A 72,089-nucleotide genomic window follows, 5' to 3' on the forward strand; every position below is an offset into this window, starting at 1 on the left:
CTATTTGTTTATTATATGCATGGCTATGGGTTTGTAGTTTTAATAAATAGTGTTTTTTGTGAGATCTTGAATCTTTTAAATATTGAATATTTTTACACACATTAGAGTTTATTTTCCAACATTTTCTTTATTATGTTAATACAAAACCGGTTATTTTTAGAACAATTAATCCGAATTTTAGAACTCATTTAACAAATTAATAAACTGTGAGTAAGATGATTAATTGAATAATTGATTCATTTTATGACTTTTTTAAAATGATCAATCTTAATTTTTAGTCTTCATATTTTAACTAATTGAATTGCAGTACGAGTTTGATATTTAGATATTAATTCTTTTACTTCTAATTGCTTTTCTTTTAAGTGTTTTGTAAAAGTGTTGAAGTCTTGCCAAAATTTTTTAAGTAAATTATTATTATAATTGTTATCGAAATTACAATATATTTGAATTTTATTACTCATATTTGTTGTTTAAAATTTTGAAGTTCATCTATAAAATCAGATTTAATGGGACTAGGTAAACTAGTTTCACTATTTATTTCATTTTGATAAAGTGGTTTAGCAATAGAATTAGTATAATCAACAACCTTTAGTTTTAAAGATCTTGATTTTAAAAATAAAGGTTTTGATGTGCCAACTTCTAGAACCAAAGAAAATCATGATGATAAAAAATTTATTGAAGAAAAATTTATATCAACCGATCCATCATTATGTTCAATAATATTATAAACTTGTTTTAAAGAATCTAAAGCCTTTGGTTCAATAATGTTTTGTAAATTTTAATTACATGATTGAGTAATTTCATACCATTTAAGTCTTTTAGATATATGAACCTGTTAGTATTTGCTTCAAAAATAATTGTTTCATTTCTTGGGCTTGATAGATGGCTTCTTGGTTCTAACGTGGTTGTCATGGTTGTATAGCAAACACGATAGATTATTGCTAAAGGCTTGGTATTATCTTTAAATTCTAAATTTTTTTTTCTACTGTGAAAACTAAGGTATCTAATATATTTTTATTGAATAATCCTACAAAAAAATTGGATAACAGTTAAAATTAATTGGTCTATTAGCAATATTTGTTTCTGTCACAGCTAAAATAGAATTTTGAAAATCTTTATGCCTATTATCTCTTAAAATTAGGAGAATAGGAGCATCAATACCAATTCTAAACAAAGGTTTAATAGCAATTTGTATTAAACCGAATATGCAGAAATTTATATTTTTGTCTATGTTTTAAAATAGATTTAAGTGATAATAGATTTAGATTCGGTTGGTTTTGACCAATAGACATAGTTTGTTCGGTCATTTTGATTGAGTAACTTTGAAAATAATCGAAGGTTCCTATTTTATATATTGTATTTATATTTTGTTTTTGGTATTGTCCAATCATTTAAACTTTGTTCTATGCCATTAATAGTTTCTTCGATAGAATTTATTTGATTTTTATCATAGTCTGGTTCTTCATTAATACTTTTACCAGGAATGTATCTTTTAGATAATTTGCGTGAAAGCCTACTCATATTTGAGTTATTTTGTTTTAAAATTTTATAAGCAAGCTTACTTGTTTTAATAATGATGAATAGAGGGAAGTCGTCTCGGCGATGATTGTGGTCCAATATCGCGACTTATTTCATTATTTGTGCGTTTTACACTAATCCAACCAATCATTAGTCTTGACTCTGAATCATAATTATTAAAACTCATAATTTTCTTCGAGAACTGTAAACCAAAATTAATCAAATTTGAAATAATACAATCACACATAACCACCCAAAAAATCTTTATTGGCTCTGATACCATATATGGGAAAAGTGAATATACTCTCAAAACATCCACTTTACATTGAACTCTAAAGAATTTAATGGATTTCCACATCATCATCATTATACTTTTAAACATAGTTATAAATTTAAAACTAAAAGATATAATAGTTAAAAAATACATTAATTAAAAATTATAAAACGTAAAACATTTAATAACTAAAAATATATTACTTCAAAAACATTAAAGCTAAAACACACGAAACCTAAATAATATAATATCCAAAAATATGGTTAATTTTATTCGTGGTTTAGTTAAAAAAAATAAAATCAAATATAAAATAATATAAAAGTATGATTATATATATATATATATATATATATATATATATATATATATATATATATATATATATATAAATTTAATTGAAAAAGAAAAAGATTAATTCCATTAAACCACCCAATGATTATACAACTCTTCCATTCAACCCTCTTATATTTCATCACCTACACTCCATTCAACCTCTATTCAATTATAATCATCCTCGATTCAACTCCTATTAAACCCCGATTATGGATGCCCTTAAGGGTATATAAGTTTACATACCTCATATATAAATCTATGTAGTATTTGTTATACATGGGTTTGAATTTCTTAGAAAAAAAAAACAGTTTCATATTCAGTAATAACTCCAATTCAATTGATGAGTATTGTTGAATAATAACTCCAAATCAATCGAGACTATTATGCATTCTTTTCTACCAAACTGAAGCAACTGATAACTCTAATTCAATCTATTGAACCACTGATTGATTCCTTTAATCTTGATTTTCCACTGATTAATACTCAACTAGACGATGGTGATAAAACCTCTTCCCCAATAAACATATGTGAATAGGAATCATGGTATCGATACTATCCACCTGTTGTTGTTGCTTGTTTCTGTTGCTAGCCTATTTGATTGTGTATGTTGCTCATGTATGGTAGTTTACTCATTTAAATAAGCTAGTAGTGGAAGAAGATAAGGTATGAACATAAGGTGCTCAATGAAATGCCCGACAGAAACTCAACATCAAGGAATCTTGGTGATGAACAAATTGTGTCGTGTGTAGATTTTTCAGTTGACCAAGTTTGACTATAGGCTTGCTAGTGATTTTAGGTACCTAAATTTTCAGTTTTGTATTCCCATCCTTGGGTGGTTTACTATTTGGATATGGAATTGGTGCAACCTCTGGTGCTACGCTCTCTTTACATGTATGTATCTGATCATCTATATACAACTTTAACAACAAAATTCATTAGAATACTTCACATATTAATTATTTCCAAATCGCCATAATTAAATTGGATACTTTTCTTAATTGTTCTATAGTCAGATGAGCTTAGTGGCACAACATGGTTCAGTCTATCTGCTGTTCAACTCAAGTCTCTGGGTCCCTATATGGAGCTCTTTTTGGTTCTATCCTCGTCTACCCAATTGCATATTTCCTCGGTACTTGTCTTATCTACTAATAAACTATCACCCTAACAATTTAACATCAATATTAGTCCCATGTTAATGAATTGATTATGAAACATTACCTATTGATTTTTAAAGGTAGGAAGCGTGAACTTCTATTAGCATATCTACTATATTTGATTGGTGGTTCAATCACAACCTACGCTCCAAGTCTTGGTGTTCTTTTACTAGGTCGAGTTCTCTATTGCTTAGGCATCGTTTAGTAAGCAGTAAGCTTCCTTTAATCCAAATCATCCTTAAAAAAAACATTTCCTCAACCACTTTATATTTTAGAGACTTGACCATGGATCTGGATTGTATGTGGTCTAGTGAGCCCAAAGAACCGAACTTTATTGAGCTAGAGGCAAAACTTTTGTGCATGTAACCCTTGTTGGAGATTGTATTGGCATTATGAGCTTAATATGCCATGCATGGATGTAAAGCTTGCAGCTTTACGTGACATTCGAGCCTTAGGGAGCCAGATCTAGAGTTTGGGGTCATGGATCTGCCTTAAAACATTGGAATGAACACATGGATTGAATGGACTCGTCGAGTCAACGAGCTGACTCGATGAGTCGGCTAGGGTTTTCCCCGACGAGTCTAGTCATGGGTAACTCGATGAGTTGATGAGACAACTCGACGAGTTAAGTTGGGTTTTTGCGATCTTTCTGAAGGAACAATGGGGAATCGGCGAGTCAGGTCAACATGGATTGTTGACTCGAGTGTTGACTTATGTTGACTTTAGGGTTTGGTCAAGGTAGGGATTATGGGGACCATGGAGAGGTAAATGGTCTTTTACCCATTCCAAGAGTTTGAGAGAGAGAATAACTTAGTTTATTTAGAGTCATGTTTTAAATATTAATTATAGATAATTATCTTATGTGTTAGGTGGAGGCTAGCTTGAGATTCGTGTACGACATTATTTACTTTCTTGCTTACGAGGTCAGTCTTCTCACTATACTTACCTAGAGTGGTAATCTGTGTTTGTGAACGGAGGGTCTTATGTGCTTATATTGAGTATTGTGATATCATGTATTATGTCTTTGTGATTTTTGTTGTGCATTGTATTGAGCTTACCGAGTTAGGATCGAAGGATCCACCCGAGCTGTGGGACCGGAGGGTCCCATGGAGACACATTGACTGGAGGGTCTTATTCAAGCATAGCCATGAGAGGCTAATGAGATATGTGTGGTATTTTGGGGAACTCATTAAACTTTGTGCTTACCATGTTATTTTTTATGTGTTTCAGGTACCTATTAAGATCACGGGAGGGCACCGGCTTGATTGTACACTTACGAGTTGGAGATATGTTTTGGAGGATCCTGCATTGTGTTTAAACAATTTATGAATATGTGTTTTGTGATAAGTTATTATTTTTGGGGATTTTTGGAATTGAACTAACGAGATTAATGTGATTTTAAATGAAAATTTTGTTTGAAAATTTATAGTGTTACAAGTTGGTATCAGAGCCTTGGTTTGAGCGATTCAAATATATCTATGGTTGTGTCTGGACTCAAAATAAGGATTTGAGAAAAAATTTCAAATAAATAAATTTTTCTGAAAATGAGAAAGAGTTTCAAGAGAAAAGCGAGTTGGAGTAGTGTGTACGATCAGCCAGAGCCCAAATGGTGATTTCCCAAAATACCCTTACTTAATTGTGTTATGAGATGTATGTATGATGTTAGAGATGCATGCTAGAGAATAGGCTAGGTATTTCATGTTAGGGCTAGAGTTGTCTGATTTGTGATGCCTTAGCCTAGGAGTTGTTGCTATTTTTTATTTGCTTTGAGTATATGCTTAGTAGAAGTATCTAACAGGAATCACCAAGGAAGAGTTCTGAGTGGAGGGACAATCTAGGAGAGATACCTAGATGAGCATATGAGGGGTCGGCTGAGAGAATAATAATTTATTTGTGAGAGATAGAGTACTTGTGAACTAAGTTCCTAGGAGGAGGACTTGGGGTGACTACAGGTTGGTGTGGAAGGTAGTATTGGGCACGTACTACTGAAAGCATCGGATCTGTATGCAACCCAAGTAAGAATCCTTAGGATACTAAGGAACAAGTAGGGATGGGTGATAGAGTGTGAGTATGCTCGAACGAGTCTCTGATGATTTTTGTGTTGTGTTTCAGATACATCATGGTAAGTACACACCACAACCCTGGGAGTAGTGGGCCTAGTGATGATGAGATTCGCAGGATGATTCATGAGGAAGTGGCCGCAGCCATTCGAGAGGCGATACCTGAGATGTTTGGGTCTATTAAGACCATACTGATTGAGACATTTGATGAGTGATATATTGTTGTTACTGAGGTGGATGTTGTTGCAGCCACCGTAGCTGTTGCCGCTGCAAGGCCACATGGATGAGACATGTTGTTGTTTCGGGAGTTCAGCAACACGAAGCCACCAGAGTTTGATGGTACATAGGATCCGATTGCTGCTATGAGATGGGTCTCTAATATCAAGGGGTGCTTTTATATATGTTCATGCCCTGATCATTTGAGAGTTTGGTTTGCGATGAACCAGCTTCGCGTGGGGGCGAAGGACTGGTGGAAGTTTGTGACTACCAGTTTTACTCCTGCAGACCATGATGTAGTGACGTGGGAGAGGTTCACTCAGTTGTTCCGAGATGAGTATGTTCCCCCGGTGGAAAGGAAAAGTTTGGCACATGAGTTTCTATCTTTCAAACAGAAGATAGAGTCGATGACTGAGATTACTAGGATGTTTTATGAGAGGGCGTTATTCTGCCCTAAGCACGTGTCCATCGAGCAGGCATGTGTGAGCCGATATCTGAGCATACTGAGGAGGGATATACGAGAGTTCGTGTTGAACTCATCATATCGGACATTGGTTGAGCTTCAGACCAATGCCAGGCGGAGGGAGATTGAGCTAGAGTTACATACTAAGGAGGATGATGAGTCATGGGGTAGGGATCGGAGACTAGTGCAGTCGCAGCCGATGACAAAGCGGGCTAATTCCGCTTATATGACAGCTGGGGGCCAGAGGGTCCGCACTTGTGGCAAGTGCGGCAAGAGTCACGAGGGATCCTGTCGGGCAGGGATTTGCTACAAATGTGGCAAAGAGGGGCACATGACAAAGGATTGCCCTAAGGGGTTTGCAGTTTGCTTTCACTGCAACCAGACTGGTCATCGGAAGTCCAAGTACCCTCAGCTCATTCAGGGATCAACACAGGGTCCTGCACCTACTACTTTGCATGATACTGAGAGGTGACCAACGAATGTCGAGACACCCAGGGTTCATGGGAGATCCTTTCAGCTGATAGTGGAGGAAGTCCATGCAGAACCCGGCGTCGTGGCCGGTACGTATTTCTTTATTTATATTATTTTGAGAGATGATGTGCTTATATTGTGTTGTGTATATGTACTTTTCTTGTGAGTTTTGTACCTGCTTTGGTGTTATTTGACTTAGGTGTGAGTCGATCCTTCGTATCTTTAGCTTTTAGTCGTCACATCAGTATCAAATAAGAGGCGTTGAGTCAACCTGTGAGGGTTTCTATAGCCGACGAGCATGCGGTTTTTACTACTGATGTAATCTGAGGATGTGTACTATATATTTTTGGTGTTGAGTTCCCGATAGATCTGGTACCGATCGTGATGGGTGATGTCTGTGTCATAGTGAGCATGGGTTGGTTAAGTCAGTTTGGAGCTATGACAGACTGTGAGCGTCAGTTAGTGAGTATACGAGACCCTACTGGGGGAGTGCTTATGGTGTATGGCAAGGGTACCACATCTGGATCAGCTTTCTGCTCTGCTGCCAGAGCGAGACAGAGTCTACAGTAGGGTTGTATGGGATTTTTGGCGTACGTGATGGATACGCGGGTTGCTACAAAGAGGTCGAGTTCTATAGTCGAGGTTCTGATAGTGTGCGAGTTTCCAGATGTTTTTCCCGAGGAGTTGTCGGGTGTGTCTCCTGAGAGGCGGGTGGATATCCAGATTAATTTAGTTCCGGGAGTAGCGCCTATTGCCAACACACCTTATCGCCTTGTGCCACCAGAGATGCAAGAGTTATCCTCACAGCTTTAGGAGTTGCTAAGGAAGGGTTTTATCAGACTGAGTAGCTCACCGTGGGGAGCACCGATCATTTTTGTCAAGAGCTAGGATGGTTCACAACGGATGTGTATTGATTACCAGGATTTGAAGAAGCTGGTGGTCAAGAATCGTTATCCACTACCGAGGATCAACAATTTGTTTGATCAGTTGCATGGGGCATCGTGGTTTTCCAAGATTGATTTGAGATCTGGATATCATCATATGAGAGTCTGCGAGGAGGATATCCAAAAGATAGCTTTTAGGACTCATTATGGGCACTACGAGTTTGTGGTGATGCCTTTCGGACTCACCAATGCACCGGCAACATTCATGGACCTCATGAACCGGGTGTGAAGGCCTATGTTGGATCGATCGGTGATCGTGTTCATCGATGATATTCTGGTGTATTCGAGATCCAGAGAGCAGCATGAGGAGCATCTTAGAGATATTCTTGGAGTATTGAGGACGGAGAGACTTTAAGCCAAATTCTCCAAGTGTGATTTTTGGTTACAAGAGGTCCAGTTCCTGGGACACCTCGCTAATCAGAATGGGATATTGGTCGACCCGGCCAAAATTGAGGCGGCTATGAGATGGGAGGTGTCGAGATCCCCGACCAAGATCAGGAGTTTTCTAGGTTGGAAGGCGCGTATTAGAGGTTTATCAGAGATTTCTCGAAGATTGTCGTTCCTCTCACCAGGTTGACCCGGAAAGGTGTTACTTTTGCTTGGGGGCCCGAGCAGCAGGCCTCATTTGAGACCATTCACCAGAGATTATGCAAAGCCCCAGTGTTATCCCTTACTGAGTGAGTGGAGGACTTTGTAGTTTATTGTGGTTCTTCTATATCCGGGATGGGTGCAGTGTTGATGTAGAGGGGGTACGTGATAACATATGCATCGAGATAGCTGAAGCCTCATGAGACGAGGTATCCCACCAACAATTTGGATCTGGGGGAGGTGGTGTTCACCCTTAAGATCTGGCATCCCTATTTGTATGGGGTCCGGTGTACCATATATACGTACCAAAAGAGCCTGAAGTACCTCATGGATCAGCCCAACCTGAATATGAGACAGAGGAGGTGGTTGGACGTAGTGAAAGACTATCATCCGGACAAGGCTAATGTGGTAGTTGACACCCTGAGTCGTAGAGCAACGAGTTCACTGATACGAGACTTGTATATGAGGATGAAAGTGATGACTCCAGTCTTAGATACCATTCGAGAGGCCCAGGTGGAGGCCGTGAGACCGGAGCACCGCAAGAGGGAGTGAGTGATTGGGCAAGTTTCCGAGTTTAAGATGGATAGTTGTGGGCTTATGACTTTCCGAGGGTCGACGAAGAGTGCTCACATCCTCGCCGTCAGTGAGAGCTCTTCTGTAGAGAAACTGGTCAAGATTTCTGTGAGAGGGGTGGTAGCACAACATGGAGTGCCGACCTCGATAGTGTCAAATCGGGATGTGCGCTTTACTTATAGGTTCTGGAAGAAGTTTCATGAGGAGTTAGGTATCCTGTTGCATTTCAATACCGCATACCACCCATAGGCAGACGGGCAGAGTGAGCAGATGATTCAGATGCTTGAGGACATGCTACGTGCATGTGTTACGGATTTCGGAGGTGTTGGATTAGGTGTCTAAGCTCATAACTATTATTGGTATGTATTCGACCCGATAGTAGAATGGTCCATTTGGGTTGCATATCATCAGGACAATTTGTTAGGATGGACTTTTGAGAGAAGTTTAATAATGGTTTATAAATATATTATAAGTTATAATATATTAATATGAAATCATATGTTTTAATTAGTATTGATCAAGAATTAATTTGGAATTAATTTAGTGGTCAAAAGAGACTAATTAAATCTATGGGGACTAATTATGGTAATTAGTTATATTTATATGTGTTGGGCTTATGATCCATGTTGGACCAAGTTTATGTATGGATACATGAAGAGTTGGACCACATGGACCATGGATTATAACACCCATGGGTATGGATTTGGGTTATACCCATGACTCTTGGAATCCAACATATAAATGTGCTACTTCATGACTAAAACGTGTACACTTCTTTTCTTAGTGAAATATGGAGGTTTTTGGTGCATGAAATTCTCTCTCAAGTTCTACCTTTGTCGATGATGTGTTGTGACTTCATTTGAGGCTTCCACACTATTGAGGCTAAGCTCTTTAAGGCCAAATACACCAAGACTTCAAGCTCCATCAAAAGGTATGTCATGCTAACTAATATATTATGTTTTTTTATGTTAAATGCATGCTAGTTGTAAGATTAATACCTTGGAAACCATTTGCATGTATAATTAGTGAAAACATAGATCCACGGTATTTAGGGTTGTATGTGCACCATAGGATGTTGTATTATACCAAAACCCAACAGTGGTATCAGAGCCATGGGTTGTTTTCAATTATACTTGATGCAAGTTGCTGGAAAAAACGGAAAAAAAAATCGAATTTTTGTTGTTTGGACAGCAGACTCGACGAGTTCAGTGATGGACTCGACGAGTCCATGAACAAATTCATCCAACTCGTCAAGTTGGTTCATGCACTTAACGAGTTGGACCCCCTGACAGCATATCTTCGAGTTTTTTTTTTTTTTTTTTTGCCTGTTTTGGATTAGAATCGTTACCACAAAGTGTTTTTGTTCATAAATTTTGTTTTTTGATACTATGATAATATAATATCAAAGTTTCAAGTTTTACACATGTTTATATGATGCTTCAAAAATGTTGACTATGAATGCTCATGTTTATGAGTTTGTTTAGATTATTAGAAAAAAAATTATGAGATAGTTGTTTTCAATCCAAATTAATCTAGAAGTTGGTAATAATATGTATTTTTGTAACTTGTCCTCAAGTTACTTGAAAAGTCACATTTATGAATTTTATAACTCATAAAATTTCCATAAGTTATGAAAAAATGAAGAGTCGTATTTTTTAAATGATTTTAAAGTCTTCCATAACTTGTCTACAAGTTATGGAACTTGAAGAGTTTTTTCCATTAAACCACTTTAAAACTCATAAGTTGTGGAAACCATAAGTTTTTGAATTGTTCAAAACTTGTCCTCAAGTTTTGAAATTTGTAAAGTCACCCCCCCCCCCCCCCCCCATATACACTTTAATCCAAACCCTAGAATTTTAAAAGTTAAAGTTCAAATTTTATGGACTTCATTAAATTAATTAAAGTGTTTAATTAAAAGAGTTAATAATTCCATAAAGACATGGTTTAACTTTAATTAAATTAAGAGTATAGTTTAATTAATAAATTAAACCACCAAGTATTTTAAATGTTTAAAATACACCCTTATACTATTATAATATGAAAAGTTAATGATTATATATACATATAAGAGTAAAGTCAGTCTTACCACTAGTAGGCATCATTCACGAAGCCGGTCTATAAGAGGGTATAAGGTTGTTGCCTATAAAATGGCAGTTTAATGAGTGTGCACTCTCACCCACCGCTTCCTTGACTGGTGGAGGGTCGTTAGCCGAACGGTTAGGACAAGGACTATAATTCTCCCTTCATTAAAAGTATTAATGATAAATACTAAGGAACCAAACCTTTTATAAATACCTAATCTTAGTTACTTAGGAAAATGTGAATTTGGTGCTGACCCATGAAATTCACACTTTGTACCTTACCAAGTCATTGGTGGAGCTTGTGCGGGTAACCGGCATACTAACTTGGACTAGTAAGGATAACAAAGGGTGACTTAATGTTTATCATAGATCGGTGGAGCGTGTGTGGGTTACCGGCACATCGATTAGGTGATAATATTAGGGGTAGCAAGTGAATTTGCATGGTTATTCACACCTTGTTTTGTGATCCTCGGCATCCCAGTCACAAAACTTGAGAGGGCACAATCGAGATTGAAATATGCCGTTGAAAAGTTCAATGAATCTCAAAAGATCTAGGAGTTTCAAATCTAATTAAAACCTAATACATTATTTCGTTTTTCATGGTGGAAATTGGTGAATCGTCATTCGCCTACCTTCACATATCGTATAGCTTGGATTACGACATCCCTCTTCCAAGTTATAAAATACTATGTTGGGTCCTAGACTTAATATTTCATATTAGGTGTTATATTAAGGACTTAAAAATCAACCAACTTGAATATCTCTCATTGTAGATGTCTAGTTCAGACATCTATGATCTTCCCAAATCTCTTGGAATTTAACTTCCTCCACCCCTCCAATTATTCTTCTTAACCCACAAGTTCAAAGTCACTCAAACCCTATTGGCAAGCAAGGTCAATTTGTGACCACATCTTGGAGATGAAGTCACATATTGAAAATCCGGGAGAGTTGGGTGTCAAAGTCTTGAGAAAGTTGGATGTTCAATCACTTTCTAAGTCACACAGTGAGTTCTTTTGGGACTACTATGTGGCAGACCATGACTTAACCCTTAATGATCTTACCTATTTGCTTGATGCTGCTGAATCAGAAATGATTTGAGGACTAGTAAAGCAAATTTGATTAGAAGATCAACTTCCCAGACCTTCTATTGCCAAAGGATGGGGCATTGGTTGCGAAGCTGCCTAATTTACCTGAACAATCATAAGGTTGGTAAAATCAAAGAGTTTGACTCTACTTCGGGTAAACTGCACTATCTAACTCTATTAAGTTCCTATTTGAGATTCTTATACATGATGTGACCAGATCACATTTTGATGTTTTGTAGAATCGAAGAGAGGACGCTTAAAGTAAGTATATGTTGATTCTGATCGAGAAGATGGATTTCGATCGCATGGTTCAGTGATCAGAATTGTGAGTTGTTGCTTAAGAGTTATGATATATTTCTTAGGAATAGAAAACAACAAATTTTTCATATGCATTTGCATTGTAAGGATAAGTTTTTCCGCAAGTTTTAAATTAAAATTTAAGGTTTTATTTTATTTATTTTAAATATCCTTACAGTGGCATTTGTGAAAAATGGTTGTTTATATGATTCCATTGATAGCAATATTGGAAGATGGATTTGATTCTTTCTGTTGTGGTAGTGTCATAATTTACCAAATAAGGAAAGATTCTCATCACCCAAGTTTCAATTGGACCGAAACTTCGAATCATACAAGTTGTATGATGAATGAGAATTTTCATCTTCGGAAAAATGAAGTCAAGTGAAATGACTAAGGTATTGAGTACACATTCGTGTGCACTGGTCAAGTCCACCACAAAGATCGATAAGACTATTCATCATGATTTACTAAAGTTTAGTAAATATGGTTATACTTACAAGTTTAAGTATAATTCTGAAACATTAGAAAATATTCGATGTATGGCAGAACGAATGAGAAGAATCAAATTAGGCAGAAAGATAAAAGTTTCTCAAATCTGAAAAGATGCGAGAGTACTTTAGTATCATCTTTTTTGATTATCTTAATGATTAAGATACCATATCACAATTAATCCTCTAAAGACATCTTAGTGCATTGTTATGGCTGAGAAGAGGAGACATGAATTGTTGGAATGGTTAAATCAAGAATATGAGTCATACTTCGTTCCAAAAACAAAGTCTTAGAGTCATACTCCAAGATTGTAACTTGAGTGACACATCTTAACAAAGGTTTATTAACACTAGTCAAATGTAAGAGTAAAATGTTTTCTACTCTTGTACATTTGAAATTGGTAAGTTGTGATGTATTGGATAAAACAGAGATCAACTTAGGCCAATTGCGTGAAGTGTTAGTCTTGATAAGAATCTGCACTTTCCATTTAATATTTGTTTTGTCAAGCAATGGTTCTTGACAAGAGAGTCTTATATGTCTAGAGGACATTGGGAGTCTTAAAGGTCTTGAAAGTTTCAAGAACTAATCAAGGATAAAACCTATAGTTCTTCACTAGCAGACGACTTGAGGTTTATAACCTATCGTCTTGACATTTCTGTGCCCATTCCAGTTAAAGTTGGCTTTGCAGAGGAGTTCTGGAAGTTCTCAATTGATTTCATAACTACGTGGAAGCAATGGCAGGCCCTTGGGCTGCCAGGAGGCAAGAAGTTAAGACTGCACAAGTTCAATCCATATGAATTTGGAAGTGTCACTAACCTTGTCTTGTGATTATGGTTTTGACAAAATTCATATGGATAGGAATTCATACACCATAAAATCTAAGTGTCATATGGTTTCCTACGATTCATGAAAATCATGGTGAGGAAACGCTTTCACTGAGTAGATTTTTAGCAGGTAGCAATTGTGACATTTGCATTCTCAAAGTCATTAGCGGAGCGTGTGTGGGTAACCGGCACACTAACATAGACTTGTGAGAAATGGAAAGGTCTAAACAATTGAGACTATGATTACGACATCCCTTTTCATAGTTCTAAAATTGCTTAGATACACATGTGAGCTATCTAAGGAAAGGTGTATGATTGTGATAAAGTTTTATCAAAGCATCTAGTATCATAAATCTGAACTTTGGTAAGAGAGTCAATAAAGTATTGATTTCTAGAAGTCCAGCTGTTTTCTAAGTACATCTCAAAGCTACAGGGAGCATAAGTCTTATGATAATAATTATCATGTTAGTGGGAGCATGATTATCATGTTAAGTGTTAATTATAGAAAATAAAAGTTTCAATTCGTGAAGTTGCAGGGATTGAAAAGTTGTTTTGCTATAATTAAGGGAGAGAAAATTATACTTCATTTCAAATCATCTTAGATAGTGAGATTTTAATCATGTTTAGTCAAGTGTATATATATATATATATATATATATATATATATATATATATATATATATATATATATATATGAATTTTATGTTGGAATGGTTCGAACTAAGGAAATTCTATATATATATATATATATATATATATATATATATATATATATATATATATATATATATATATATATATATATTGCATCTTCAAAATTTGATTATGATTACGGCATCCCTCTCATAGTCAAATTTTGAAAACATGGCAAATAAAAAAAAAAATATTGTAGCAAAATATTGGTCTAGCATCATGTCTTTATGTGAGACATCAAGAATCGTGTCCCATATTCTTCGGATATAGGATCGATTACATGTGCTGTAATATTCATCATTTCTAAATTTTCCAAATGCTCAAGGCATTAAGAGGGGAAAAGTCTAGAATTGGATATGATTAAAATGATTAAACAATTGCCGAGGACAATCTAAGGTCTACCAAAGATTGGTTGCTCATGGACAATTGGAAGTATAAGTGTTAATTTTTGAAGGACCATATTGACATATTCTGAAAATAGGTAACTCTTGTTCAGAAGTGATAGTCAAAATGGGAATTTGGAAAGGTTTCCATAGGTGGAAGTTATTCTTTCAAATCTATGTAAGATTAGAAAGCTTAATGCAAGAAGGATTTCCAAAGTAATGTACTTTGAATTTGAGACTTCATTTCCATGGAATTGATCTCCCGTTGGAATACTCTGTAATATCTGTTGACAAGTCTTTGTGACTTTGTGCATAGTCATTACGAGAGGATCAATGCATATAAGTTTACAATCTAACAGATTTCGTTAAAGATAAAGATTTGGGATTGTGAAATGAGCATTATTGGAATCATGTTCAATTGATCTATTTCACAATGTAAAGATCATAGATAAACATAGTGTGTATACTTGGTGTATGGCATGACTAGTGTTTAGAAAACATAGTTTACATGCTTGGAGCATGGGACAACTATTGTTTTAATTCAAGTATAAAGTTGATTATTTGAAACATTATACAATGAATAATGAGTAATCAATATGGTGTTTAAATAAAAGGTGTTTTATTTACTCTCAAAGGTGCTTGGGACCATAGATGATTAGTATTATTCTTGTGTTTCTTTTTGCATATTTTGAGTTCCAGAATAACTAGGTTATTCTTTCCGAATGACTAAGTTATTCAAACCATCCACGGTCGATAATACATCAGAAGTAGGTATTAAGGCAAGACTGTCATAAATCGAGTTTGTAGATGTCCAAGGTAGTGGACATAGTAAGAGTTACTACAACATTCATGAGTACTCTTGGAATATGGATTCGAGTATTGGATTTAACCCATGCTCATTTGAATCACTTCATGGATTTTATCACGAGTGATCATGAGACGATAATATCTTATATTCTTCAAACCTAGAGATATGACTTGTTGCCTATGAGTTGGTTATACATTGATTGCACGTAAACGCATTTGGTAACTCGATGTTATAAAACGTGCCTTTATGTATGATTCAACAAGTAGTACAACAAGCATATGAGTCAAATTTTATCCATTCATTTTACCTTCGGGATAAAGGCGATATCTGTGGGCCCCTCGATGATTTGGTGATGACAAACGTAAGTGCTCGGCCGGGCCAGGACTGATTTGATTTGTTCAATTAGTCAGTCGTCATAAATCGGAAATCGGGAAACAACAAATGGACAGAGAGAATGGTTATAATCCATGTCTCAGTCCTTATGATATCTAGAATGGAGGAATATATGTTCCCTTATCTAATGGACATGTCATTGATTTGTTCAGAGTTCGACAATAGCTTTTAAGAGCTACGATTTCTAGTCGGGATCTTGGAGTCATACTTGAATAATAGTTTTAGACTTATCCAAGTGGGAGACTGTTGGATTAGGTGTCTAAGCCCATAACTATTATTGGTATGTATTCGACCCGAAAGTAGAATGGTCCATTTGGGTTGCATATCATCAGGACACTTTGTTAGGATGGACTTTTGAGAGAAGGTTAATTATGGTTTATTAATATATTATAAGTTATAATATATTAATATGAAATCATATGTTTTAATTAGTGTTGATCAAAAATTAATTTGGAGTTAATTTAGTGGTCAAAATAGACTAATTAAATCTATGGGGACTAATTATGGTAATTAGTTATATTTATATGTGTTGGGCTTATGATCCATGTTGGACCAAGTTTATGTATGGATACATGAAGAGTTGGGCCACATGGACCATGGATTATAACACCCATGGGTATGGATTTGGGTTATACCCATGACTCTTGGAATCCAACATATAAATGTACTACTTCATGACCAAAATGTGTACACTTCTTTTCTTAGTGAAATATGGAGGTTTTTGGTGCATGGAATTCTCTCTCAAGTCCTACCTTTGCCCATGATGTGTTGTGACTTCATTTTAGGCTTCCACACTATTGGGGCTAAGCTCTTTAAGGCTAAATACACCAAGACTTCAAGCTCCATCAAAAGGTATGTCATGCTAACTAATATATTATGTTTTTTATGTTAAATGCATGCTAGTTGTCAGATTAATACCTTGGAAACCATTTGCATGTATAACTAGTGAAAACATAGATGCAAGGTATTTAGGGTTGTATGTGCACCATAGGATGTTGTATTATACCAAAACCCAATTGTAGGAAGTTGGGACTCCTATTTGCCCTTGGCTGATTTTTCTTACAATTGATGGGTTTTGAGCATTCTAACACTTCCTAAGTGTACATGCAACCCTAATAACCTTGGATCTATGTTTTTCTAATTATCATGCAAAGTTGAATTCCAAGGTTATATTCCTATCTAGCATACATGGGGAACAATTTTAACTTAAAGTATAGATAGAATAACTTTCCTTGAAACCTTGTGAGCCTAGCACCCCAAGTGTGATGCCTCAAATGCTTCACACAACACCAAATGCTCTTGGAAGAACTTATGAGAGAACACACACTTCTCAAAAATCGGCCAAGCCCTCTTGTTTCTTAGTGTAACCAATTTTAGGTGGAGAACATGTTTCTTATATAGTGTTGACACATCTAGGATTAAACCCTAATGTGTCATGACTCTTCATTTCCATGACCCATGGGTTTGTAAATCCCATGGAGCATCCATGGAGCATCCTATGGGTGGAACCCAACTTGATAATCCATGGAGCCTCTTAGCCCACTATACAAGATATGGATGATTTACATAATCAACCCATATATTTAATTAGTTATCTTTTGATCACATAATTAATTCTAAATTAATTCTTGATCAAACTAATCAAATAATATTATTAATATATTAGAACTTATAATATATTAATAATCTCCAAGTGTTATTTCTCTCATTTAGTCTATCCAATTGCACGGTGCCATGCAACCCAAATGGACCATGCCGGGTCGGGTCAAGTACATACCAGAAATAGTTATGGACTTAGACACCTTATCTAACAGTCTCCCACTTGGATAAGTCTAATAACTATTACTGCAAGTATGACTTCAGGAATGGATCGGCAATCGTAGCTCTTTACAAGGTTTCTCGGAACTGAGAAGATGATGGTACGCCATTTAAGATAAGTGATCATATAATCCTCTGTTCTAGATATCAGTCGGACAAATACATGGAACAATGTCTTACTTATTGTCCAACAGTTTGTTTCCCGATTTCCGATTTGTTTGACAAAGAACTTCATTGAACACATCAATTTAGTTCTGACCGGGCCCGGTACATAGGTCAAAACAAAATCATCGAGGGGCCCAGATATCAGCTTCTAATCCAAGAAGGAACAGATAAACTTCGACTCATATGTTTGTTCTACCACTCATTGAATTATACACAAGAGCGCGATTTATAACATCGAGTTACCAATGCGTTTTTCGTACAATCAATGCATAACCAACTTGTAAGTAACAAATCATATCTCTAGGTTTGAAGACTTATACGATATTACCGTCTCACGATCAATCGAGATAGAATTCCATGAAGTGATTGCAGTGAGCGTGGGTTGAGTCCAATGCTCAGAACTTTTGAGCACTCATGATTGTTGTAGCCTTGTCCAAGACCTCTACAACCAAACATGACAGTCTTGATTCATATCTACTTCCGACATATGACCGACTGTGGAGGTTTGAATAATATGTTATACCAAACAAAAATTATTCTGGAAGTCAAAACATGCAAAAGAAATATAGTAAATGATCGACAAGAGATAGCAACACTTTACTCATAAATAAAACACTTTTATTCATCATCAGATGTCAATTACACTTTACAAATTTCGAGGTTATCTAACTACTAAATCTAATATCATCCTTCAGCCCTATGCTCCGAGCATGCTGGAGATGCTTAACCCGAGTCAGTCCCTTCGTGAGGGGATCTGCCGGATTCTCATCTGATGATACCCTCTTTGCCACGAGGAGTCCTTCTTCGATCCGATGTCTGATGAAATGGTATTTTCTGTCGATGTGTCTGGATCTCCCGTGATCCCTTGGTTCCTTGGCTAAGGCAACAACACTTTCACTATCACAGAAAATTTCCATTGGCTCTTTAATAGCTGGTACAACTCCAAGGTCTCCAATGAAGTTCCTCAGCCATAACGCCTCCTTTGCCGCCTCGCTAGCTGCAATATACTCTGATTCACAAGTAGAATCTGCCACTGTCTCTTGCTTGGAACTCTTCCAAGAAATTGCTCCTCCATTTAGGGTAAACATCCAGCCCGACTGAGAGCGGAAATTATCCCTATCAGTCTGGAAGCTAGCATCACTATACCCTACAACTCTCAAGTCATCACTCCCACCGAGGGTAAGGACCCAGTCCTTATTCCTTCGTAGATACTTGAGAATATTCTTTACCGCAATCCAGTGTGCCTTGCCAGGGTTCCCCTGAAACCTGCTAACCATGCTCAGGGCAAAAGCTACATCAGGTCGAGTACACGTCATAGCATACATGATCGATCCTACAGCCGAAGCATAAGGTACTCGACTCATTTGTGCTATCTCAGCCTCAGTGCTAGGGCTTTGTGTCTTACTCAGTTTGGCGTTACTCTGGATGGGCAACTCTCCTTTCTTGGAGTCTTGCATTCTGAATCTCTTCAGCACCTTATCCAAGTAGGTACTTTGACTAAGTCCAATTAGTCTTTTACTCCGATCTCTCAAGATCCTTATCCCCAAAATATAGGCAGCTTCACCAAGGTCCTTCATAGCGAAACACTTTCCAAGCCAGGACTTTACTTCCTGCAGGGTTGGAATGTCGTTTCCTATGAGTAGTATGTCATCCACATACAATACCAAAAAGCTAACCACTAGCCTTGACATACACACAAGATTCATCTTCACTCCTAGAAAAGCCAAATTCCTTGACCTTTTCATCAAAGCAAAGATTCCATCTGCGAGGTGCTTGCTTTAATCCATAAATGGATTTCTCAAGCTTACACACTCTATTAGGGTACTCGTTACTGACAAAACCCTCTGGCTGACTCATGTAAACATCTTCAGCCAACTTTCCATTAAGGAAAGCGGTTTTGACATCCATTTGCCAAATTTCATAGTCATGAAATGCAGCTATGGCTAACAGAACCTGAATAGACTTAATCTTGGCTACCGGAGAAAAGGTCTCATCATAATCCACTCCAGGAATCTGAGAGAAGCCCTTTGCAACCAGTCTAGCCTTATAAGTGTGTACTTTACCATCCATGTCGGTCTTCTTCTTGAAGACCCATTTGCACCCTACAGTCTTTCGACCTGGTACATTCTCAACCAAGTTCCAAACTTGATTGTCATACATGGATTGTATCTCGCTATCCATAGCCTCTTTCCATTTAGCAGACTCGGGGCCTGCCATGGCTTCCTCGTAGTTGTTAGGGTCGTCTTGACTTACTAGTGTCCCATCACTAATAAGTGTCTCACCTTCTGCAGTAATATGGAATCCATAGTAATGCTCAGGTGCACTCCTAACTCGCGTGGAACGCCTCAGAGGTACAGATTCGTCAATTGGCTCAACAGGAGTTTCCTCCTCAAGTTGAGGGCTAGAGTTTGAAGTTCCATCACCACTTGACTCTTGAATTTCTTCAAGATCAATTTGCCTCCCACTGTCTCCTTGGCTTATAAACTCTCTTTCTCGAAAGACTCCTCTTCTTGCTACAAAGACCACATTGTCACTAGGTCTGTAGAAGAGGTAACCAAAGGATTGCTGTGGGTAGCCGATGAAAATACACCTCTCGCTTCGAGGTTCGAGCTTATCATGAGTCTCACGTCTCACAAAAGCCTCGCAACCCCAAATCTTGATGTGGTCTAGTTTAGGTACTTTACCAGTCCACATCTCGTGAGGAGTTTTGGCAACTTTCTTTGTAGGGACTAGATTAAGGATATGGGAGGCAGTCTCTAAGGCATACCCCCAGAATGAGATTGGTAGCGAAGCTCGACTCATCATGGAACGAACCATGTCCAACAAGGTTCGATTACGCCTCTCAGCCACACCATTCAACTGCGGTGTCCTGGGAGGTGTCAATTGTGAGACAATCCCACATTCCCTTAGATAGTCGAGGAACTCTGAACTAAGATACTCACCACCCCGATCGGATCGAAGCATCTTAATGTTCCTGCCCAATTGATTCTCGACTTCCTGTTTAAATTCCTTAAACTTCTCGAAGTCTCTGACTTATGCTTGATTAACTAGACATATCCATATCTACTGTAATCATCAGTAAAAGTCAAATAATAACGATTAGCATCCCTTGTGGCATGTTTGAATGGTCCACACACATCCGTGTGTATCAGGTCCAACAAACCTTCACCCCTTTCACACGAGCCTGTGAAGGGTGACTTTGTCATTTTTCCAAGTAAGCATGATTCGCAACTATCATTTGACTTTAGGTCAAACGACTCCAAGACTCCATCCTTTTGGAGTTGGCCTATGCGTTTCTTGCTTATATGTCCAAGACGACAATGCCATAATGATGCTTTATCCAAGTTATTATTATTAGTAGAATCAATACACAAAACATCATTTCCTAAGTTATCTAACACAGATACAGCTTCATACACACCATCACAAGGTAATGCTTTAAAATAAAGAACATTATTAAAGAAAGCATCAATAGAACCAACTTCATTATTAAACGAAAAGGTAAACCCTTGTTTGTACAAAGCATGAAAGGAAATAATATTTCTTGCCATTCCTGGAGAGTAACAACACTTATTCAAATCTAACCTAAACCCACTACTTAGCGATAAAGTATAAACTCCAATCTTGGTGACAGGTGAAGCTTTCCTGTTCCCCATGATCAAGTTTATTCTTCCTTGCTTCACATCCTCACTTCTTCTTAGTCCCTGCAAGTCACAACAAATATGAATACCACAACCGGTATCAAGGACCCAAGATTTCGAATGGGGTGAGTTATTAGAAATGATAGTGTAAATACCTGCATGGTTGGGTTTGACTTTCCCATCCTTCACATCCTGCTGGTACTTTGGGCAGTTCCGCTTCTAATGAGCTTTTTCATGGCAATAGAAGCATTCAGCCTCTTTTGGGTCAGAAGAAGGAGTAATGAAACCTTTCTTGGTTCCACTTGAAGAAGAGCCATCAAGGGTCCGAGCCTTGGTACCCTTCGAAGATCTCTTTCTCTTCCTCCCTCGACTTTTCCCGATTGCCAAAACCGGAGTTGAGTTTGGAGTAGGAGTGATAGCAACCGACTTCCCCTTAAGACCTGTTTCTGCAGTCTTGACAAGTCCCTGAAGTTTGCTGAGAGTGACCTCTTCCTTATTCATGTGATATGTCATGCGGAATTGATCATAGCACGATGGTAGGGAGCGCAAAATTATATCTATTGCTAGCTCCTCAGGGAGGTTCACATTAAGTTTCAGCAATCGATCCACATACCTTTGCATTTTCTACATGTGGCTCGTGACGGAATCCCCGTCCTTCATCATGGTTGTTATCATGGAGTAGATGATTTCGTACCTCTCTTGTCGTGCACTTTGATGGTATCTTTCCATCAAATCTTGGTGCATTTCATAAGGGTAGAAATCCTCATAGGACTTTTGGAGTTCTGCTGTCATTGTGGCCATCATGATGCATGCTACTTTCGTAGCATCCCTTTCATGTGCCTGAAAGTCAGCGATCTCCTGAGGAGTTGCAGTGGTCTCATCAATCTCCTTAAGCTCCTTGTCAAGGACATATTCTTTGTCCTCGTAGCGGGTAATCATCCTGATGTTTCTGATCCATTCATTGAAGTTGGATCCATCAAAGGTGACTTTCCCACACAAACTCATAAGAGTAAAGGAGCCATTAGGATTCGAGCCAGAAGCATTATTTGAAGACATCTGAAAGAGGAGAACAAGTTTAGTATAGATTTAAGAGAGTCCTTAATAAAACACCCAAATGTAATATTAAGGCTAGGATCCAATCACAATATAATATAATTTAGAAGAGGTATGCCGTAATCTAAGCTATACCATATTTGAAAGGTAGGTGAATGACGATTCACCAATTTCCACCACGAAAACCGAAATATTAGATATTAGGTTTTATTGGTTTTTAGAAATTCCTAGATTCTTTGAGATTCAATGAACTTTTCAAAGGCATGTTTCAATCTCGAGAGTGCCCTCCAAGTTTTGTGACTGGGATACCGAGGATCACAAAACGAGGTGTGAAGTAACCATGCAAATCACTTGGTACCCTTAAAGTTTATCACTCAATCGATGTGCCGGTAAACCACACACGCTCCACCGATACTATAATAAACTTTAAGTCACCCTTTACCTACCTTGTTAAGTCCAATTTAGTGTGCCGGTTAACCACACACGCTCCACCAATGACTTAGACAAAGTGTAAAGTGTAATTTCATGGATTAGCACCTTATTCACATTTTCCTAAAGTAACTAAGATTGGGAATTTAATAAAACATTTAGTTACTTTATAATATTCATCATACTTTGAATGAGAGTTTATAAGTCCTTGTCTTACCCGTTCGGCTAACGACCCTCCACCAGTCAAGCAAGCGGTGGGTGAGAGTAGACACCCATTAAGTCACCATTTTATAGGCAACAACCTTATACCCACCTTATAGACCGGCTTCGTGAATGAGGCGTACTAGCGGTAAGACGACTTTATTCTTATACATATATATATATATATATATATATAATTATTAAATCATCATAATATAAGTATAAGGGTTGAATTTTAACTTTTAAAATTCTAGGGGTTGGAACTTAAAGTTTTAACTTAACTTTTCTTGTTCCAAAACTTGAGGGCAAGTTTTGTAACTTTCAAAACTTTTCATTTCTTGTAACTTATGAGTTTAATAGAGTAATAAAATGAAGACTCTTCATTTTTCTAACTCTTGTGTTTGTTTTAATGGTTTTAATTCAAGTGTGACTCTTGGTTTTCCATAACTTGAGGACAAGTTATGGACTCCATTAAAACACATTATGATCAAGAATTAATCTACCACATAGGTTACAAATAATTCCTATGATCATCTAAAACATCATAAGAACAAGAACATGAATATGAACACAATCAAAAATTACATTTAAAACTTTGTAATTTTGATAACTAGTTGTTGTGAATGAATTAGAAAGAACATTACACCATCAAAACAAGTTTTCAAGTACCAAAACAGTTTAGGGTAATGTTTCTAGTCCATTTCCAGCAACTAAAATCGAAATTCTGCAATCAGTCGATCCTACTCGCCGAGTGCATGAATTTACTCGCCGAGTTGGTTGAAGATACACGTGAACTCGCCGAGTCCCCCCTATAGACTCGACGAGTCCACTCGTAGACAACAAGATTGTCGACTTTTTTCAACTTTTAAGCACAAATAAAGAGCAAACAAGCCTAGGCTCTGATACCACTGATGGGTTTTGAGCATTCTAACACTTCCTAAGTGTACATGCAACCCTAATAACCTTGGATCTATGTTTGTCTAATTATCATGCAAAGTTGAATTCCAAGGTTATATTCCTATCTAGCATACATGGGGAACAATTTTAACTTAAAGTATAGATAGAATAACTTACCTTGTTGTTGTTTGTGTTCCTTGAAACCTTGTGAGCCTAGCACCCCAAGTGTGATGCCTCAAATGCTTCACACAACACCAAATGCTCTTGGAAGAACTTATGAGAGAACACACACTTCTCAAAAATCGGCCAAGCCCTCTTGTTTCTTAGTGTAACCAATTTTAGGTGGAGAACATGTTTCTTATATAGTGTTGACACATCTAGGATTAAACCCTAATGTGTCATGACTCTTCATTTCCATGACCCATGGGTTTGTAACTCCCATGGAGCATCCATGGAGCATCCTATGGGTGGAACCCAACTTGATAATCCATGGAGCCTCTTAGCCCATTATACAAGATATGGATGATTTACATAATCAACCCATATATTTAATTAGTTATCTTTTGATCACATAATTAATTCTAAATTAATTCTTGATCAAACTAATCAAATAATATTATTAATATATTAGAACTTATAATATATTAATAATCTCTAAGTGTTATTTCTCTCATTTAGTCTATCCAATTGCACGGTGCCATGCAACCCAAATGGACCATGCCGGGTCGGGTCAAGTACATACCAGAAATAGTTATGGACTTAGACACCTTATCCAACAACAACAACCAGCACCATTCCAGTATTGGTATGCCTCTTTTTGAGCTCTTGATTTGGAGGAGGTGTCAGACTCCCATCTGTTGGGGTGAGGTAGGGCAATGAGTGATGGGTGGCAATGAGATAGTACTAAATACAACTAAGCAGATTCAGTAGGCCATACAGAGGTTACTGTCAGTCCACAGTCGCCAGAAGAGTTACACAGACCGGCGACAATCCGAGCTAGAGTTCCAGGTTGGAAATTTTGTCCTCCTGAAGGCATCCCCATGGAAAAGGGTGATCCAATTCAAGAAATAGGGCAAGTTGTGGCCCCGATACATTGTTCCTTTTAGAATGATCGCTAGAGTGGGTAAGGTAGCTTATCGGTAGGAGCTACCTGTATAGTTGAGTCAGATTAATAACATATTCCACATGTCTAATTTGAGGAAGTGTATAGCCGACCAAACGGCGGTGGTACCATTAGAGGTCATCCAGGTGGATGCGAGACTAAATTATATTGAGAGGCCGATAGCGATCTTGGATCGGAAAGTGAAGGTTCTGAGGAATAAAGATGTGCCCCTGGTCCATGTGCAGTGGTAACATCAGAAGGGATCTGAGTGGACTTGGGAGTCGGAGTCCGAGATGCGATAGCAACATCCATAGTTATTTTTGGAGCATGACTTCGAGGGAGAAGTTTGATTCTAGTGGGGGAGAATTGTAACATCCCGACTCCCAGGTATAATATTTACATATTTATTTTCGAGTTAACTGAGTGACTCGACGAGTGGGTGCCCTAACTCTTCGAGTAGAGACGAATTGACCATGTGGGTTTTATAACCAACTCGACGAGTCAGAGAGACCAACTCGGCGAGTTGGCGCTATGTGTGGAAACCCAAATCTTTGGGGTTTGAGTCCTATTTAAAGGGCCTTAAGCCCTCATTTCCGCATCACTAGCCACCTAAAACCCCCTATGTGAAACCCTAATCGACCATATTGAACTAAGAGAGAAAGAGGGCTAAGACTTGCTTGTTTTGTGATAATTTGGAAGAGAAGAAGAGAGCTTCAAGCTTGGATAAAGAGGAGGCCTTTGGATCTAGAGGTTTTACAGGAGTTTGCTTCAGTTGGAGGTAAAAAGATGCTAACTTGATCATTTCCTTATGAGATTTTGGGCTAAGGAGTTTTTAAGGTTTTTCTTCCATCCATTTTGGTGGTATTGAGTCACTTGAGCATGGATCTGGAATGTAAGTGGTCTAGTGAGCCCAAAGACTCAAACTTTATTGAGCTAAAGGCAAAACTTTTTTGCATGTAACCCTTATCGGAGCTTGTATTGACATTATGAGCTTAATATGCCATGCATGGACATAAAGCTCGCAGCTTTATGTGACATTCGAGCCTTAGGGAGCCAGATCTAGAGTTCGGGGTCATGGATCCGCCTTAAAACATCGGAATGAGCACATGAACTGAATGTACTCGTCGAGTCAACAAGCTGACTCGACGAGTCGGCTAGGGTTTTCCCCGACGAGTCTGGACATGGATAACTCGGCGAGTTGATGAGACAACTCGACGAGTTAAGTTGGGTTTTCACAATCTTTCTAAAGGAACAATGGGGACTTGGCGAGTAACATAGATGCACTCGGTGATTTGGGTCAACATGGACTGTTGACTCGAGTGTTGACTTATGTTGACTTTAGTATTTCGTCAAGACAGGGATTATGGGGACCATGGAGGGCTAAAATGTTCTTTTACCCATTCCAAGAGTTTGAGAGAGAGAATAGCTTAATTTATTAGATTTGTGATTTAAATGTTAATTAGAGATAATTATCTTATGTGTTAGGCGGAGGCTAGTTCGAGATTCGTTTACTAGATTATATACTTGCTTGCTTACGAGTTGAGTCTTCTCACTATACTTACCTAGAGTGGTAATCTGTGTGTGTGACCGGAGGGTCTTATGTCCTTATATTAAGTATTGTGATATCCCGCATTATGTCTTTGTGATTTGTGATGTGTATTATATTGAGCTTTCCAAGTTAGGACAGGAGGGTCCACCCGAGTTATGGGACTGGAGGGTCCCACTGAGACACATTAACTGGAGGGTCTTATTCGAGCATAGCCATGAGAGGCTAATGCGATATGTGCGGTATTTTGGGGAACTCACTAAGCTTTGTGCTTATGTGTTATGTGTTTCAGGTACCTCTCAAGATCACGGGAGGGCAACGACCTAATTGTACACACATAAGTTGGAGATATGTTTTGGAGGATCGTGGATTGTGTTTAAACAATTTATAAATATGTGTTTCGTGATAACTTGTTATTTTTGGGGATTTTTGGAATTAAACTAACGACATTAATTTGATTTTAAATGAAATTTTTGTTTGAAATTTTACGATGATACAAAACATGTTAAGACCTTAAAACCCCCTTATTCCCCTTCTAAGTTCCAACTCCAATCAGAATTTAACCGGAGTTCAAACTATCTGAATCAGTTCAGCTTGATGCTTCCACAAGTGCTTCCACTTTAGAAACAGAAAATGGTCTCAAAGTTCAATGAAACTATTGAAAGTGCCAACTTAGTTTATGAACATGTTGACAAGAACATTGTCTCTGTAATTAGACTATCTGGAGACCTGATAATTTAATCACACAAAGTCAGAAACAAAATCGTTAACTATTAGTTTTAAAAATTGTGTGTGTGAGTGACTTCATACCAACCTGATATCAGCAAATCCAACAATCAAATGTCATAAATCAACAAAACTAGGTTTCTATTTCTCACATTAACCCATTTAACATATATTTGAAATCAAAACACAATAAGCTTTCTTGAGAAATCCGATTATCTTACTCTACACAATTATACATCAAACAATGAAAATAGAGTAATTACATTTACGTTGTAGATGAGATGGTAAGAGAGTGGGGTTGGGGTTAGGGAATTTTGAAGAAGGGAAAATAAGCAAATTGATTCACATCAAAAATGAAAGAAAATGTCAAAATATATGAGATGGCGTTTTGTCGAACACCTGGTGGGTTTCTTTTAATACATTTGCAAATAAGTAAGACATTTCATGTGCTATCCGAAAGCAACCTGATATCAACAAACCTTCTGAATACTACGAAAATCGAAGGATCTTGAACAATCATGATTTTTTCCCTAAAATAATGTGACTTTTTTTTGGAGATTACTACATACTAGAAAAACCGAACTAGGTTTTACTTAGAAACCTCATTTTTCACTTATCTTCTGATTCCAAATCGTGACCAATAAGGGGTAAGATTGATTGCGTAGAACACTATGAGCCATAAGTCAATGGCTTTTATCGAATGTCATCGAATCAGAGCACCTCGATATGTTTGAACTCATTTTTCTTTCTTCAGTACGTCAATAATGGAACTAGTTTGTTCAAAGAAGCTGAAAAGCATGGGAAGGAATCGTTTAATAAAAAAAATAAGGAAACAATTAAGAAAGAAATAAAATGTTTTAGAAAACTAGGTAGTTTTAAGGATTAGTGTACACAAGCTTATATACCTTAAGGGTATATTCATTTGTTTTCAATTTACTTCTAAATCATAGGTATACTCACCACACACTCATTTTTTTCTCTTTCCAATTCAGTATTACTTTATAGTTTTCACTCTCATCTAACTTAGGAAATTGTCACCCCATACTTTCTTTTGAATCTATATATATATATATATATATATATATATATATATATATATATATATATATATATATATATATACACACACATACATACACACACACACACACATATATATATATATATCAGTGTTGCAGAAATCGGCAATGGCGGCCGATTAATCAGCGATTAATCGATTAGCGGCCTTAAACCAATTACGAGTAGGGTACTTGGCAGATATTAGTTAAAATCGATCAAAGTCGGCCTTGGCGGTCTTTGGTGGCCCTTGGTGGTCATATGCGGATTTTTTTTTAAAATTCAAAAAATTTTAATTTTCAAATATTACACCAAAATTTTAAATTTTCAAAATTTTAAACTTTTAAATTTTAAAATATTAAACTAAAATTTTAAATTTTCAAATACTTAGTTTTTCAGGGAATATGATTTTTTTTAAATAATTTTATTACTAATTAAGAGTCTCTGATTAATCTCCGATTAATCTCCGCCTAGTCCGATCAATCGCATATGGTCGATCGACCGCCGAGAAATTTTTACAACCTTGATATATATATATATATATATATATATATATATATATATATATATATATATATATATATATATATATATATATATATATATATATATATATATATATATAATAACATCTCAGTGTGACATGTACCACAATATTATCCATTTTTGGATCTCGACACAAAAACTTTTAACAGATCACCCCTCATAAAATTGTTCTTGCACGAGCATGCTTAAATTTAGAGTTCTTATTGAACCTACTACCCCCGTGAATTTAAAACCACACTCTAAAGTCGTAAGGGTAGTAAATCTCATAAGAACTTTACAGTTAAACATGTTCATGCGAGAGCAATTCTTGCCTATTCGAGGATGGGTGACCCCTGAAAACTTTCGAGATGAGAGAGTGGATAATATTATGGTACGTGATATATATATATATATATATATATATATATATATATATATATATATATATATATATATATATATATATATATATATATAAAGAGAGAAGTTTGAGTTGTTAAGGGTTTAAGCACTTCAAACCAACAATTCAAACATTTCATATAATTCTATTATATTAGCTTCACATGTTTTATAAAGGGTTCTAAATATTCTACTAAATTGACATAAAATATGTCAATAAATCCAATTCGGGAAACTTTGACAATTTTAATCAAGGTTCTAAAAAGCTTATCATGGCTCCAAGGCTTGCACCTTCTACCAAGCTTTACAACGACGTCGCCTTAACTCGTATATGTGTATAAAAATGAATAATAGTTGAAAATACATATAAAAATATTAATTATATAGAAAATTATCACCTTAAGTCACGCCTTACAAACGTTGTGGCTCGCCAAGGCTCAAAAAAGCTTAAGGCTTAACAATGCCACCAAGTAACGTCTTACGTTATTTAGAACCATGATTTTAGTCCATAACTCACTTCTAGTCTGTCTAAGGCTATTCGTTCAAATGATGAATCATGCTCCACAACACAACATATGTGTGATGAGAAGCTACCGCACATTTGCTTTACATAAGTATTGGTGTGTTCCGCCACCCCTACAATGTCGCATCACCCCACCACACCATGCAGCGGGGTAGAGTACCCCATGGCCTATCAACGAAGAAAATTAGAACGTAAGAATTTTAAATACAATTGTGTTCATGTTTGAAGTATTGTTCGTTCAAGCCTCATTGGTAGATAAAACAGTCTCAAAAAAGAAAATATTATTCCACCAGAGATTATCAAGAGCGATACGTTGTAATATTTTTTATCGATTAAAAAAAGGTTGTATACACTATTTGTTGATCATATTGTTAGTACGTTAATGATGAGAGCTTAAGCTCAAGGTTCTTAGGTTATATATATATATATATATATATATATATATATATATATATATATATATATATATATATATATATATATATATATATATATATATATATATAAAAGCTTTAACATTCACTATTAATAAAACAATATACTTTATAACATAGTATTAGAGCTCTAGATTAAAACCTTACTGTTAACTACAACCCGAAGTCGTTACCCTCTACCTCCAACAACATTCTCTCATAGTATCGGAGGTACATTCATTAAGTTTCATATTTTCCCCTTTTTTCTCTCCTCATAAATGATAAAATAGTCATCGGCACGAAATCAGAGCTCTTTTCTCGACTTCTTTTACTGTCTTGTCTGCTTATGCCTCCTCCTCGGATGACTCCTACGTCCGAGCCTTTGACTCGTCTCTTCTTCAGATCTCTTTTCCGAGTCAATTGGAATAGGCTCTGTCTACCACAGCTGGATCCCTCTTTTTTCTTGCTGCTTTTCTTCGGGCTCCTCTGTCGCCGACTCTATGATTATCACCGTCGGTGCTCCTCTCTTCTTCTACAATGGAACCACCACTGGCCGGCGCTTCGTCTTTCTCCATCTTTGACACGCAACCGTTGTTTAGCCGCCATTGTCAGGGCTTTGCCACCGCCAGTGCAACTGTCTTCATTTATGTTTTTTTTAATGTTTTTTTTTTCTAGTTTAATCAACTCCTTCCGATGAAACTATGGGAGATGTTAGTATGTTAATATTAGGGTTTAGACTCAATGCCCATAAGGTTTATGTTAGATTACTTATGTGTTTCTATTTATTTATATGAGGTTTAACCTTTACTATTAATAAAACAATATATTTTATAAAATGTATGGTGGATGCTACATATTAATTAGACTTGATGAATGCAATTATTTTTGACTATTTACTATCAACGAATATACGAGACATGTCTAATTTTGTCAATAAAATACAAGTCTTCACTCTTCTATAAAACCTTGCATGAACATCCCTTCTTGACCATTGGTTTGAATTGTATTTTATTGAAATAAAAACTTTGGATTTAAAGTTTGAATAACAATGTAAGTATATTGAAAATGAATGAAATTCGAGTTAGAATGTAACAAGTTGTTATAAATTTTGTGGAAAGAGGAACATGTCTGGAACGAGTGGTCGCCACGCCGGCAAAAGGGGCCAACTCTAAGGTATGTCAATCCTTGAATATTTTGACTTTCAATAAAAATATAACTTAAAGCTTTGACTTCTTTACACAAAGACACAAAGATATGCACTCTTCCTTTCGGGAAAGCATGCATGATTTATTTACTTAATAATATAGAATAATTTCATATATATATATATATATATATATATATATATATATATATATATATATATATATATATATATATATATATATATATATATATATATATATATATATATATATATATATATTTTAAACTTTAAAATATTATATTTGTTCATTTTAGTTTCTTAATATTATATTTATCCTTCATAAACTTTCAAAATATCATTATTGCCTAAATCGTTTTTTATAATGTTTTTAATATTTTATAATCATTTTTTATACATTAGAATTATTATAATAATTAAAATTTTTAACCATATTATCCTTATGTCTATGATAATACAATGTAAACTTATAAATTACTGAAAAAATCGGCCTCTTTACAGACAAAAATATTCATGTTTAACCCTTTCTATGGAATGTATATTTTGATTGTTTAGTTTTTTGTTGTTGTTGATTATTATCATTTTATAGATGGATGATATTTTAGATATTATCATTAATATTTTGATGTTTAAAAAGTACATATATGATATTTTGATATTTAAGAATAGCATATATAATATTTTGATGTTTAAAAAAAACATATGATATTTTGAAATTTTATGAAGGGTAAATATGAGATTTCGAAATTTTATGAAGGGTATATATGATATTTAGAAATTTTATAAAAGGTAAATATGATATTTTGATATATATATATATATATATATATATATATATATATATATATATATATATATATATATATATATATATATATATATATATATATATAATTTTCCGGATGATTTTTAGATCAACTTAAAATCATAGAGCTAAAGTTGTTACTAGGAAATAACTTGAAACTTATAACTTTTCTGTGTATGGGATAAGGTGTCACAGTATTTTCATTATGGATTGTAAAGTGGTCGACCATAAACAACATTCATTGGCCAAGACCATCTAGGGACTAGTAGAAAGACCCTTTATTTCATTCCTTTCGAGCGTGTAGTAGGTTAAAAAGTTTTTTATGCGACGGTCATGGCATTTTTATTATTTTATCTAATTAATAAATGAAAATAAAATAACTTATGAAGATTAATTAATAAATTTTTTTTGAACGGCAGATTTATTAAACAAAACCTAGCAAGACGTTAGAAAGAGTTACAAAGTACAAGCATTAAAATGAGATATAAACCAATACAACCAACTAATACAATGAAAAACCGATCTATGTTTAATTCAATTAAAAGAGATCAATTCAATCTCATCCGCGTTTTAAAAGAAGAGCATATTTTTCAATCAAACACAAGTGAATTTTGTGCCTTCCAAAGCGACCAAAGCAACGAATAAGTAAGAGTTAATTTGAGTTTGTTCTTCTTCCTTCCATGAGCCGAGACTTCCAACATTTTGAGCATCTCCATCCTATTGCCCGACACCTCAACACCGAGACCACACCAGAAGATAAACCACGACCAAATTTTGATATGCAAAAGGACATCTGAAAAAAATACGATCCACGACCTCCTCTTCACTGTTACAGAAAAAACAAACAGTGGTAGAAATAGCAATGCTCCTAGCCACAAGATTGGCAACCACTTGAATTCTATTGCATAAAATGCTCCAAACCAAACACTTAGTTAATGGGCACCCAACTAACTCATTTGAAGTTTTTAAAATTGTTGTCAACCTCCAAATTACCATCCAACAATCTACTCATTGAACTAACAGTAAAAGACATCGAAGAGTCCGCCATCCAACGCGACAAATCAACAGAAGAGTACAACGAAACATCCGAAAAAGCAACGTTGATGTTAACTAGCTCCTCACACTCCTTTCTACTCATAGGCTGCCTCTTCCATAACACCAATTAAAGTCTCCACAATTGTTTCATTCCAAACGTGATTGATACGATTCGAGTTTTCTGTGTATAAATTTTAGAAATTCATGTTTTCGTGTCGATATGAAATTTAAGTTCATGTTTCGTGCCTTACAAGTATCAAACATGAATTCACCTTTTAAAAATATGTATAAGACAAATTATATTTGTGTGACATGCGATACATATATACATGTATAAACACAAAACACACGACCCGTATAAACATTTATACACACGGATTAAATGCGTGTTTTTAACTGGATAAGTCTTTATTCAAGTCAAAACTCAAGTCCTTTTTTGTGATCTATATGTCTTAAAATTAGATTTTTTTTTTTTAATTACTGAAGCAGGATTTGTATTGAAATCTTAGGATCCTGACTTGGATTGCAAAATGTTACCCTGATCACATACATTTAGTCTAGCCAAGTCTTTAACTTCAAAACAGTGGTGAAGCTAGATGGGTCGTTGGGGGTACTACAGTACCTCCAAAAAATTGTTTTATATATATAAAAAAATATTATTTGTAAACATGTTTCATGTTATTGTATCCCCAACTAAAGAGAATATAACATGTTTTTTAATGTCCGATATTGGATAACTATATATAATATATCGATAATGTTTGTACCCCTATATCAAAATTCTTGGTTCCGCCACTGAATCAAAATCCTAGGAAAATTTGTCATTTTTTAAACTAAATTTAATATATATATATATATATATATATATATATATATATATATATGTGTGTGTGTGTGTGTGTGTGTGTGTGTTCAGGTTCGTTTGAGACCATTCAAATTTTGTGAGACCGTTAGACCAAATCTAAAAATAATTTTAAAATGCAAAATAAATGGTAAAATCCAAAAATTCTTTTTTTAAATATTATTTTCGAAACTTTAATTAACTAAAAAAATTTTAAAAAAATTCCGTTTTATTTGAAAAGTAAGTGAAATATTCTAAATAAAATATTACACTGACATATTCTAAAAAATAATTTTAAAATGCAGAATAAATGGAAAAATCTAAAAAATCTTTTTTTAAATATTATTTTCGGAACTTGAATTAACTAAAAAAAATTAAAAAAATTTTAAAAAATAAAAATAAATTCCATTTTTTTTGAAAAATACGTGAAATATTATAATAGAATATTACACTGATATATTCTAAAAAAAAATTTTAAAATGCAAAATAAATGGAAAAATCCAAAAATTCTTTTTTTAATATTATATTCGGAACTTGAATTAACTAAAAAAAATATAAAATAAAAAAATGCGTCTCACGGTCTCACAAAATTAGACCGTCTCACATGAACCTAACCATATATATATATATAAACCGGGTAGCACGGGCTAAAACAAAAAAAAATTACATAGAAATATTAAACATTGAATTTTGCAACAACAAAATCCAAAAATACTAGCTAATTTGTTCCTATTTGAAATTCAATCAAACGAAGTAATGTCATTTTTCTCAAAAATGTTGCTCCTTAGGAAACGAGACTATTGAAAAACCACATTATTCTTATTTCTCCAAATCATCCAAATAGTAGTCAGGATTATTACCCCGAGAGCTCTCCTTTTCTTCGTTGATATATTGATTGTATCCATCGAAGTCATTACTTATGATATATTTATTATATGAAGAAAGTGGATTAACCACTTTGCAAGCCGCATCCAAATTTGAGGTCATCCACATCAGTGTAATGCTACTAATCTTTCAAATGTATCACATCAGCTTTGAAATGACTATCTACATCAGTGCAATAACACAAATATTTTAAAAGTTATCCCCACTACCAAATCAACAATTACTTATATATATATATATATATATATATATATATATATATATATATATATATATATATATATATATATATATATATATATATATTAACACAAATATCTTAGTTTAACAAAAAAATAATATACATTCAATTAGGCTTTAAATTCTTAATTGTTATTTCGTAAATTAGTTTATATATAAACCATAATACAAATTAAAATATAAATTTGTAATAACAATTCAAATAGATTTGCAATTAAGATATATATATATATATATATATATATATATATATATATATATATATATATATATATATATATATATATATATATATAATTGGTTTTAATATTTAGTTAATGTCATTTGATTAAAAAAAGTAATATAAATCAAAGTTGCAAGCCCTTCAAAAGCTAAAAGACCAAATAGTAGGTGGCATCAATTTGAGATGAAGTGGCATTGCAATTGTCTTTGCAAGTCCGTGATGTGGATGCTCTGAGCCACCACATCGCAAAACACAAACACATGATTAATGTCTTCTTGTTGGATAACACAAGAAGGGCATAAAGTAAATGAGACATCAATACCTCTACCAACTAAATTTTCTCTTGTAGAGATTCTATTCAACAAGACACACCACAATAAAAACTCATATATATATATATATCCTAAAACTTTGTCATTACAACTTGAAATCGAGCAATAAAAATTCGTCTATACAACTTAAAGAGTGCACTATATATCACATGAAGTCTCATATAGAAAATTTCATCCCTTCATCTCAAATCAGGTAGAACATTACAACATGTGTTAGTTCCTTTATGGAATTGTGTCTTTGGTTGTAAATGATCATAATGATGTTGTTTCGTAATATGCTAATGGTGTATTCTTCTTAATTGGTGGCGTTTACCTCTACCAGAATTATGGTTACTAGTTAAGATGTTAATATTGATACCATCTTTGAAGTCTTAATCACTATCAAGTTATAAGTATTAATAATACTTTGCCAGCACATATTGAAACTAGTTTATTTATAGGATCTTTTGATTTAGATATGATATTATGATCATGATATTGCAAATTGTAACATAATCATACATAAGATCCTGATTTTTAAAATCATAGATAAGTCCTTATAAACATAGGTAAAATACGTTATATATATATATATATATATATATATATATATATATATATATATATATATATGTAATTGTCCTTTCACTACATTTATTTGAAACTCTCATGACTTTTTGATTTCTTTCTAAAAATGATTATAAATTGGTTAATATCATTAAATAAGTGCAAAACCTAAAGTGTAATTCTAAATTAACTGAAGTTCAATATTAAAATATCACCCTTTTACTTTTTCTTTGAAAATTATGTCTTTAACTTTTAACATATTATACTTAATTTATTAGTTTTAAATAAATAGTTTAAAAATAACTTCCAATAACAAACTTAGACCATCTCCAACAATCTTTATTTTTTCACTTAAAAAATGGAGTAAAAAATGGGATAAATAGTGTTTTATCTTCAACCCTATTTCATTATTAACCCTATTTTTTACCTCCAAAAGTATATTTTTAGTATATTTCCTTTTTGCAGTTTACATATATTATCAAATACACCCCTTCTATTAATTAGCTTTTAATGTATATATAATCTATCTTTTTCATTACAATAATACTACGCAAATAATATTATATTTATAACACATTTGTAAAATACGTTATCTTGTTTTAAAATTTCAATATGCATTTAAATTTATATATAAATTTGATACACAAAAAATAAAGTTTATATTTATAATTGATTAATATAATTTAATATATAAAAAATATTATAAATATTAAATATTACATTTAAATTATAACTAATAAATAAAAATAAACTAAAAATAGATAAATATATAAAATAAGGGACTAAAACTGAAAAGTGGAAGTCCATTTCCATTCTAGAAGGAATGCATAGTAGTTTAGTATTACTTCATATTTAGTATAATACTATTCATTCTCAAAATAGAGGAATAAATGAGATATGGATAGAGTAGAATGAGAGAAAAAATAGGGGAAAATAACAAATGAGAGTGGTATAATGATAGAAGTTAAAATGTTAAACAACTAGTTTTTTTCTAAAAAATTTATTAATCACAACAACAAATAAATAACATTAAACCATTTATTAAATTTAATTTTATTCATGAGTAACTCGTGTATATATGTTATTGAGACGATTGAGATTATAGTTTTGATAGATGTCTATCTTATCATATAATTCAAAATAATCAATGTTTTATATCAATTTAATATAAAAATTATTATATCGATATTAACAACAATATCATTGTTATTTAAAAAACCATAAATCTGTAAATATTTCAACAATATAGTTGTCTTCTACGCAAAGTGCGGATATTCACCTAGTCAGGACATAATGTTAAGGATATAGGAAAGTTATGTTTTGGTGATGGGACTTATGTAGATAAAAAAAACTATTTTATGACAAACATGTATTGAGGTCTTAATCATTTCTAACGTTGTTTCTGTTTAACCTATTGAGCTATATGGCTAAGTACATGTATGATAATAAGATAATAATACACTTATTTAGTATTTGTTCAAATTTATCAAGCAAATGAATTTGACAAATTTTAAACAGATGAACCACATATATAGATTGTTGATGCATTCATAAACTTTTCCCGAACCCTACTTAGTTCATACTCGAAATATCCTTTTTTCCATCTGAACCCAAAATTCTACCCTATATGGGTCTAGATATAGAATTCAGACATACTAGAAAAAAACAACAAAACATATATTTTTCTAGACATCATTGATGTCACATAGATAAGAGACCATCCTTAAATCTCCATCTATACATAATTAGTTATAGGTCATGTCATGAACTATGACACCGATATATATATATATATATATATATATATATATATATATATATATATATATATATATATATATATATACTAGTGTGAAACCCCTAACTAATAAATATCATTCATACCCTTAACTCCAATAACTTAAAGAAATTGATAATAATGTAACCATCTTAACATATCCTCATTATTAATCTTGAGAAGCTAATGACCACCTCCCATTTCAAGTGATACCACACTTGAAGACCTTCCTACATTGGATAAATGAGAAAACCCTTTGATACCCACCTTTGTATATCATTATTTTACAAAAAAAATATCTCAGAAGTACATTATAATAACTCAGACATAAAAATATAGCCATCAATTTAGCTAAATTATATGTTACCTTCCTTTTTATGTTTAATAAGATATTTGTTTTTAGTTAATTAAACGGGTATTGACAAAAGAGTCTAATCAAGAATGAAGTTTTTAATCGAATTAACCAAGTTTTGATGGGTTGTGGAAATCTGACATCTCTGTCAGGATTATGCCATTCTAAAATACCTTATTCACATTATAGACCCTGAATATTGTTTAAACTGAAGATAAAGTTGTTTGGAATCTAACATGTATTTACTAAGGTACATTCCAAACTAAAAAGTTGTACATTATATATTGTCTTTAATTCTATGAACTCGCCTAACAACTTATACTCTCCATCTACCACCTTATTCAATCAGTATATAAACATCTTAACTCCAAAAATCTCTTATTCATATAAATATTGAACTGATTCATTTACTAGAAACAAGTGTTACTTTCATGTAAACATGAGTTCATCTAACCAAGTTGCAACGTCTAAAGATGGTATTTAACATTATAAACAGGAAGATTGTTATTTTGTTTAGATCTTAACATATTTCATGAAGTTGCTGAAGATTATTTGGACTTCTAAAATGGTGGACCACTACCATCTAAGTGTAACACTTGATTCTAGGTATGAAATTATTTTTGATTTTGTAGGATTTCTTTTTGGCCACAACATGGTGAAGCCTCACCACAATGTGGCAATGAGCTTTTGGGCCACAAGAGTTTAATGAACCACTACGACGTGGTAAAGGGATACCACGATGTGGTGATGGATGTTGTAAGAAAACCTTAAAGTTTAAGGGTTGAGCCACTATTTAAAGTCCTTAAACTCTCATAGCGTCCCTCCCATTAGCCTCCATCTCTCCAAATCGTCCCTTGCAAACCCTAGATCCATTGTGTGAGTTTTTCTCCTCAAAGTGTGCATGTTTGGTGCTTTTGAAGGAAGAATGCAGTGGAAGATCTTATTGGGAGCCCAAAGCAATGTAGGTCCAATAGTTTATCTTTCTCAAGCATTTCAAAAAGGTATAAAAGTTTCCATCTTGATGAGTTAGTTGATAGAACTATGGATTTTGCCCACTTTTCTCTATGCCTTGTTGTTTTGAAAAGTTGAATCTCATAAAGCTTGCAACTTTATGAATATCTAGTCCATTTGGGGCACATGTCTCTTTGGATCTGAATTTGATTTGAGTTTTGAGGACATGTATATAATCTTGGTTTCTTTTTACCTATTTTGGCCTAATAAGAGTTCAAGACATGCATTATTATGCTAGGATGTTAGGAATCTGCCTGGCCCTTGCATGTGTTGTGTGTTGCTATGTATATCGGGTGGGGCTCGATGTCGGGCATGGCCCGATGACTGGAACATGTGATAGTGTTTATGATCATTATATGTGTTAGCATGACTATGTGATATATATTGTCTATGTATAGCAGACGAGGTCGAGTGACAGGTGAGGTCTGAGAATACCAGATCTGTAAACCGAGCGGGGTTCGATGTCGGGCGGGGGCCTAGTATGTGATTTATTATGTATGGTAGGGGGTAGTTTGGAGAACTAACTAAGCTTTGTGCTTACTGTTTTCAGTTTACGTTTCGGATACTTCCCGTTGCAAGGGGAAGAGCTCGGGATGACTACATTGCACACACCACATGGCATTTCGCACATGATATTTCACTTTGATTTTATGATATTTAATACACTTGTTTTATTTAAGATGTATGGATAATGTTGAACTAATATTTTACTTAAATTAAAATTCAGATTTTTGGATCATGTTTTTAGGATGTCCTCCCCATGTTGTGGCCAACGTGATGCCACATCGAAGGAACTTAAATGAACTCACGATTCATCCTGCTACGACCACGTCATGGTGCACCCTTCACCACACCGTAGCCTTCAAGAAATTACAATTCCAACCTTTTACTTTGTTGAAACATAAAATTAAGTGTACCTGGATTTTGGATGCTACAAGTAATAAATATGAAAAGTACTAATATTAGTGGAAATCATAACAAATTACGTATTATTGTTCAAAATTCATATATATACAAATTTCTAACATAACTGATAACGTGCCCTAGCTAGCACGAAAGGGTCGTGCCCAGCTTAGAAGGCTAGCGCATCCGGCAGACCAGGCCCATCGGGCTTAGCGCCTGCCAACGCCCCCAAGGGCAGGGCTATCTAGCAAAAGGATAAGTGCCCATCAAAGGCATCCTCACAAAGGGCTCGCACCCGCCAAAGGCGTCCCAGAGCTCCTTGACAAAAGATACAGTCATGGCATAAAGCAAGGGATCAGAGCATTACCGACAGGACCAATGGCAATGCTTTGACAAGTAGAGGAGCACGATCCTCCAATCAACGCCCCAGATCCTGTCGGCTCAGGAGATCCTGTCTTGTACGGACGAGCAGGATCGTTGAGTATAAAAGGAGAAGCTCATGACCCCGACAGGTAAGACGTCTTCTCCAAGCTACACTCATACTCACTCTCTAAACCCTACTTACTTGACCGTTGGAGCGTTTTTCCGGTAGCCCTCTCTCGGGAAACGGCCGACAGCCTCTTTTCTCTGTGATCTTGTAGGAGCAACTCAGGGATTGTTGCTGAAGTTTACTTAGAGCGGAAGCAAGGTCGCGTCAATAACAAAATATACTTAGGTGTTGTGTAACTTATAACTAATCAGTGTGTATGTGAACTCCAAATAATTCCATGTAGCTTTTAATTAATGTCTTGTAGGACTAGTCACTACAAATCTTTCTTATAGTTTCGCACACGACCCACATGATTATTTGATTCTTTCCATTGAGTTGAGAAACTCTTATATATCTCTCTTTTTTTCTAATTTCTCTTTCACACCTTTAAAATCACAAATGAATTCAATCACTCTTCTCTTGTCAACTAAAACTTATTGTCTAACTCAACGTGTATCACTTCAAAATCTATTGGTGGGGGTTACACAACAAATAGTTAATGTAATAAAATGACAAGCAATCATATGTAATTTATTCTTTACTTCACTTATCTTTGTATTCAGGCAATTAAATTTTTTTTCTTAGTTCTCGTTACGTCATTATAATACATTTCAATATAGTAATTCTAACGTATGAGATGCCACAAGTAGACCTAAAATAACAAATTTTGCATATTGATTTTTAGAGTGAATACCATATTAGATTCATTGCCCGTTTACTCGATTGAAATCTAATCCAATCATATAATGAGAAAAAATTTAATAACCTACTTGATACAATTAAAATTAAATAACTCAAATAACAAAATTTATATTAATTATGCTTGTAATTTGAAAATAAGATTAATCCCGAGTGTAATAGATTTGACTCTAAACAATTTCAGGTAGCTTTTAGTTAATGTCTTTGCGTTAATAGTCACTACAAATCTCTCTTATAGTTTTGCACTCGACCCACATGATTCTTTGATTCTTTCCTTTGAGTTGAAAAACTCTTATATATCTCTCATTTTCTTCTAATTGCTCTTTCACACCTTTAAAATCATGAATGAATTCAATCGCAATCTTCTCTTGTCAACTAAACCTTGTTGTCGAACTTCAACATGTATCACTTCAAAATCTATCAGTGGAGGTGACACAACAAATAGTTAATGTAATAAAATGACAACCAGTTATATGTAATTTATTTTTTACTTCACTTAACTTTGTATTCAGGTCACTAACTGTTTTTCTTAGTTTTCATCACACCATTATAATACATTTCAATAGGGTAGTTCTAAATATCTGATGTCACAAGTATATCTAATATAACAAATGTTGCATATTGAATTTTAGAGTGGATACCGTATTAGATTCATTACCAATTTACTCGATTGAAATCTTATCCAATCATCAAATGAGAAAAAATTAGTAACCTACTTGAGACAATTAAAATTAAAAATTAATGCTTGTAATGATATAATATTGAACCTATATGAAAACAATATCTATTTTTATTAAATTAACAAAAACTATTTTTATTAAATTCATATGAAATTTAATAGATGCTTGTTTTAGGGTTTTAGCCCCATACTTTGACCATTAACTCATACTGCCACCTCTTCATTTTAACCATCAGCCCCACACGCACAACATCCGTGACAAATCCTCAATAGTCACTCCTTGCTTTCACGCGCATTTATGTGATCCTCCATGTATAAATATACACTCCCTCTCTCTCCCTCCATAACCAAATGGGTAACTACGTTTCAGCTTGCAGCTTAGGGATCTCCCCGAAAATGAAAACCAACAAAGCAGCAAGAGTAATTTTTCCGACGGGAGAAATCCGGCAGTTTCAAGATTCCGTCAAGGCAGCCGAGATTATGCTTGATTGCCCCAATTTCTTCCTAGTCAACTCGAGGTCGTTGAACATCAACCGGCGGTTTTCGCCTCTCTCCGCTGACGAAGATCTGGAATCTGGAAACGTATACATCATGTTTCCGATGAGAAGAGTGAATTTGATGGTGACGCCGGCGGATATGGCGGTGTTTTGGATGTCGGCTAATAGTGCGCCGAAGCGGATTTCAGGAAGGATATCTCCGGAAGCAATAGTTGGTGGTGATGAGATGGTTAATGAGGCTGAGCAGCCGAGGTTGGTGGTGGAGGTGTCGGAGTTTAGTCATCGGTTAGCGGTTTGCCGATCAAAGAAGCCGTTTCTTGATACCATTACGGAGGAGCCAGTTCGTTCTAAGTACCAAGTAGTGCAGAAGGTGTTGTTTTCTCAAAGGGTAGAAAAGTAATTAGCAAAACTTGTACATATATAAGATTTATTGCGATTTTTTATACGCTTTATAATGAATTATTCGAAACACGATTTATCATTGAACTTTTATTATTGTTTTCTTACTTGTAAAGAATTCTAACAGCTAGAAAACACTTTTGAGATCCAAAAAAATATTTATTCATGAAAACGGTAAAAAATAAACAGCATTCCTTATAAATAAAATCACATTGGTTATCTAAAAGTATAATTACTCTATAAGAAATTTATGAATATTTCACAAAATAATTATTTACTGTTTTTTATATTGTTTTTTTTAACGACAAAGACAAATATGACATCACATTGTTTCGTTTTATTTAAAAAAAGGTGAATTATAAAAAAAATTGTTTGATATCATAAACTTGAAGTTTTTGTTCTAGACACAAAGATTAATCTAAATATTAAATATTTTTGTCTATTATAACAAAATTAATATGCTAGTGGCGAATTTAAAAAATAAAACCACATAATTTACTATTTAAGTAAAACCGATATAAAAAAATAATTACAGGTAGGGTCTTGTCGTATAAACAATGAAACGACATAATTTTTTTTATTATTTGGAGGGTTGAGCCGTGGAGGGGTGGGGGGGGGGGGGGGGTGGGGGGACGGAGTTCAAAGCTGCCATCGGTGATGGCGGAAGGGAGGCTGCCTAAGTTTGGCGTTTGGTTGTGCGGTAGTAGCAGGCGGGAGCTGATCGGCAACCTGTTAGGTGTATGCCTTGTGTGAATCGTAAAGCGGAAGTTCGACTTGGAGAATAAAACAATGATTGCTGAAAAATTCTTTTTTTAAATGAGTTGAATATTTGGAATATATATATATATATATATATATATATATATATATATATATATATATATATATATATATATATATATGTTATAAAATATGATCAAATAACAATATAAATTATAGAGTAAAGAAAGACATAAGAGTAGAGAGAACTTCTATTCCAATACTTGTGATGAAATCATCAAGTGCTTAATACATATGACTCACTATTTATACTATCCAAATAAGATGAAAGATGAGCTATGATATGAATGCACTTTATGATGGTGTATTATTACATTCATAAAACACATTGAAATGGTTGTTACTAATGATAAATAATGATGGGGAGTTATGGGAGAAATGGAGAATCCAATGGTCATTCACAAACTAATATTTCATAACACTCCCCCTTGAATGACGATTGTATCATGCCTCGTTAAAACTTTAATAGGTAAAACCTCATGGGAAAAACCATTTATTAAGGAAAAAGAGTACATGATTAATAATAGATATTTGGAACAATTGCCTCGTTAAAAACCTTGCTAAGAAAACTGTGACATCCCCAAAATCTCGGCCAGAAAAGACCGATTTTCATTTATGCTTTTAAAATAAATTCAGAGTAAATCCTTTTGATTTGAAAGAGTTGCGGAATTTGTTCCCAAAAACAAAACTTGATAAAACGATGTTTACCAAAGCATTTCATAAAAGAAATGTATTTTTCATTATATAATCAAAACTCGGGGTGTCATGTTCCGATATAGACCAACAAGCATAAACGATAATATTACAAGTCATTCAACAAATATTACATATACAGACTTGTAAACAAAACAACTTGATGGTTCATCCATCTTACGCCCTTGCGCCACTTCCTGTAATACAAATAAAACTGAGTGGGTCAGGCTTGGGAGCCTGGTGAGCATATAGGGTTTTCAACCCACAATAAATAATTAAATTAATTATTATCAACCAACAATAACCCAGTTACCCATTCCCGTTATTCTCACTTTACGTCCCTAAAATAACTAACACAAGGGACCTAATCTAAGAATATTTTCATCGGGGTGACAACACATGCTGCGGGGTTTCCTCAGCAATATAAGTCAAATAAAGAACCATGAGGGGGATGGAATACAACAAATGAACACCCAAGTTCATTAACACCTACAGGTTATGAGCCTGCTAGCGTTCCACTGGACTGTCTAGAAAAGTCCGTGGTCGTCATCTAAATTCCGCTAGATGACTGGATCAAAACAACAACGAGGCCTCTCATCTGTTTATTACACACCAACTATCTACCCATGTTCTACCCAACATATTAGTAGATAAAAACATACATTTTTATACATATTTTCAAAACTTGTATAGCATGTTTGATCAATACATTTTCCATATAACAGATGAGGCACACACACATAACACGTATTTCATATAGAAATAATCAAATCTGTAAGATAGAAGAAAGTGAATATACATTCACACACATAACAACAAAATATACACATAACACATATCTCGTATAAAATACTTCATAGTTATACGTTAGGAGAAAGTAACAACGCATTCACACGTATAAACGACAATAAACTTAATACACTCAAACCATACTTGTATTATTATTGCGTTTATGAAAGGTAGTATACACTCACTTGATCAGAAGATGATCGGACAGCACTATGGCTTGCAGAAGTCGTAATCCTCAGCAGATCTGGAAGATCTCTACGAAAATCGAACTTCTCGCGGGCAGAGCTTCGGCTCGGAAACCGCACTTCTCGGGATCTTCGGGATCTCGGGACTCGCTTCAGGACTCAGGAATATTACCGGGGCTTCGGGATGGCTTCGGGGGTAAAAACGCAGGGCTTCGGCACAAAAACAAGAGGAAAATAGCAATGGAACCCGGAACCCTCACATCCTATTTATAGGAGGCTGGAAGCTCCTCGTACGCGGGGCGTACGTGCCTCAGAAACGTAAGCGCATGCGTCATCCGAAGTGTCGACACTCTTCGGAGTACGCGGGGCGTACTCACTTACGCAACGCGTAAGTCGGATCGGACTGCTGACTCCCCCTTCGGATAATGCCGGATTTTTGATTTAAAAATAAATACAAATTATTTATCAAACTTCGGAAATTAATATCTTCTTCATACGAACTCCGTTTTCGATGTTCTTTATATCCACGGAAAGGTGAGACTACGCTCTACAACTTTCGTTTAGACTCCGTTGGCTAATTTTGAATTTATTTTTATTATTTATTTTTAATAGGCCGGGATAGAAATTTTCGTTATAAATTCATAACTTCTTCGTTTGACGTCCGTTCTCGCCTAACTTTTTATCGCTTTGATACTAACAACGAGATCTTCGATTCTCGTTTAGATCACTAAGGCTAAATATCGCTCTAACGTAAATTTCACTTTTTACGTTAATCAGCGTTGCCGGTTCTGTCGCGAAACTTCGACAGGTCATAACTTCCTCGTTATAACTCGGATTTCGGTATTCTTTATATCTTCGGAAACCTTGTTTCAACTACTACAACTTTATCTAAAGATATCAAGTTTATTATGCACTTAAATTTTGACGCTTATTTTTATTCTTAATTAATCAAACCACATAATTAAGCAATTAAGCACAAAACACGTAATACTCAAATAATACACTCTTATTATTTCAAAACGGGTTACAAAGGTTAACCTAGACCATTACATTGCTAAAAATGACAAGCCTGGAAACACAGGCGTTACAAAAACCCAGTGGGAAAAACATAGCTAAGGAAAAGAGTACAATATGTTTCCAACTCCCCCTGATCATCACATCACTTGATTTCCTTAAAGCGTCGCATTCCAATATTTCGTACCATGTTTTCAAATTTGGATGTAGGGAGCACTTTAGTGAACAAATCTGCCAAGTTGTTACTTGATTGAAATTTTTTTGGATGTTGATGCCACGCTCTTTTTGAAGATCATGACTAAAAAAAACTTTGGTGATATATGTTTGGTTCTGTCTCCTTTGATAAACCCTTCCTTGAATTAAGCTATACAAGCCGCATTATCTTCATATAGTATGGTTGGAGCGTCCCTGTTAGAAGTTAGACCACAACTCTCACGAATGTGATGAGTTAAATTTCTTAACCAAATACATTCACGGCTTGCCTTATAAATTGCTATAATCTCTGCATGGTTAGAATAAGCAGCAACTAAAGTTTGTTTAACAAAATGACAAGAATTTACGTTACCTCCACAAGTGAATAAATAACATGTTTGGGATCGAGCTTTGTGTGGATCAGATAAATATCCCACATCTGCATAACTAATTAACTTTGCATTTTATGAATTTGATTAGTATAAATCCATATCTATTGTACCTCGAAGATATCAAAGAATGTGTTTGACTCCATCCCAATGTCTTCTTGTTGGGCAAGAACTATATCTTGCTAATAAATTTACAGAAAAAGATATATCAAGTCTCGTATTATTAGCAAGATACATCAGTGCACCAATAGCACTAAGATATGGTACTTCGGGACTAAGAAGTTTTTCATGTTTTTCACAAGGCCGAAACTGGTCCTTTTTGGCATCTAAATACCTTACTACCATCGGGGTACTCAATAGATGTGAGTTATCCATATAAAACTTTTTAAGCACATTTTCTAGATAACTAGATTGATGTACAAAAACTCCATTTTTGGAGTGCTCAATTTGAAGACCCAAACAAAATTTCATTTTACCAAGATCTTTCATTTCAAATTTTTCTTTCAAACAAGAAGTGACATTTTCCAATTCTCCAGGAGTTCTAATTATGTTCAAATCATCTACGTAAACAACAATTATCACAAATTCTGATCCGGATCTTTTTATGAATACACATGGGCTTAATGGATCATTTTTATAGACCTCTTTTAAAAGAAATGTACTTAAACAATTGAACCACATACAGGCAAATTGTTTCAATCCATACAAAGATTTATTTAATTTTACCGAATATACGTCACGAGAATTAGGAGTTTGTGCTTCTGGCACCTTAAACCCTTCTGGGATTTTTATATAAATATCATTCTCAAGTGAACCATATAAATAGGCGGTAACTACATCCATTAGACGTATCTCCAATTTTTCATGTGTTGCCAGACTTATTAGATAACGGAATGTAATTGCATCAATCACAGGAGAGTATGTTTCTTCATAATCAATTTCGGGCCTTTGGGTAAAACCTTGTGCAACAAGTCTTGCTTTATATCTCACAACTTCATTCTTCTCGTTTCTTTTGTGCACAAATACCCATTTGTGTCCCACTAGTCTTACTCCGTTTGGTGTACGAACTACAGGTCCAAAAACTTTTCGTTGAGTAAGAGAATTAAGCTCTTTGTTGATTGCATCTTTCCATTTTGGCCAATATTTCCTATTCATACATTACTCAATAGATTTAGGTTCAAGATCCTCATTTTCTTTATAATCGTGCGCGGAACATGATATGAAAAATTATCGTCGATGTCTATCTTATTTAGGTTCCATCTTATTCCTTTCATGACATAATTTATTGAGATCTCTTCATTTTCATAATTTTCAGATACGTCAGTTTCTTTTGTTATGTCATTGGGCTCTTCTGGAGCTTCATTAATCTTTTCAAAAGATTCTGTTTTCTCTTTTGGACCATCAATTATATTTGCTTCATTTCATATCGATGATTTTTATCTTTAGAACCTGCTGATCTTCCACACTTCAGGCGTGCCTAAGATTCATTTGTAGTTGTATTTTTTTTTCCTTCTGGGATATCAATTCTAGCTTGAGTAAGTATAGCTGGTACATGAGACTTTGTTACCCATTTAGGGTCAATAAATGCTTCTGGCAATTGATTTGCTACATTTTGTAAATAAATTATCTTTTTTATTTCAAGTTCACATTGACTTGAACGAGGATCTAAAACTGAAAGTGACAATTCCTTTCAAGAGATTTTATTTTCCAGCTTCTTTATTTCTCCCCCTAATGTTGGAAAATATGATTCATCAAAATAATAATCATCAAATATAGCTGTAAATAAATCTCTAATTGATGATTTTAAATATTTTACTATAGATGGAGATTCATATCCAACATAAATTCTCATTCTTCTTGAGGACCAATTTTTATGAAGTGAGGTGGAGAAATGGGTACATAAATTATACATCCAAACATCCTTGGATGGTAAATAATTGGTTACTAACCGCAAACCAGTTGAATAGGGGAGAACTCATGATAACTAGTTGTCATTATGCATATAAGTGATGTTGCATGTAAAATTGCATGCCCCATATCAATATAGAAAGTTTAGAATGCATTAGTAATGGTCTTGCAATTAATTAAAAGTGTTTGATTAACACTCAACTAAACCATTTTGTGTATGAACATATGCAACATGATGTTCAATAGTTGTCCAAATCGACATGCAATAGTCATTAAAAGCTTGTGATGTAAATTCTCCAGCATTGTCAAGTCGAATTTTTTTAATTGGGTAATCGGGAAAATGTGCCCTTAAGCGGATTATTTGTGCTAGTAATCTTGCAAAAGCGAGATTACGGCTAGATAATAAGCATACATGTGACCATCTAGTTGACGCGTCAATTAAGACCATAAAATATCTAAATGGTCCACATGGTGGATGAATTGGTCCACATATATCCCCTTGAATTCTTTCTAAAAAACTAGGACTTTCATACCCAACGTTATTCAATGATGGACGGGAAATTAATTTTCCTTGAGAACATGCAACACAAGACAATTCATTAGCTTGAAAAATCTTCTGGTTTTTCAAGGAATGTCCACTTGAACTTTCAATTATTTTGCGCATCATAACTGATCCGGGATGGCCCAACCGGTCATGCCAAACTTTGTAGATGTTATCATACCTTTTATTTTCAATAGCATGAGATTCAATCATTCTAATATTTGTATAATACAATCCAGAGGACAATACGGGTAATTTTTCCAAAAGACTTTTCTTACCCGATATCATTTTCGTAATATTGAGATACTCTTTATCACCATCATTGGTTGTTTCAACATGATATCCGTTGGACCGAATATCCTTAAAACTTAATAAATTTCTTGGTGATTTTGATGAAAATAATGCATCTCCAATTGTAATTATTGTCCCTTGTGGTAATATGATATTCGGTCTTCCGGAGCCTTCGATCATTTTTGCACTACCCGTTATTGTATTAACATTTGCTTCTCCAATTGATAAGTAAGCTAAATATTTTTCATTATTAAAAATGCTATGTGTTGTTGCACTATCTTCAAGACATATATCTTCCTCATTTCTTTTGTGAATATCCATATTTCTCTTCAATAAATAAATAAAACACAAGAAACATTCGACTTAGAGGAATAAAGTCATATTTTATTATTTTGGGAAGATTGTGACGACATCATTTCTCATGAAACGAATATGACATAAGAACATAATAAATGTCATGAAACAAAACTACACATTATTCTCCAATCACCATTCATATCACCACTTGTCCCTTCTAGGTAGACAAGAAAATCGGCAATATCCAAATCTGTCATTTCTGGTTGATCTTCATGAATATCACTTTGAATAATATTTGTTTTGATATTTTATTTTTCTTTAGATTTTAGATAAGTTTGATAAAGATCAACAAAATGCTTTGGTAAGCAACATGTACAAGACAAATGATCGATCATTCAACATTAATGACAAACATTTTCAACCTTTTTTTTTGCCTTGACCACTTTATCATTAAGATGTGGATTTTTTCTATTTTCCAACTTCTGGTGGTTACTTCTAATCTTGTTATTTTTATGATAATTGTAATAACCTCCACAACGTCGGTTAGACCCATGACTATTATGATTATATGATGTTGCATTCACTTCAGGGAATGCACTAGAACCAGTCGGGATTGATTGGTGATTTTTCATCAATAACTATTGTTTTGTTTAGCCACAAGAAGACATGAGATTAATTCATATTTATTTTAAACCTTTCTCATGATATTGCTACTACAGGAGCATGTTAGTAGTATGAAAACTAGAGAAAGTTTTCTATAGCATGGTTTTCCATAATGAAAATAGAAATCAAAATAAAGACTTGTATGTTAAGGAATTGTTAGTTAAGAAATTCCATAAAATAAGTTGCAAGCATTGGCATGTAAAATTATAAAAAATACATACCTGAAAATGACAAGAACAATAAGGAGTTAGCTATATGGTAGAGTCGTGCTGATAACGTGTTATAAAATATGATCAAATAACAATATAAATTATAGAGTAAAGAAAGACATAAGAGTAGAGAGAACTTCTATTCCAATACTTGTGATGAAATCATCAAGTGCTTAATACATATGACTCACTATTTATACTATCCAAATAAGATGAAAGATGAGCTATGATATGAATGCACATTATGATGGTGTATTATTACATTCATAAAACACATTGAAATGGTTGTTACTAATGATAAATAATGATGGGGAGTTATGGGAGAAATGGAGAATCCAATGGTCATTCACAAACTAATATTTCATAACATATATATATATAGACACACCAAACGTTATGGTTTAAGGTAGTTATATTCAAACAAAAAATAGATAGGTTAAGGCACAGATGGACTCGCCTCTCATAGGCCTTAAAAACATGACATGCTATTCATATATTGTTTTATATAAATATAATTTTACACTTCTAGAAAACTTACAAATATATTTATCAAATAGTTATATTCAAATAAAAATTGAATGTTTTTTTTTTTCAAACATACCCTAAAAACATGTCTTACCAATATATTTTAGGTTAGTTTTTATTTATAAGTTCTTTTTTTTATTGAAAGTAATTATATACTTGTTTAACTAAGCTTAACTAATTTGTAATGATATTTTATATTTTATTTGTTGCATTAGAAGATCAAACTAATTATAATGATTTAACTTAGTAAAAATACATAATAGTTAACATATGTTAGTATTTTATTTAAAAAATATGTATTGTTTAAATGAAAATTGACACATTAGCCCAACAATGTTTTTGGAATTTGTCGAATTGGTCTCTAAAGTTTTTTTGGTATTTTATAGGGCATACAACTGTTTGTGTCGGGTCTAATTGGTTTATTTTAATAAATAAAAAGGTAAATCAGTGACTTCTTGACTAAATTATACCATCTTTTTCATCTCTCTCTCTCTCTCTATACTTAATCGCAAATTAGAAATGAGAGTTCACGAGAAATCGATCGGTCGAGTTTATTTTACTTCATTATTTAAATTTCAATTTTGCATTGCAAATTAGAAGCAAGAGTTCATCAGAATAGATTTGATGGGTTTCAATTTCGATTTTGATTGCACATGTGGGTTTCAAAAGGTTTGTGTACATCAGAGTTTTGAAATGTTTGACATAGATGAGGATTTGATTTCAATAAATCGGGTGTGTTTGATTTAATGAATTGCTTTTGAATGGTTCGTATTCAACAAACAATTTTAGAAATTGATTTTCTTCACAGTCGATATTTGTGTGTTCTTTATACATGTGTTTTGAAAATCGATTCTTGCTTGATTGTTTGAGGAAAATGATTCTTCAGACTGTGATTTCATCATACACAATTCCTCTAGGATTTCGATTTCTGAAGAATCCACTCAAGAAAACGATTTTACCTTATAAGCTTGAAGGTCACTTAACGTTGTTCCTCCATGAATTTCTTAATCGAAGTAGCAAGTCCATATGAATAGTTGGATATTTCTTGAATCATTCTTAATCCATCCCATATTTTCTTCATTTTAGTGAAATAAGTGGGGAAAGATTCTAATCCTTGATTAATGGAAAATAGTTGTTTCTGAATTTGATAAATTCGAGCTCCATCAGCTTATTTATAACCATGATTTAGTTCAAACCATATTTCTTTGGTTGTTGATAGAAACACGACACTTTCGATAATGTCTTTTGATAACGACTTCAGTAGTTAAACTTAGTTGGATGACGGGTGTCTGCGATTCGAGGAGATGATATAATTAAGGAGGATACATGCTTTCTTTTATTTTTTTGCTATGTATTTTTTCACATAAATAGGATTTGGTTTTAAAAGCATATCATCCAAATAGGATGAGCACAAATTTTGGAAGACTTACCGAATGCCTTAAGTAATAGCATATCTTAAAGAAAAAATTGCAAAAATGGTCTTTGTGGTATGCAAATTTTGGGGGTTTTAGTCCAAACCACAATTATTTTGGATTGATGGTCCTTTTGAGCTAGTTTGTTTGCGTTTTTGGTCCCTCAGTAAAGTGAAAAGACTATTATACCCTTCTGATATATTTTTTGATGCTTTTTCTATTTAATTTAAATGAAAAATAAAATAATTACCTAATTTGGGACCCACCTCTCTCTTTCTCTCTCTCTCTATCTATCTATCTATCTATCTATCTATCTATCTATCTATCTCTTTCTTTCTTTCTTCGAATAAACCCAAGTAGAAGATAGTGGATTTAAATTCATTCCATCCCCCTCGTTCTCATCCTCATTCTTCAACTTATGTCCTCACTGGTGCTTGTTAGCAAGCAACAAGCTCCAATATGATTGTATTGACCGGATTGTGTTTGTAATTAACAGGGGAAGCAGAGAAAGAAAGGTGATAGATCTGATCGAATTTAAGTAGTAAGGGCTCAAAAAAATCGTGCCAAATTAGCTCAAATCTATGGTTCTAGAGCACCCACTTATCGATGGAGACAAAGATGGGTGGTGGTATTGGTTGGAATACGAAGAGAGGAAGAAGATGATGATGTTTGTAAAGAAGAAGACGGGTGCGTCCCTAACCGAACTCCTCTATAGACCTTCTTTGTTTTCTTTCCTATTTCTTCTCCACTACTTCAGGTGAACATTTGACACCCCAAACACTAATCTGGGATTCACATTCCGCAATCTCACAGATGTCATGTTCCACCAGCGACAACTAGCTCTAAGAATTTCTGATTACTGTTCTTCCTCCCTACCCTTCATAACGAAGATGACTATGCAAGGGAGGAAAAATCCACGATTTCCTCGCATTACATATAGATAATCCATCATAATCTTTTTGGACCAAATCTAATTCGAGGGATTAGAATTTGGGGATGAAGCGTAGGGTTTTAGGTAGGTAATAAATCAAACAATCTTCAAGGTTGTTAATCTTGCATAAACGAGCCTCCAACCACTAGTTTATCATTGATGTTCCTCGTATCAGATATTATGAGTTCATGTAGTTGATGGGATAACCATATAGAAGAAGCAGAAGATGAGTTTAGAGGATGAACACACACACAGACACACTTGTTTCGAGTATTAACCCAATGTGAGATTTCCGATGAGAGATGATGATCTACGGGTAACAATTGTGATGAGAGATGGTGCGGGAGGAGGAAGTTGACGACAGTCGTGTGGCGAGGGGGGAAGGAAGAATCATCGATGATGATGGGTTGTTTGAGGGTGAGATCATCGAAAAAATTTAGTCTTAAGTGGTTTATGTGTGTGTATGTGTGTGAGAGAGAGAGAGAGAGAGTTTTCTTAATTTTTTTTATTATAAAAATAGATAAAAAAAAATGAAAGAAAAATGAAAAAGAAATACTTCAATGATATTTTAGTCTTTTTAGTTTTCCGAGGGACCAAAACTACAATCAAACCAGCTCATAAGGACCACCGATACAAAAAAATCGAGGTTTAGATTAAAACCCCAAAAAAATGCATACCACAGGAACCATTTTTGCAATTTTGTCTATCTTAAACAAGTTCTTATATTGGTCATTATACACAAAAAATCATCAAAATTTTAAATACCTTATTTTAAAACATTTTTACTGTATAGCCTATTAAAAAGGTAAACAGGTTACACATTTATGACAAAAAAATCATCGGAATTTTAAATACCTTATTTTAAAACATTTTTACTGTATAACCTATTAAAAAGGTAAACGGGTTACACATCTATGATGTTTCCTTTTACTTATCTTCGACTTCCTATTAGGGCAAACATGAAACTAGCTATAAATTGGAGTCATATCGTGGAAAAGTTCAAAGCAAAGCTTTCCTTGTGGAAACCTAGAAATCTTTCGTTTGACAGGAGGCTTATTCTTGTGAAATCTGTTTTAGGTAGTCTTCCGAGTTCCCGGTATTACTTTTCCCTTTATAAAAGCACCTAAAAAACTAAGCATAGATCCTCTTATAACTTTATTAATTTGGTTTGATTGGTGTGATGCTCCTTATAGTGTTTGTACTTTGTACATTCATCTACCATCTTGTCATTTTTTTTAATGTATCCTATGTTCTACAGAAAGAAAATCTTTGATGTTAACTTTAATGGCCTGTAATTAAGCAGTTCAATTAATGCCTTCTATCTGTTCAATTTTTTAAAAAAAAAAGAAAATAAAATATTTAAGGTTTTCTTAAACATTGTTTGAATTACAATGATGAAAACTATATACTCCTATAACAATTAAATTATTAATAATAAGAAAAAAAAACAACCTTTGCCGACGCCGTGTCATGGGGATAAAGCAAAGGCGTGAGGTTTGACCACTCTTTATTTTGTTATCACTTACCACACGCTTTAAATAATCTGTGGAGGTAGAACGGCGATGGGAGGATATGGATGTTGATGTTAATCACATAAATATAACTAAAATAAGGTTTGTTCGTAGTAAAAGTATTGCTTTCTACCATCTAAATAATATTTCTATTTTATCCATACTATTATTATATTCATAACTTTAATAAAATGTATTATAGAAAAATTTACAAAATAGTCCCTAAGGTTTGTTGTTTCTTTAAATACGGTCCAAATATTTTAAAAAGTTAAAGATATAGTCCCTTTCAGGTAGCTGCCACTAGGGGTGAGCATAGACAGGTACCAACCATATTTGACTGGAATCGGAATCAGAACAGGAACCGACAGTTCCAAGAAAGTTGGAACCGGAACCGGAACTGGCGGGTAGCGGTTCCAAAACCGGGTACCCGGTTCGTTAGTTTTTTAGACTTTTAATATCTTAAAAAGCTTATATATTTTACATATGTACAAAAAATAATTAGGGAAAATGACTTATAAGGATAAGAAAGTTTTAAAAACGTTTAAAAAAGACCATTAAAGTTTTTACTGTTCAAAAAACACCATTTATCTAAAGTCTTTGTATCAAAAACACCAATGAAATATTCATTTTGTTTAAATCTCACCTAGTGCCGACAGTTCCAAGAAAGTTGGAACCGGAACCGGAACTGGCGGGTAGCGGTTCCAAAACCGGGTACCCGGTTCGTTAGTTTTTTAGACTTTTAATATCTTAAAAAGCTTATATATTTTGCATATGTACAAAAAATAATTAGGGAAAATGACTTATAAGGATAAGAAAGTTTTAAAAACGTTTAAAAAAGACCATTAAAGTTTTTACTGTTCAAAAAACACCATTTATCTAAAGTCTTTGTATCAAAAACACCAATGAAATATTCATTTTGTTTAAATCTCACCTAGTGTAACCGGTTCTTGTTGTTAACTGATGACTTGGATTAAAACATTGCTGAGTTGATCCAAGATTAATGACATGGAAGAAGAGTATATGACATGACATTTATGTGTGTGTTTTTCACTTCTTTAAATCGAATTAGGGCTAAAAAGATAAGGAATGACTTATTTTTCTTCTCCTGCTTTCTTCTTACATCGTCTTCTTCTTGGGGCCCTGTGCATAGTTACCTGGGTCGCGACTTGATTCGATTCTCAAAGTGTTTTCGATTGTAATTCCAATCATTCTAATCGCTATGGATTCGATGTTCCAGTTTCCAATTGTAATTCCAATCGCTACAGATCAATTTTGGTTTATTCTGATTGATTATAAATTGCGTATCACTCGTCAATTTCTATTTTGGGGGGAATTTAGTGACTGTTCGCAAAAGACGACTCCAACTCCTCAATTCTTATTCGACCTCATTCAGAGAACTTTCAATTTCACATCACTGTAATTAAATGATTTTCATCATTACTTTCTATTCTGCAATTATATTATTCTTCAGTTTATGTTAATACGTTCTTTTAGGTTAAATTTTGAATTGGCGTTTGGCAAAAATCGTAACACTCCAGGAGATGATAGGGGACCATATTAGAGGATAAATTAGACTTTAGAGCTTTGATAGTATAATGGTATAAAGGGATGCAAAAGTAAAAATCTTTAGTTATATTATTTATGAAACAACAAGGGAAAAATGGTCCATAAATTGTCATCAAGCCATGATAATGGAGGGGCATGCAAGGAAATAGCAATGTACTTTTTGAATGATAACAATAAGGGCAAAATGGTCCATAAACTTTCTATGAACTGTCAACAGGGGTATGCATCCCCTCACAGATGGCTGATAACAAAACTGATTTTTTAACATCACAATTAATATTTAATGAAGTTAGTATTACAAAAGAGTAACCATACATACTAAAGGTTTACCATATAAATCTCATTATCCTTTCCACAGTTAGTATTATACTATATCAAATAGAAAAAGTAATGGGGATGAGTTGATTTAAGTTCAACCATGGAGTTAAGTGGAAATGAGAGTTTCACCCTTCAATCTCCATGTACAGAACTACCATATCAGCAAAAAATCATCATAAGTAAGACTATACTTACACAAGAAACCAACCAACATATTGTGGATTGCAAGATTTTGTTTCAATCTATGGAAAATGTGATGTTCTACGTGTCTAATTCCAACAATGTATTATCATTATAGTTCTTGATATTTATAACAAATTTATCAAATTCTTCTTTTAGGGCGTTATTGCAATTTGTTTAGAAAAGAAAATGACAAAAGGGTATAGTTGTTGTGCTATCATTTGACAAGATAGAGAATCAGCGGGGTAAAATGGTCCTAATTCCACATATACTTCAAAAAAGCACCAGGGGTAAAATGGTCCTAAAGCATTAAATTATAATAATTATGGTTTATCTAATGTAGATAATGATATAATGGTAGTTATATTTCATTCTAACAATATTAAGTAACTTGTAGTAATTAAATTTAAATTAAACATAACTCCAAAATTGAATATTTGAACATAATTTTTTTTTTTATCTTTAATTGCCATTATCTTGAAACAACCATATTATAGCCTTCATACAACAATGAATGGAACTTCTATTTTCACTTCATGTGTAGTTACAGATAAGTTGAGTTACTCGTGGTGAGTATAAATACCTAATTAAGAGGTTTCAAATCCCTTACATCTTCTATTTTAGGAATACCAACAATGTCATCTCCCTTTAGTATAAAATGGTTTGATCCATTAAACTCAAGTTCAATCCCTGCATACTTTGAGTATAAAACTGGAGTACCAGTATTGACACCAATTTTCACCTTATTTTGGTCAATTTCCCTGCCTTCTCCAACTGCAACAACCTCACCACATGCACTTTTTTGCTCTACAACAATACTTTGTACCCAATGGTTTCAATGAAGTATAATCGGGAGCAACGGTAGTAGTAAATTTAACAACCAAATTACGGGTTGACCTGAGTGTCGAACTTCTAAAAAAACAAGACACCACAAAATGATGAAACTTTACTTTCTGTAGATCTCGAACCTTCAAACAAAGGAAGAAAACATGTATATCAACTGAGCAACTGTCATTTCCTAAAGCTTGGGGAGAGATTAGGTGGTTTTTGTGGTACTACTAGTACTGGACTGAAAACAGAGAAGATAAAAATCGATTTCAAGAACATAGAAGAACATAATATTGACCTTAAAAAGGAATCGATTTCACAAAACGACAAGGATTCTTGATCGATCGAACCTTATCGGTCCCTCTTGTCATGAGTCAATTTACAAAACCCTTATTCCAGCTGGAGACCCTTAATCCACATTTACATCCATGTCATTTTTTTCCTTTATTTTTTTTAACATGTAAAATATAAGGCTTTAACCTACACCTTCCACTTACCAATAGGTGCCAGTTACTAATAAGGGATATTTAAACAAATTGTTTACTTTGCTGGTGTTTCTTATATAAAGGCATTAGTTGAATGTTTTTTTTAAACATGAAAAACTTAGATGGTATTTTTTGAACCTTTTTAAAACATTCTTACCCTTATAAGTTATTTTCCCGAATAATTATCAATAAAATAAACTAGTCATTCATTAAGCATCAAGAAGTAAGAATCGAACAATAACTGTAGCATAACTCTAAAGAGCATGCGTAACCCATTTAGATAGAAAATTAATCATGCAGATGTACTAACATTTTTTCTTTGTGCAGACATCAATTTGATGTTAAATTTGAAACTAATTAATTTACATCACAGCAACAGTTACATAATAACAAAACTTTGGGAACCGGACCGGCGTTTCCATGGCACTTCCAGTTCCTAAAATAGGTACCCTGTTCCGATGCTCACCCCTAGTTGCCACTACTAGATAAATGATAAGAGACTCTTCATCTAAAAACTTGTTGACTTCTTATTAATCTATTATTAACTATCAGATAAGATGATAGTCTGGACAGGTTCTTGGAGGCCTCTAAATAGCACGGGTCCAAGCTTGATTGATTGATTCTTTTCAAAGAAGCTCTTGTAATCAATCTAAGCATTAGCATTTTCACCATTCTAATGGAAACACAATTCATTGGATTCAAGCCCTTCTTGAAAGAAGTCCTCTAACTAGATCAACAAAGTTTGCTATATTAACAACTTAATCCTCTGACTTGTATTCAATTTTTATCAAAACATAAGTGGGTTAAACTCTAATATAAAAAACGATTAAAAGTAGTCAAACTAATTTCAACATTTTATAACATTTCCAATTAATTTCATTGTATTAACTTAATTCAACTAGACCTATATTTATACAAATGGTACAATTCAAATCTCAATCGGATAAAACTCAGTGTTTTTTTAGAATAGAAAAGGAAGAAAGTTATGGTTTTCTTGTGTACGAGATTCATATGAGCAATAAACATGAAATAACCATTGTCTGAAAAAATGATAAAAAAAACTGTCATATTGACAGTTTTGTATATACAATAAATAAACAGTAAAGAATAAACAACAAATAACCACTGTCTGAAAACTGACAAAAAACTGTCATATTGACAGTTGGAAAACGGCCATAAAACTGTCACTAAACTACCTACTACTCGGGTATAGGATTAGGGTCAAAAAATCGGGTCTAAAATCTAACATTTGGAAGTGCTCTGCCCCTTGGACCCCACTATTAGGGGAGCTGCCTCATACCCCCATGGTTCAGGGGCATCACCTCTAAATAACAATGTACTTTAAATCAGAATAAACTCAAAAAAATGGGCACTCCACACCACATATCAATATTACATTGGTCAACAAGTTCCTCCCATTACACTTAAATAATATTGGTGAAACAAATCACCAAAAATCAATGCTCTTCTCTTTAAATAGATTTTCGGATTTTTAGAAGATGATAATGTTTTATAGGTTCGTTTTATTAAAGCTTTATGTGGTTAAAATGGTGACTTTACACATAATTTAGTTGGATCTTGTTATACCAACATGCATATAATATTATTAGTGTTTTCTAACACTTGTAAAGTAATGTGTTTGATTTGTTATCATTTTTTCGTTTTCATATTAAGAAAGGTCAAAAGGAATTTTTGTTTAGGAAAGATGTATGGATTAGAGATGTTACTCTAAACCTTAGATTCCATAGAATATTGTCCTTACGGGAAACAAGCATGTCCTTATGAAAGATCAGGTATACAAGGGAGATTGGCATTTAACTTTTATATATTGTTGAAGGGAGGGTTCGAAGAAGACCAATAAGCGAACCTTCATCACCTTTTGTAGTCGTTTGTTCTTTCAAACCAATGGAAAAAATAAGTTTAGGATTTGGATTCAAATGGAAATTTTTTGGTGGCTTACGTGAGACGTTTTCTTGATGATAGTTTTTTGGGGCAGATAATGGTCATATAGAGTTGAATGTTTTATTCTATATAAAGTGGAATATCTTGTTTTGGAGGTTATGTTTAAACGGATTCCTACATATGTGAATTTGGTTGAGAAATGGTGATATGGCCTTATTTATATATCTTTTAGGCCATTATCTTAATATGTTAAACTTAAATGTTATATTTTAAGATAAATGATACTCATAATGCTTTGAATTGGATAAATACAAATAAATTCGTAGATGGTGAGTAAAAGGAAATGATTGAAGCAGAATGGATGTGATAATGACCAAAATTCGAATGCTCGCAATATTCAGTTAACGTGTCTCGTCGTCCTCAAGTACATGTCACGCCTAGGATTTACAATTTGAAGCACGTGGCGCATAATCTTCAATAATGAGTCGTGAATCCCATGCTCTGGATTTTTATAAATAAATATCTTCTTCCATCTAATTCATTATGCTTTTGATAGCCAACTTGAGAGACAAGTTGTATTAGGATTTTTGAAGAACAGAAGGGAATTCAAAGTTGAATAACATGATTGGAGTATTGTTTTGAAGATCAAATCGAGGATTCAACATTTAATCATTCGGTTTTCTTATGTATCATGTTTAAAAATTATTTTATGTTTTTTAGCTATGATTATGAGATAATACCGTTTGCTTTTGGTTAGATGTAGATGAACCCTTAATACTATGGTTTGATTTGCTAGTTTGGATTTATGAAGATTATTATTTTTTATTAAAAACAAATGAAAAATAAAATAAAAGAAGTTAGCTCATAGCTACAGAAGAAAACGGGCAACAAGTTGTGCCGCTAATCCTTGCTTGAGGCACATTGGGTATATCTCATCAACAATGAATAGAAGAATCGTGAGGCGGTATCGAAGGATAGTACGGTGTTCCACAGGATACATATGTAGGTCAAGACCGTTAATAGGGATAGCTAGGATAAAATCATAAGCATGTGGTACTCGAAGACACTCAAAAACTGTTTTCTTCCTAATAGACATATGTAGGTCGACTTCCATATCCTTGACGATTTTAATAAAAAGAGCACTTGCTAATGATGTGTGGGATTTAGGGGGCGGTGTCCTTATTAGACAAACTGCCACAATCGAATGACGAAGATGATCCAAAAAGCACAAAGTTCATCCACGTCTATACCACAAATGCCAGTAACATAAGATGTGGTCCTATGATGTCCAAGATTGGGCCCGCAAGGCTACAAATGCATAGGAGGAAACCTCGTTTGTAGAGTATAAGCCCAAACCACCAAATAGGAAGTAATTTGTTTCCACTGGATGTCTCCAAATAAAGGGCCTCCACAAACCATAATATCCTCGATAAACTTGCACAACCTTTTGTTATAGAAAAAATCTGCCTCCACCATGTGCATAGGTTAGCAAGTCATCAAACCAAAGAAAAGTTTTGCAATGCCGATACATGAACGAAGCAAAATGAGCTCACTTTTTGGGTCATATAGCTAGGGAAGAAGACTCATCAAATCAATAACATTGAAATATGTCTTCATGGCTAACCCATTAATAAACCCTATGTCTCTACTAACAGCCCCCTAAAGGAGATTCACTCCCAAAGACGGTTTCCTTATATCTGTAAGGAATAAGATGACACGAAGTTTCTTACCATCAAATAGGGGAAATATCTATTTTTTTAATATTTCACTCCGGCCCAATCTTGGACCACTAACCCAAATAATGTTCAACACTTTAGCTACCTCATTTGAATCTCTAATGATGGTCTCATCATCTAGATACCAACCATGAAGAACGAGCTTGTAGTTGTCTTTAATCTCATGTACTAGCGGGTATAATACAAGGGAAAAAAGAAGAGGTCCCAAAGGGTCTCCTTGCTGCACCCTAGTGGTGGACCATATATGCTTGTCTCCTATATAAAGTCATGTTGAATGATCATATAAGAAATCTACCCATAAAGAAATAGAATGTCACATCCTCCTAACCTCATGAAGTAAGGTTGATCTATCCACCAGGTTAAAGGCATTCGAGAAATCCATCGTAAGAATTGCAAGAGACCCATCAACATGGTGTTCACTTAAAACCTTATTGGCGGTGTGTAAAACAGCCTCAGTACCCCCAACAAGCCTACTCGAAAATGAAAATAATTTAGGTACTTGGCTATTTCTTTACCCACACCTTTCACGACAACCTTGGAAACTAACCACCTCCATATAGTGCTTACTAAAATTAGTTGAATCTTGTTGTTTGATTTAAAAAGAGGCGTGAGAGGAGAAGATGCAATAGACTCTGCCAAAATAGACATACATCTTCCCGTTAACCATAAATTAACCATCGCGGTGATAGCACGTAAGAGATCAGTGGCTATAGTTAAACCCTATCCACAAAGGGAATCTAAAATATGTTGTAACCTCAAGTCATCTCTCCTATATGAAGTTCCTTTAGGGAATGATTTGAGACATCCAAGAACATTATCAATAACTGCTACAAGTGGAGGTTTATAAAATAATGGGCTCGACATAGAAGCAGTTTGCTTGAAAGGGTTCTTATCCTTTAAAGCTTTAAAAATATCACTATTGAATAGCCCAACCCCCGAAGAGCATAACACTTTTACTGCTGCAGTAAAATGACCATATGCAACCTTATGGAGGCATCGCCTGATGTTGGTGTTACCCAGTGTTGACTCCGCTTGAATGATATCTCCATTTAGTCCCTTGGACCCTACCTCGGAACTGTCTAACATGTTTTTTACTAATGTGTTGATACCATCCTCTTTCCCCCATGTAGCCAAGTCCTTCAAGACATAACTTTGTCGTAAGGATTTTCTATTCCCAGGCCTATATTCATGTCTATTCTTGGGCCTAAACACATGTAGCGTACAACGAGGAAGGTGTAACAGACTAACCCATGCATCATAAATCTTTATGTATTAAAGTTTCAAATTTTTATTACCTACAACTGATTTTTATATAATCTAAAGGATCAATATGAGTACTATTCATGACCATTAATTTTAATCACTAGATCTAATCTTTCATAATCCAAACATTTAATTAGTTATTTAATAGTTAATTACATGATCATTGTGCTAGTTGTTCTTGTAATTAATAGTATTAAGTAATCGTACCAAGATAACTAATCATTATAGAAATAAGTAATTAACAATATAAATTAATTGCACTTCTAGTAAATCAATCGTAGGAAAAGAGGGGAATTCAAGATCTAAGTGGAAGTACTTTAAAATACTGCTTGAATCAAATTCCTAGTTTAGTTTGTTAGTTAAATTTGAGTTTAATTTAGTTTAAACAAAACCTCCAATTTACTTTTCTATATTTAGTTTAAATAATTGTTTGATTTTATTATTCAAAATCATGTTCGTTCCTCTTGTGTTTGATAAGTGGTCTTACTTTAACTATCATGCAAAACACGATTAGTTACACTTCCTAGTATGTTACAGTCTAGTTGCGATAAAATCAGTTTTATAAATTTAAAACTTTGATCATAATTATATATATAGTTAACAACACATCAAAAGGGATTGATGTCGATTCAATGTTTTTTCCTATTTGTAATTTGACAGCATAGACCGGGGATTAGCTATTAATTATTTTCACAATTGCTAATTCTATTTGGAGTATAATTGCTAGGTGGTAGGATGTTAATGTCATATCTCTTAACATATCTGCATATTTGAATTTTTGGTCGAACAAAGTGAAGCTTAATGCGCTACAAAGGAGAAGTCTTGACATAAACATTATCAAAACTATGTGAGAACCATTTGGTCTTTTTGGAACAATACAATTTTGAAACAGTTAAACATACAAAGACGGAGATCTTTGATAACCAATATTGCTATTATATGAATTAGAGTATGAAATTTACTTTTTCTCTTACATATCAACCTCAAATATAGAGATACATTATCAATATCCTTGTGATTGTGGCTTACCTATACATATATTTTGAAATGCCCAATATAGATTATAGAAATAGAGTTTAGATATGTTGAATTCACAATTGATATTTAAACAATATGATAATTACTATTAGGAACAAATAACAAGTTATTTAGACTCGACAAACAAACTAATGAATAGATAATAGTTATGATTAAATATCCAAAACCTCTTCACAAACAACTAACGATTAATATAGAAGATTAAACGTTGAGATATCGCAAGATAATAAATCCAATTATATTATTATTGTTACCAAGTTTCGTCCAAAAATCAAATTGATCATTTGTGATCAAATCTAATTATAGGAAAGGAGTAGAAGCAGATTGTCCTATTCTTAGACAAATTTAAATGTGAAACAATAAAGTAAAAGTGACTTGTTTGTGGTTGATCTCGATTTGCAGAAACCTACATGATTCTGACTCCTCCTTAAAGGTTTTTACTTCGCTTCTATCAGTTGTAAGCATGTAACACCCATAAAAATCACAAGAAATTTAAACTTTAAAAAACCAACCAAATTCCTAAATTGTTTACAATCATAGTTTTCAAAACATTTTCAACATCAGAGTCTCCCAAAATCATAAGTCATAAACATGAGGATGTGTACGGTCACTCATACGCCTTCCCGCGATCATCTGAAGCACCTAAACATAACCTAAAACTATAAGCCAATGCTTAATGAGATCCCCCAAAGTACTAACACATAAATAGATAACATATACAATAACAACATGCGGGATCCAAATAACCATCAGGTGGGAATACCCCCAGGCTCAGTCAACCATCAGGTTGGAATGCCAATATACTGTGGGTCCAGTCAACCATCGGGTTGGAATAGCCCAGACCCATCAAACATTGGATTAGAATGCCAATCTACAATAGGTACTGTCATCCTTGGGATGGAATACCCTTGGGCCCAATCAACCATTGGGTTGGTATGCCCCCAACCTGTTGTCTTACCCACAAAGCAGTAACGTCTCAACCACCGACCAAATACGTGCACATATAACAGATAACATATAACATTCTATAGATAGTCAGGCAGATCACTAAGCATCTCATCATCCTATATACTAGGATACTGATCTAACACATCACTACAACATGATAGCATACATAATATGATATCAAATCAAAAGGGTCGGCATTGGTGCCTTCGACACCCAAGTATAGTAAGGAAAACTCACTTCACAAACTGGACAAAAGCTGATGAGGTCTTGACAACGAATCTCAGATCTCTAACCAACACCTATTCCAACCAATGACCAATTTCCATTAAAATCCAAAATACCATTAAGGTCAAACTTGGTCATAGTCAAGGTCAAATTGGTCAAAATCCATAAATCAACCGAGTCAACCCAACTAAGTCAACCCAACAAGTCAACTCAGCCGAGTCAATTTAGAAAGCGCAGGCTGGGCATACTTTGGAGGTACGTTGGGCGTACTCCTCCTCTTGACAAAAACAGGGCCTTTGACCACATACACTAGGCGTACTCCTAGGTACGCACGTCGTAACACCCATACTTCCTTTTTATCCTATTCAAATCTAAATACAATATCTTAACATGCATAAATGCATATCCAAGGTCAAAATGTCATTAGGGGTCATAAAGTTTCCAACTTTATGACCTTGTATGCTCAATAAGTGCTTAATCCATAAAAACCCAACATTTTAATGCCTTAAGAGCCTTTATAACATGCATGGGAGAAAAGCAACCATTTGGACTTCATTTTTATGACTTAAGACCTCTCCTAGGGTCTGAAAGGACAACTTAATGATCAAGAATATGCCATGCTCATGATCTAACATTTTGGGAACAAAAAGCTTCATCAAAACATCCAAATCTATATCCATATGTTAGATGGGTAAAGTTATAAGCTTTATACCTTATAAAGGTTGCAAATGATGTAGGAACCCCATATCCAAAGTGCTTCACTCTTCCAAGATGATCTTGGTTTCCTTCCTTCCTCTTCTAAGCACAAACCATACACTGTTAGGCTTGAAAACGATTCTCAAGGTTAACAAGGGTTGCAAAACGTATCAAGAGGGATGGAGGTTGATAGGGGTGAGGGGAAGTGAAGCTATACAGATGTTTAAATATAAGCTAAACCCTAAATGTTATGGTTTCCAAATCTGGAAAGTATGCCCAACGTACAACATGTATGCCCAACCTACTAGGGCCTACCGTACTCCCCCCGACATATTTACAAAAATGCCACTATGGCTCCTTTTACACACTTTCTTGAACTTAGGGACCATAATGCAACATAATTAAATTAGAAGTACCTTATCATCGGGATGTTATAATTCTCCCCTACTTGATCTAGACTTCGTCCTCGAAGTCTGCCATGACAAATAACTCAGGATAATGCTCCTGTATCTCCACCTCCGACTCCCAGGTCCACTTGGAGCCTCTCTGATACTGCCATTATAACTTTACCAAAGGTATCACCTTGTTGCACATGACCTTAATCTTCCTTTCTAGATTATCCACCAGTCTCTTAACGTAGTTCCGACGCTCATCAACCTGAATATCATCCAAGTAAACCACTGCCTCATTATCCAATATGCACCTTCGTAACTGCAAAACATGGAAAGTGTTGTGAATCGGACTGAGCTCATCGTGTAGATCCAACCTAGAATCTACCTTCCCAACCATGGAAATCACATGAAAAGTTCCAATATACCGGGAACCCAATTTACCCTTATTCCTGAAGTGTATCACACCCTTCCAGGGTGAGACCTTCAGGAGTACCATATCGCTGACCTGGAACTCCAACTCTGATCGGCGCTGGTAGGCATAAATGTTCTGCCGCTCTAAGTGATCTATCGTCTCTGCCTGATCTGCTGAATAAGCTTCATGGTTTGAAGGACTACTTCGATCCTTCCCGTACACCTATGACCAACCTCTCCCCAATAAACCGATGTATGGCATTGATATTTCCTTATTTATACATGTTTTTAGGCAATATTTAAGTACATTTTGATTAATATTTTGGTTATTTTCATGGAATAATGATACTTATGAGGTTAAAATGTAGTTTGCAGCCAAATAGAAGACATATTGAAGAAAAAGGACTAAAAGCATTAAAGAACGGAACTTTGGAGGTTAAAGGTTTGAAAGATAAGAAATTCAGAAAAATATGTACTCACAAGGTGAGTATTAAACGATTCATGGCGTGAGTTAGGCCTTCTAGAAGATAAATAGCACGGATTGGGAATCCGTGTTGAATACGGATATCTAATGGATTCACGAGGTGAGCCTTAAAAGCTCACGACATGAATCAGGCAAAATCCAAAAACTATATATATATATATATATATATATATATATATATATATGTATATATATCGTTAATCCCTACAATTTTGAGAGCTTAGCTGACTTGGAGAAGTTCCAGAAGTCGAAAATCACAGAAAAAGAAGGCCTAGGAATTGTTCTTCACCAAGGAGGAAGAAGAAGTCATAATTCAATATTAGTTTGGTACTCTTAATATGTTTTTGACTATGGATTGTTTATGTTTATTTGTTAGAATGTCTAGCTAAATCTAGTTGCTTCTGTTAGCTTGATGAAGCTGGAACTCATGGTTTTATTTTATTAATCTAGACTTTGCTTGTTGGTTATGTCTTGTCTTTGATTGGTATTCCTAGCATGCTTGATTTGATAATTAGATTGCTTAAACTTCTCATTCTATGTAGTTAGTGACCATTATTCTGCATGAATTTGAATAGCTAGTAATTTAATGAACATTAGATTATTAGAGCTAAGTTCGAATCAATCTTAGTTAAGAAATTGAATTATTAAATTAGGTTGTGCTAGAGAACTCATATTATGACCATAATTTGTGTTTTTCAACCCAATCTTACATAGCTCCAATATTATTCAATAATTGATTATGAATTAAATTACGTGTGACCATACATATATCTATATAAATTAGAACTGAATTTCTAATAATGTTTTAATTGGTAACCAATATGAGTAGTCATAATTAATTTATTAACCATTGAGGGAAAGTGGATTCAAACTAACAGAAGTGTTTTGTTTATTGATTTAATTGTGTTAAGAAATTAAGTTCATCTAAACTTGCAAAATTAGATAGAACCTACTACTTTGCTAGGAAATTAGCTTAATTTAATAGTAGGTAAATTAATTAGTTAAAATCGTTTCCTGTGATCGACACCCGACTTACCTAAACTACTCTATAATTTGACTAGGTACATTGCCTAGGTGCAATTTAGTTGGTTAAGTCCGTTAGATTTTAAATTTAGAATTAGGTGTAGCTATTTGCACACATCAGACATATCTGACCATACAAGAGCTCAGAAGACAGGGAACCAATGTTGGAGTGATAACTATTGTTGTAGGAGAATTTCGTAAGAGGTAGGTAGGAATGCCAACTCCCACCAAAATCAATAACATAGGCCCGCAACATATCCTAAAGGGTCTGTATCGTCTGCTCACTCTGTCCGTCGGTCTGTGGATGATATGTAGTGTTGAAATGCAACCTCGTGCCCAATTCCTCATGGAACTTCTGCTAGAAACGGGAGGTGAACCGAACAAATCGGTTAGAAACAATGAAAACCGGAACCCCATTGCGAGCAACAATCTTCCGGAGATAAACATTGGCTAACTTTTCAGCCGAAGACCCAAATGGCCAAAAAGTGGGCACTCTTAGTCAATCGGTCCACAATGACCCATATCGGATCAAAACTTTTTGCCATCTTTAGCAACTTGGTGATAAAATCCATGGTGATCGGCAGCCATTTCCACATGGGAACTTCTAGAGGCTGCTTGTCATGCGGCCTTTGATGCTTAACCTTGACCATCCTGAAGGTCAACCATCTCTCGACATACCAGGATATCTCCCTCTTCATACACGGCTACCAGTAACTCAATCTCAATCCCGATACATCTTGGTGGCTCCCGGGTGGATAGAAAAGCAAGACTTATAAGCCTCCTCTAACACAATCTGCCTGACCCACCAGAAACTAGAAGCCAAACCCAACCACATCGGGTCAACAACCCTCGACTATCTGTGACAAATCTGTCAATCTGACCCCTTATCCTTTCTTGTTTATAGTTCTCCTTCCGAACTCCCTCTACCTGAGCCTCTCTAATCAATCCAAAAAGCAGAGAATCAACGGATATCCTCACATACATATCCCCAACTCTAGGTCATGCGTGGGATATCGTGTCTCATGTGACTTCATCTATCGCAAAGCATAAGTAATCATCCGTCTTCTCTGCTTGAGGACTGCTCCCAAACCTGTGATGGATGCATCATAGAATGCCACAAAATCCTTGACCCTCTCCGGGAGGGTTAATACCGGTGCCTCACATAATCTCCATCGAAGAGTCTCAAATGTTGATTGCTGCTTACTGCCCGATTGGAAATCCACCCTTTTCCTCGTTAGACAAGTGAGGGGTATCACAATCTTGGAGAAGACCTGAATAAATCTCTGATAGTACCCATCCAAACCCAAGAAACTCCTGATCTCTGAGGGATATATCGGAACCTACCACTGCATCACAACCTCAATCTTGGTCGGATCGACAAAAATCCCATTCTGGTGAACGAGGTGCCCAAGGAACTGAATCTCTCGTAACCCAAAACTCACACTTCAAGAACTTGGCATAAAGCCGTTCTCACCTTAAAACCCTCAAAATCTCTCCAATGTGCTCCTCATGCTGCTCACTGGTCTTGGAATACACCAAGATATCATCAATAAACACAATGACAAATCGGTCAAGCATCAACCTACATACCCGATTTATCAAATCTATAAACACAACAGGCAGATTGTTGAGCCCAAATAGCATCACCATGAACTCAAAATGCCCATAACGAGTTCGGAATGCAGTCTTTTCCATGTCCTCCTCTCTCACTCTCACCTGATGATACCTAGATATCAAATCTATATTAGAGAACCAAGATGCACCCTGTAACTGATCAAATAGGTCATCAATATGTGGAAGCGAATAACGATTCTTCACTGTTAACTTGTTCAACTCCCGGTAATCAATGCACATTGGGTGCAAACCATCATTCTTCTTGACAAACAATATCAATTCTCCCCACGAAGAACTGATCAGTCTAATTAACTGCTTGCCTAACATCTCCTGAAGCTGAGATGACAACTCCTGCATCTCAAGCGGTGCCAAGCACTACGGTGACTTGATTGGGGCTACACCTAACACGAGATCAATCCTAAACTCAACCTGCCTCTCAGGTTGCACACCGGGTAACTCCTCTAGGAAAACATCAACAAACTCCCTGACAACCGACACCTTTGAAACTGAAGTTTGTTCCTTAACCCGAGTATCAACCACATAAGCCAAAATAACCAACACACCCGTGCTGAATATACTATCAAGCCCTTGTTGTTGAACAAAACCCTAAACCAACCCTGGTGCCCTCTCCATAAATAACTAGTTCTCCCCCACTTAGGGTTCAAACTATCACTCACTGGCCCTCACAACCAATCATGGCACCAAACCTAAACATCCAGTCCATACCCAATATCTGATGTGTTTTGAGCATATCTACATGTTGGATTAATGTCTAAGTCCATAACTATATTTGGTATGTAGTTGACCCGACCCGGCATGGTCCATTTGGGTTGCACTTCACCAACACAATTTATATGGATAGTCTTTTGCGAATAGTATATTTATGATTAATATTAATATATTATAAGTTCTAATATATTAATATGGAATCATATTATTTAATTAGTATTGATTAAGAATTAATTTAGAATTAATTAAGTGATCAAAATGAACTAATTAAATATGGACTCTTATATATATGGAATGGACCAAGTTCATTTAGGTTGGGCTAAGCTTTCATGGATAATCCATGGAGTGTTTAACCCATGGATCATATGAAATGAAAGGTCATGGGTTTAACCCTAGTCTCCATACTATATAAAGATATCATTAGTTGGTGAAATTGGAACTAGTGTGGTACACTAAGAAAGGCTAGCCGATTTCACTAGAGATAACCAAATATCCATATTCTCTAAAGTCTTCCAAGGTGTTTTGGTGATTTGTGATTCCACTTGAGGCTTCCACATTATTGGGGCTAAGCTCTTAAAGCTTGAAGACATCAAGCTACATCAAAAGGTATGTCATCTAACTAGTACTTTGTAGTATAAGAACTTCATAATATGATAGTTAGGATTAAAGCCTTGGAAAGTTCTTATTTGCATGTATAATAGAGAAAACGTAGATCCAAGGTTTATAGGGTTGCATGTACACCATAGGAATGTTAGAATGCTCAAAACCCAACAGTCGTATCAGAGCCTAGGCTTGTTTTCTTGTTATACTTGCAAAAGTGCTTAAAAAATCGAAGTTCTTGCTGTCTGATCATCAGACTCAG

General features: G+C 34.5%; 1 protein-coding gene across 1 annotated transcript; it reads left to right on the forward strand.

The window, feature by feature from the left end:
• The first annotated feature begins 42,514 nt into the window (after positions 1-42,514).
• On the forward strand, positions 42,515-43,060 carry LOC145009612 (uncharacterized). The gene has a single exon (XM_078968274.1). It carries the CDS (start codon positions 42,515-42,517, stop codon positions 43,058-43,060), a length of 546 nt encoding a protein of 181 aa, XP_078824400.1.
• The last annotated feature ends 29,029 nt before the right edge of the window (positions 43,061-72,089 follow it).

This window comes from Lactuca saligna, chromosome 8, assembly GCF_052625555.1.
Source record: "Lactuca saligna cultivar CGN05327 chromosome 8, ASM5262555v1, whole genome shotgun sequence".
NCBI lineage: Eukaryota > Viridiplantae > Streptophyta > Magnoliopsida > Asterales > Asteraceae > Lactuca > Lactuca saligna.

Excerpts from the sequence above, each read along its gene's own strand:
- LOC145009612 (XM_078968274.1), top strand. The coding sequence starts at position 42,515 with ATGGGTAACTACGTTTCAGCTTGCAGCTTAGGGATCTCCCCGAAAATG.